The sequence below is a fragment of the Dermacentor variabilis genome, chromosome 1, assembly GCF_050947875.1.
Source record: "Dermacentor variabilis isolate Ectoservices chromosome 1, ASM5094787v1, whole genome shotgun sequence".
Classification (NCBI taxonomy): Eukaryota; Metazoa; Arthropoda; class Arachnida; order Ixodida; family Ixodidae; genus Dermacentor; species Dermacentor variabilis.
In genome coordinates, this window is record NC_134568.1 from 255,916,152 (window position 1) to 255,988,240 (window position 72,089).

The window sequence follows — 72,089 nt, forward strand, 5'->3', positions numbered from 1 at the left end:
ACCTAATGAGTCAAGCGGAGGCGGACGTCTGTTAAAAGGTGGATATCGATGGGACGTAAGCAGGATGGTTCGCAACGTTCTTTTATCTGTTACCAACGAAGTGGCGGCTGCAGATTCTTGAGTTTTCGCTTGGTTACCACGGTACTCTGTCAGGGCTACGCAACACAACTACAGAACAAAATTGTCGCACTTTCTCACGCGAGCCACTGTGTTGTGGGGAATGCAAGTAATCCGATTACCCAACAGGTTGAACGGCCCGTATCCAGCGCTCTCGCCTTTCCCCTTCATACGATCGCGATGGAAATCGGTAAAACTGAACGTTGTTATTACGTCCTTCACGTTCATGGCAATTTACAACACAACAGTAGCGCCGATTGCGGCGTTTCTTCGTAGCGCGCGGAGCTATCGCGGTTGCCGTCGTTTCCGCCATCAGTCTGAAGATTGAGCCAGCAAGCGCTTTATGACAGTTCGGCGGCGCGTCCGACTAGCGTAGAAATTCATAGCTCTCTGTCTGGGTGTTAAATGTGCAAAACACTCGCAATATGGACCAAAATCTAGTTAAATCGTTGTTTCGCAGTCGCTAGCTACATAGCAAACTTAGCAATGGAGTCGGACTTCGCACTACTCAATTACTGCCTCTTCGCAACGGCAGGTGGCGCTACGCGTCTTGCAAAACCAGTGCAAAACTCCAGAGTCTGACGTCCTTTGGCGATTAAGGGTAAAGGAGATGAACCGTCAGTGAAAGAAGGCCGAGTCTGCTAAACGTTGCTTTCTTACCAACAACTGTGGCACAAAGTCGCAACTGAGTATTTACTGACAGCATCCCGCTGCTGTCACTCCGACATTGTATATTGTACCGTAAACTACATGGAGCTGCGGTATTTCTTATTGGCTAGCTCGACGGGCTCAACGCAAGCGTATTTATAGTCACCAGGTTGCTTCTCTGAAAACGACATATATTCTAATTTATTCTCGTCCATAAAATCATCGTTCCCAGTAGCCACCAACTATTCTTAATTACAGTGACGGCGTGCGGGGGCAGTGCAACAAACACTCAGTGAAATGGCAAGCGAATTATGGGGTGACATGATGAAACATTCGCTACACGTATATAAGCATCCTTCTACTATATAGCTACCATTTATGCTGTTCTTTCTGCGATCCCTTACCCCCTCTCAACTGGCCGCCGTTCAGGTGTCAGAAGCCAAAAGATAGTGGTCAGCAGCAATATACTTCCTTCCTCACTCCTTTGCGAAACGAAAATAACCGGCTACTATTTTTCCTCCGAGCTCCAGCAGAGGAGCTTGGATGTCGACTCTCGTTGAGAACGTGACAACCCCGACTCGAGAATTGCGCCACGAAGACGCAAGAGGCCGGCGGCGAAACTGGGCCACCCACCACGACCAGTGGCTCGTCTGCCCGCGGCGGCCAAGGTGGCGTCGATATGCGAGCGCCCGAAAACGTGCCCGAATACGGAAGACCGCGGGAATCGATCGACGCGTGACCGACCTTCGCGCGCACCGTTCGGCTAAACCCGGAAGGCATGGCCGCTCGCACAGCCGGCTCTCGAGGGAACGCTACTCTCTGGCTCGGTGTTGCCTTGAACGGCTACGCCTTGGTCACGAATCGCGACCAACGACAGGGCCAACGCCTCTCGCTGCCGTGTGCCAGCTCCCCTTCGCGCTCGCAGCCACAACAAGCGGCCGTGATCCACAGCGTCTACGCTATCAGGCCAGAGACTAGACTGCGAAGAAAAACACGGCCGAGACATAATGTCGTTGCGAATACCCCAACTTGAAACACTACAATCGCACCATGGACTTGGCGTCAACGGAGAATTAAGCGGTTGGTGAACTCCATGTGTTCTAAGCAGCGGAAACGTGTTTTTAGCATACACTGTTAAGCAAAATTACACCCTTTGGGTCGTATCTTGCCACACAACAATAATCGTCATCTGTCTTGTCCGCATTTGCTTTCTTTATCCCTGCCGGCTCGGTACTTCCAAGTCACGAACGGCATGCGCGTTAACAGCATGACAGAGCATTCTAGATAGGAAAGTAGCGAGCGCAGCGTTTTCAAGAAAGGAAACGCAAGCAAGACAGATGACGATTATCGTTGTGGGACAAATATATACCCCAAAGGGTGCGACTGTTTTAAGAGTGTGAAGAGTGCGCCTAAGGCCACACCGACGCTGATGAGATGGAATACCTACAGCGACCTGACTGGCGAGATTCAACCTGGATAAAAGGAAACCGAAATCGCCACACTGGTGAAGTTTGCACGAAGTGACGTCGAAGAGGAGAGAGGTATCGCAAATGTATAAAACTTAGAACACGCACTACAATGTGATTAGTGCAGAAGGCGAATTCACGACTTTGGCTTAGAATACTGTGCATATAAACATCTTTCTGCGGAACAATATACATGCGTGTGCCCTCGGCGTAAATTTAAACCCAAACCACGAAAATTTCATCAGAGCACATCTTTTGTGCGATTAATTCGGTGTACGACGCGCAGTCGCCGCAAGGCCGGTTAGCACCAGTTTCAGAATTTCCGAATCTGAGCCTGATTACCTGGCAAACGCAGGAATGCAATGACAGTTGATTTGGACTTATTCATGTTTTAACTTATTCTGCCGGTACGTAAGCAAATGGAGGAACAAAAGTACAGCCAACAAATATTGGGACACTGCATGAACTTGCTAATGGGCGCAGTATAGTACAAGCAAAATATAATATTCAGCAATAATTAGAGCACGACGTAATGTTGCAACGGCGCATACGTGCTAATTGATAAATGTATGCATGAAACCAGAAACCAGAATTAGCTCCCCCCCCCCCCCGCTTTCCCCATCCCGCTTCAAAAAGAAAATAATACAGGTAAAACATAAAATATGCGCACAATTCGCGCACGTTTTAACAGCCGCAGACTACTGTTACTAGTAAATGTATTAAGGAGTTGAAAGAACACATCAGTTATGTTGACCAGATACAACACAGCAAGTCCCTGCGGTGAATGTAACTAGAAAACGAAGAGGAGCCATGCTGAGCGTGGGATCAGAGTGCCTCCTCCGCATTCTGTGGGCGCTGGCATGCGCAAACGAACTACTTTCGCGAAAGCAAAACTGGCGCACGAACTCCGTGCAGCCGTGACAATAAGATGACGATCAATGTCATATAGACTAGATGTGCTCCAGATAATGGTCATGAAAAGATGTTTCTCCCAACATGACAGAACACGTACTTCGAGAGAGATGCGCTCCCGCATCTTCAGGTAGGCGTGCCGCATATACGACGCTTACACAGTAAACGCTGTCGACAAACATTTAAAATTAGCGTTGGAAAGATGGAAACAGGTGTAAGCATGGCAAAAACCCATGTGTGCCATGACCACCAGCAGGTCGTCCGAAGCAATGACAAACAACATCGTGATTTCTATTTACATAGGGCACAACTCGCCCTTCTCTTTCGTTTGACAAGATCGATATCTAGAATGCCAGAAAAAGGCCGCAGGCGGGGTCAGTGAGGCTGGTCATTAGGATAACGTGCAGGGGGGCCGAAATAGCAAGATAGTAAAACTCTGCGTAAATAATGGCGTAGGCTTGCGCTTACCCGGACCCAATTCGCGCACCGTGGAGCTGTGTACGCTCCCATCCTTGTGGATCCTGAGCTGACTGGTGTCTGTCAGGCAATAACATCCGCGGTTGTCCGCCGTCCACTCTTTGCACATGCACTTAGAAGTCTGGTAGCACACGGCCCAGGCCTGCTCCTCGCGGATGGGCGCACCGAAGGCTTGAAGGATCGAAGACAAACGGACACAGCCATCGCCTTCGAGATCACACTTCGGCGCGTTCGCATCCTCCGACGCCATATTTCGTTCTGAATGAATGCCGCGCCGGGCCGCCGAGGGGAGCGGACTGCAGCAGTGAGAAGCGCTTCAACCGCCAGGAGTGCGACGATCGCGCTTTCGAAGCGCGGACACGCGCTTAGATTGCTTGCGCGAGATTTGGCGCTGTGTTTCCTGGCGCTTGGCAAGTGCCCCCACAATATAAACGCCGCATCAACCCTTGACAACGTAATATACCGCTAGAATGATAACATGATCAACGCAATTTGTCCATATCATGTTTATTAAATCAGGGGAATCAACGATTATCACAAACCCGGCGTCTGCACTGAGTTACAGTTTCGGTTTCGGTTTTGGAAACAGCGTTATAAATGTTGGACACTTTTTTTACAACTACTATACAACTAAAACTTGTATTTTTTGTTACTTTAATATGTCTTTATGAAGCGAAATAAACTACTTTACACTCCAGTTTTACCCAGTAAATTCCTACACTTTTGCCATCTAATGAATAAAAGAAGAACTTAAACGCCACGTTGTCCTTTTCGAATGCTAGATGGCGCAAGCAGGCGCTGGATGTCTACTAGGATCAAGAAAATGGCCGGGGTGTGCGTAATGGTGTGTGTGGTGTGCGCCACTGTAGATGTTAGTAACACTCTACTCTATACTCCACTGTAACCAAACCATACGTGGCAGTGCTTTGTAGTACTGTTTAACTTCGTGGGCTGAATTTATTCGTGTTCGGTATCATCAACGCGAACTAGACATGAAGCAGAAAACTGGAGTCGAACTCTCCAACGCACCAAAGAGATTCCGGTGCACCGTGGCCAGTTGCTGTTCGATGGATGGGCAGGCCAAGTTGTTTTCATCTCAAAAGCTCCTTAACCAGGTATGATGGCCATCAACACAGCCCGTGCGCATTACTGATACATTTTTGTACATAACACCCGGAGTTTGGTTATTGCTTTAAAGCAAAGCAGCACCTGTTTTGGGTTACCTCCAAAGTCCATTCCAACACATTTGCTAGATATGTCGCCGTACTAGCTTCTACTTATTCGTCTTTCCTACCATGATGGGACAAATAACTTGTGTCCTTACTGCCATTAGATAGTTAATTTGAACATATGTGTGTGCCTGGTACACAACCCCTGTGAAAATTTCGTGTTTTAGTCCAGCGCGTCATCTCCGACTTCTACTCCGGCCGTGTGCCGAAGTCGTATTCTCAGGGAAAGTTTGACAGCTAATGGTTAGAACTAGCCATGCTATACGAATGGTGTAATGTCACGTTATTTGGTAACTATTCCTTGTAAAACTTGGCATGCAGAGCGTCTGCGAAACGCCAGCATTTGTGTCTTCCCGAATTCTTATTGCTTCTCGTTCCTTGCAGCACTTCTTCAAGGTTCATGCCGAGAAGAAGTATTCGTGTTCCAAATGTGGAAAGAAATTCGGAGCTGATTGGCTGTCTAAACACCATGAGGCTACTTGCGGAACTTCTTGGCTTTGCTCGTGCGGGGCGATCTACCAGAACAGGGAGGCCCTGCTGACACATGCGAGGCGGCGCTCTCACGCGCTGCCATTTGAACGGAAGCGAGGCGATGCGTGCAAGTTAGTGTCCATTTGTATTGGTCATGTGATCTGGAATGCTTACTGTGTTGTAGGAATAATAATGATAAAACATCTCTAGTGTTCGTCGGCAGTGGTTATTGTAGTCACCTTCGAGGAGTGGGGAAGCTATTGCAGACATATTTTCTGAAAAACAAGGCTTTGTCAGGTTGTGGGCACATGCAGTGGAAGTGCTTTTCCACACCTAGAAACAGACCTAAGTTGAGACTCTGTTAGTAGGCAAAACACACCTTTTGGCTGTGTTTCTATTTCATGATCATAAACGAAATTCGTTGCCCTTTTCAAGTATAACACCCGAGAACCTGTAATTCAAAGCAATTTGAACAGTAATACTCACTGTTTGAATTGGGAACCAAACGTGTAAGACGTGAAATGAGAACATTTTCTAATAAAGCCCTTATGCTCTGAGCAAGCGCTTCACTTGGGGGATGCCTTCTTCACCTCAGAATGTAGTATTCTAACCTTGAAAAATGCCTATTTGCTGATTGATGTATGCTTTAACACTGCCACTCCCCCTTGTCCATGCGGCCATTTGTGATCTGAGCATCAGAAATCAGATTGCACATATTTCCCAGTTTATCTCCATAAGGGACGTTTTGACAACGTCGGCTTGTGATGAGCAATTGTCACTTTCTCACTTTATCATGTATATTTTGTCGCTTTCTGAATGGCCTTCTAATTATTGTATCTTGGCACAAAGTGGCTTACAGACAAAAGCACAAAATATTTGAGGATGAGCACTCGTCCTTGTTTGTTTTGTGACATAGAGGTCAGGGTACCCCTTTGTATTGCAGTCTTTACACTGTGGCAGATGAACTTGGGCAGCTCCAATGGCGCTAAGGCAATGTTGTACCTTCCTTGTCATTTTTAAAATATTCCTTCGATCTGCATCATGTCACACATAAAGCCTCATCCCTGTTTGTGCTCGAATATCAAATGCTCTGTCATAAGTGAATCATATAGTAACCAAAAAGAGAGAACTGTAAGCTTTATGCAAAATATTTTTCACAGAAAAACTAATTTTAGCATGGAAATAAGAACCAAAAATGGTGAATCATATTTACAATGGTCATCTGTGAATTATTTTTATTCAGTTACCCTAAAGGCCTGGTGGAGGCATTACATAGGGGGGAAATGATAACAAAACGAAACTACATTGTAACTCTTTGAAAATAAATATGTAACGAAAAAAGAGAGAGTTAGAGAGAGAGAGGAAAGTGCGATACAAGACACTGAATCTAGTACACGGTATAGTGAACGTAAAACTGTCAGCAAATACGCAGTTATGCAAACATCACAATAATAATTCCTATACACATTATAGTTAATGTAAATGAAAGGAGCAAGAATTACAATGACCAGATAACCTATAACAGGCCCTGCAGTTTCCAGGTACTCGGCACTAAGTACACTGAACCGAAGTACCTGTATTGAAGAGGGGGTCTGCAATTTAAAAGTACAGGACAGAAAAATAAAACAGTAACATGACACAAGTGAACTGAATCTGAAAGTGATAGAAGTAGGAAACAAAATCAGTAATGGTAATAAGAATGTGCCCTCTAATTTGCTAACAATCTATCATGATTGATAAGACAGGCAACATCCTCTGAGAGCTCATTCCAGTGCCTGGTAGCAACAAGAAGTGGCGAGTAAAAAAAGTGGTTAGTTCATGCATATATAGGCTGCACTTTAAAGGAATGGTCTAGTCAAGGAAAAACATGATAAGCTGGCGTGATGTAACGGGTGGCGAAGGGTGAATGACTATGATAAAGTTTTCGGAAAAAAGACAGCAGTGCCTGACACCTGCGATCTGCAAGTGCAAGGCAGTTTGAGCGATGTTTTTACCTCTGTTACGCTAAATGTTGGAGAGTGCTTCATTACAATAAAATGAACTGCTTTGTCCTGAAGTGATTCTAGTTTGTTGATTAGGAATAATTGATGAGGGTTCCATATTATAGATGCATACATTACTTTCGAACATACTAATGTAGTCTAAGGTAGTAGTTTTGTATCTGTGTTAGCAGAGTGTAGGTTGTGCCAAAAGAACCCGAGTGCACGAGATGCTTTGCTAACCACCTCATCTATACGGCTATTCCACGAAATATCCGATGTCAAATTAATTCCTAAATATTTTACATTAGGCACCGTTTTGATGAGCATGTTTTTAATGTGTAACGGCATTCCACGATGGTGTTTGATGTGGTAAATACAGTGGCTTTTGTTTTTAAAATATTATGTTCCATCTGCCACATTTCAAACCATTTATTAATTTTGTTTAGATAATCCTGGAACATGTCAACACCCGAGGTATTGGTGACCAGTTTGTATGTCGTGCATTCATCTGCAAACAATCGTGCTGCAGAGCATGTGTTAACGTTAACAAGTATGGCCCTAGATGAAAGGAAGTAATATTTTGCTTATCAAGCCAATGTTACTGTGGTTCATGTTTTCTGAACTGAATTATTTTTACAATTGGTGGTGTCCAAACCCACAGCCTTGCGATGGCTCCCTCCAAATGACAAAAGCTAATACTTCAAAGGCCATACTTTCGCTGGCCGCATGCACCTGGCCCATTTCTTAAAAATTTTTTTAGCTAAGCCAAGCTAAGTGTTAGAATATGCCACTAGCGCTATTATTGCAGTGCTGGCACCCATTCATTGCAGAATTTGTCGATGGCGTTTTATGTCTTGTAGAGACCACAGAACTCGTGGTACTAACTCGCAAACTCGTGTGTACAACAGTACTCGTGTGTGCTGCCATGCATGCATTGAGAAGCTCTACCGCACCACTCGTTACCATGAAGGCAATGCCATTCATTAGCATGTGCATTTTTTACTTTGTAATAAGCATAGAATAAAGTGCAAAAGCCTAATAAAATAAGTACTGCAATTTTGAACAATAACTATGCAGCACTTATTAACAGCCAACTTACGTACAGCAATCTCATATACCACATCCAAAATACCAAAGCTTCAGCACCAATTCATGACACTTACCGGATTTTGCAACTTTCTGTGCCAATATAAAATTCTGATTTCTACTTTAATAGCAAAAAGCATGCTCAATTCTATCACTATAAGTTGCTGCGCAACTACCTGCTCGAGGCATTTTGCTTGCATTCGCAGGCTTCTTTCGCGCTCTGAAAAACTCTTTTATGCAGCACGTATTGCAGAACAGAAAGCTGTATTGGGAGTTTTTCATATAGCTCTGTAATTTTCTCATTGACACTTTTAATCTAATTGTAATACTTGGTAAGTTGATTAATAATTAAGACTAATTATATAATTAGAATGAAAAAAATATTCCGAGTACCTCCATGCGATGGCAAACATTACCTTGGTTCTGTCAAGCTACGTGGCATTTGCATATTTTTAAATCTTGGTGCATGATAGTTGGGATACCCTGCATCGTGCTATAAGCTCACTAACAATATCATAGGCATATTTGCCATACCCTGCAGCCAAAAACAAACACTTTATTGTACTGGGTTCATTGTATTGCACTTCGTACAGTTGAAACTGGTTCTTAAAATCAGTGGCTGCACCATCACTCGCATCCATTTACAGAATATAATTTGGAGTGTTGTCCTGAATGTCTGCTGTGACCGTTGCTACAACTAGACATGCATGCGAGGGGTCACGACAAAAAGTATTGCTAATAATGGCATAGCTCCATGTAGGCTTCTCTTATGATATGATACAAAGGGTTTGGTTATTTCGCCAATATTACAATTGTATTTCGTCCGGAAGTGTAATGAAGCCTTTTTCATGACCCTGCTTTCCATCATGTATGGCCTTTGCTTTGGTGTGTTTTACGTAGTTATGGGAATTAGTTTCATGGCAGCTTTCTGAAACTTCTTTAGGAATGATGGAGGCATCCTGGTCGTACATGACATTTCACCTGAGCCTCAAATAGTGATTACCAGCTCTTATTTAGGAAGAATGCTCAGTGCCTCTAGTGTCAGATTGTTCACTGCTCGGCAGTGATTGTAAATTCCTTAGTAAGCAGTTGACATTAAACTACAGGTATACATAGAGCACATGCACATCTTATGAGCTGAGCGATGACACCGTCACAAGTTGGACAACATCATCAGCATGGTTACGCCCATTGCAGGGCAAAGGCCTCTCCCATACTTCTCCAACTACCCCGGTCATGTACTAATTGTGGCCATGTTGTCCCTGCAAACTTCTTAATCTCATCTGCCCACCTAACTTTCTGCCGTCCCCTGCTACGCTTCCCTTCCCTTGGAATCAAGTCTGTAACCCTTAATGACCATTGGTTATCTTCCCTCCTCATTACATGTCCTGCCCATGCCCATGTATTTTTCTTGATTTCAACTAAGATGTCATTAACCCGCATTTGTTCCCTCACCCAATCTGCTCTTTTCTTATCCCTTAATGTTACACCTATCACTCTTCTTTCCATGGCTCTTTACGTCGCCCTCAATTTGAATAGAACTCTTTTCGTAAGCCTCCAGGTTTCTGCCCCATACGTGAATACTGGTAAGACACAGCTGGGGGGGTTATACACTTTTCTCTTGAGGGATAATCGCAACCTGCTGTTCATGATCTGAGAATGCCTGCCAAACGCACCCCAGCCCATTCTTATTCTGATTATTTCAGTCTCATGATCTGGATCCGCGGCACTACCTGCCCTAAGTAGATGTATTCCCATACCACTTCCAGTGCCTCGCTGCCTATCGTAAACTGCTGTTCTCTTCCAAGACTGTTAAACATTACTTTAGTTTTCTGCAGATTAATTTTTAGACCCACCCTTCTGCTTTGCCTCTCCAGGTCAGTGGGCATGCATTGCAATTGGTCCGCTGAGTTACTAAGCAAGGCAATTTTATTAGCGAATCGCAAGTTACTAAGGTATTCTCAATTAAATTTTATCCCCAATTCTTCCCAATCCAGGTCTCTGAATACCTCCTGTAAACACCCTGTGAATAGCATTGGAGTGATCGTATCTCCCTGTCTGACGCCTTTCTTTATTGAGATTTTGTTGCTTTCTTCTTGGAGGACTACGGTGGCTGTGGAGCCGCTATAAATATCTTTCAGTATTTTTACATACGGCTCGTCTGCACCCTGATTCCGTAATGCCTCCATGACTGCTGAGGTTTCGACAGAATCAAATGCTTTCTCGTAATCAATGAACGCTATATATAAGGGTCGGTTATATTCCGCACATTTTTCTATCACCTCATTGATAGTGTGAATATGGTCTATTGTTGAGTAGCCTTTACGGAATGCTGCCTGGTCTTTTGGTTGACAGAAGTCTAAGGTGTTCCTGATTCTATTTGCGATTACCTTAGTACTAAATACTTTGTAGGCAACAGACAGTAAGCTGATCGGTCTGTAATTTTTCAAGTCTTTGGCGTCCCCTTTCTTATGGATTAGGATTATGTTAGCATTCTTCCAAGATCCCGGTACACTCAAGGTCATGAGCCATTGCGTATACAGGGTAGCCAGTTTTTCTAGAACAATCTGCCCACCATCCTTCAAGAAATCTGCTGTTACCTGATCCTCCCCAGCTGCCTTCCCCCTTTGCATAGCTCCCAAGGCTTTCTTTACTTCCGGCGTTACATGTGGGATTTCAAATTCCTCTAGACTATTCTTTCTTCCATTATCGTCTAGGGTGCCACTGGTACTGTATAAATCTCTATAGAACTCTTCAGCCACTTGAACTATCTCATCCATATTAGTAATGATATTGCCGGCTTTTGTCTCTTAACGCATACATCTGATTCTTGCCTATTCCTAGTTTCTTCTTCACTGCTTTTAGGCTTCCTCCGTTCCTGAGAGCATGTTGAATTCTATCCAAAATATACTTCCTTAAGTCATCTGTCTTATTATGCTTGTTGATTGACTTCAAAAGTTGAACTACAGTAAGGCATAGATCACAATTGACACAATAGTATACAAACACACACCTTATTGTGATGAGTGTTTGACCTGTTCTGGGTACAGAGATATGAATTTAGACCAGCTGTTTTTGACTGACTAGGGTAGACTTCACAGAATAACTAGGTTATAAAATGCTCTACAATACTTTTTCACAAGTCTATTTTTGTATGTACATCTTTTAATGCAAAAGCAAAATATGGTTACGAGCAGAAAACAGTGATAAACGACAGTATGAAGAGAAAGGCACAGACCACAGTGCTGACTAACCACCAAGTGTCTTTATTCTTTCAGTCAGCACATATATATACTGTACCACTATCGCATGGAAGAAAAAAAAGGGAAAAAAAGAACAGAAATTCAGCATGTGTATTGGCAATAGATTATAATCAATCAAATAGGAAATCTATCTCCTTCGGAAGGAGTGAACTGGAGTGGAGGCTTACACATGCGTCACCACTATTATGGATGTGAAAGGCTTCAGAAATAAGACGTGCGCATTCATCATGGTATTTTGAAAAGAAGGTCACATGCTTAAGAAACTGCTTGCAGCTGTATTCATTGCAATGCTATGACGATTGACTATCTCTAGCTTGTTTTTGAACCTTGTTTGAGTGTTCACACATTTGGTCATTAATGCACCACCCCATTTGACTGATATAGAAATGCTTACATAAAAGAGGAATCTTGTAAACCACACAGTCACAACAGTCAACAACAGACCTCTGCCTGGGCTGCTTTTTACAACTTTTCTTGTTCTCGGTCACCCGATTGACTTGTTGGCACAGGCTACCTAACTTATTTCAGGCAGTGAACAGTAACCTAACATCTGCCCTGCTGACAACCTTTTTAAGATTATGCGCAACCTGGTGCACGTTTGGGATAATCGCAACCATTTGCCGTGAGTTATTCTCAGATTGAGCAGCTGCCGATTGCTTACTTTTAAGGCCTGCTGCGAGGCTTTCAGCGATGCTAGTAAAAAGTGCTAATGGGAACCTGCGAGCTTCAGCCTAGCTACTTGCGATTCGTAGCTTGCATCTACTTGGTTGTCATAAGACCAGATGAGGGCTGCCGTCATGGAAGATCTTGCAATACTGTGCTTAACTATTTTTGAGTGCGTGGAGGAAAAGGGGAGAAGGCTCTGATGAGACCAAGGAGCATGACCCCCACATCCATGGTTGAGAATGAGAGCTCTAAATCTAAGAAGCAAAGCTTATTGTCTGACGGATGTTCCATGGTCAATTCAATGTAACCTAATACTGTGCGGAACACTTATATATTATAGCAGCAGCATGCTGCGCATCACAAGGATTAATGTTATAAAAAATTTTAAAAATGATCAACGCATTGCATCACTTTTACAGGGCTCGTCTGGCTGAGCTTAGCTTTAAGATTGGAGTCTTAGAACAGGGGCAATACATGAGCCGATGCACACACCTTTCTTTTATAACTTATCCTCCATGCTGATAAAAGTAAAAAGCATGTAAACGTTTTTTTTTATTATAGTAACCCACCTGATGTGCAGCCTGCTGCTGCTATAATATATGATGTGTTCTGTACAATATTAGGTTCCTTTAAATTGGCCACGGAGCATCCATCAAATGCGCTTCTTAGATTTGGAGCTCTCATTCTTAAACAACCATTTATGGGGTCATGCTCCTCGGCCTCATAAGTGTCTTCTCCCCTTTTCCTTTGCGCACTCAACGATATTTAAGCGCAATATTGCAAGATCTTGTATGAGGGCGGCCCCCATTAGGTCTTGTCGCCAACCACCAAGTAGATGTAACCTTTGAATCGCAAGTAGCTAGGTGGAAGCTCGCAGGTTTCCCATTAATGCTTTTTGACTAGCATTGCTGAAAGCCTCGCAACATGCCTTAAAAGCAAGCAATCGGCAGCCACTGAATTTGAGAATCACTCACGGCAGATGGTTGCGGCCATCCCATATGTACACCATATTGAGCATAATCTCAAGAAGGATGTCAGCATTGCAGGCGTTAGGTTGTTGCTCACTGCCCAAAATAAGTTAGGTAGCCTATGCCAACAAGTCAATCGGCTGACCGAGAACGAGAAAAGTTGTAAAAAGCAGTACAGGCAGAGTTTTGTTGTTGACTGTTGTGAATGTGTAGTTTACAAGATTCCTCTTTCATGCAAGTGTTTCTGTATCGGTCAAACGAGGCGGTGCATCAATGACTGACTGCATGCGCGAACACTCAATCAAGGCTCAAAAACAAGCTAGAGATAGTCAGTTGTCACTGCATTGAAATGAATGCGGCTGCAAGCAGTCTTTTCAAGATGTGACCTTCTTGTCAAAATACCACGATGAACGCGCACGTCTTATTTCTGAAGCCATACACATCCATAAAACCGGCAACGCATGTGTAAGCCTCCCCTCCATTTCACTCCTTCCAAAGGAGATAGCTTTCCTGTCTCATTGATTTCAATTTATTGCCCCCGCTCATGCTGAATTTCTGTCCCTTTCTTTTTCTTTTTCTTCATGATAGTGGCAGAGTATATATATGCTAACTGAAAGAATAACAGCAGTTGGTTGTTAGGCAGTGCTGTGGTCTGTGTCCTTCTCTTTTTCCTGTCATTTAGCACTGTTTTCTGCTCGTAATTATGAACCAACTAGCCCAAATGCATACCCTTCAGTATTATATGACTCATGAAGCAAAAAATCTGGCATTGGCGTGACCACATAACGGTCCAAAAAGGCTACGAACCCTCGGCCTTTGGTGGGAGTCATATCCAGGACCTTCTATGTTAAGGTTAACTTAAGCCACAGTTAATTAAGATAGAGGTAATTAAGGCACTTGAACCCATAACCTTGGCTGGGAGTCGAACTCACAACCTTTGGTGTTAATTAAGGTGAAGTAAATTAAGATGACTGAAAGAGCATAGGCATCGTGCAGTGTTTACATTGCTTTTACATTCATGTGCATAGGGATAACTAAGTGCCCCTTCAATTTTTTGGTTCTACCTTGAGCAGTCAAGCTCATCTTGTGTAGCATTAGAGAATTTATTGGTCTGTTCACTCAGCTTTACTCTGCTGTGTGACTCTGAATGAGACTGCGCACCTATCTTCCAAGCCATCTTCTTAACATTTTGAACAGCATTCTTTGCTGTCTCCAGAATTAAATGTCATACTTCTTTTTCTGTTATTTTTAAACGTTAAAAGGTCAATGGCTGGCAGTGCTTTCAGAATGCAGTGCACCTGTATGCTACCACATTCTGTCATAATTGAATTGCGATGCTTTGGGAGTTTCTCAAACATTGTATGCAGCAAGAATTCTGGATAAAAGTTTTCTGACCGCAGCTGCAGTAATTTTCACCACATTTTATCTGATGTTTGACAACCTCTTCCATCCTTTTAAAGCACTGGGTAGCTATATATTGGTGGCACTTTTAAAGGTGGAACAAGTGACCACATTAATGACGTCCCCATTCTATTCCATCTAAACACTATCAGTTGGCAGCCCAGATTCTTCTTCCATGTGCCCGATATCACCTGTAAAATTTTTCAGGAAGCTTTGGAACAAAAAGTTTGCAGTGTAATAAAAAACTGCTTTGAAGCTTGCATTCTTGCCTTTCACATTTTGTGTTGCCACAGCTTGGCTATATGCATATATTCTATGCTTATCTCAGCCTACTGTTGAGTTTTGTGCGTGCCGAACTATAGATATTTTAAGCTTGTTGCCCCCATCATTGCCTCTAAGAAACCTATTTCCGCAATAATGCTGTAGTTTGCTTAGGCATTAATATTGCAAACTCATGCCTCTGTGAAATGCAATGCATATGAAGCGTAGCATGGCTAAGTGAGAAAGTGGGCCTTAGGTTCTATGCTGTAATGTATACCTCCCTGAACATTGCATTTCTTGTGTTAAGCACAAAATATTGCAACAAGTATTTGCAAAGAACTGACTATTAAAGACAATGAATCAACCTCAAGAAGTTACATGAAAATCGAAGTGTTTTTATTTAATTGAAAGCCTAAAATTGCCACCAATCTTAACATTCATGTTGGAATTTTACTACCTTATCTAAAAAGGGACAAGAATGAATGAAAGCTTGAAGTTGTCTCCTTTATTGTAATTTATCTTAAGGAAGAGCCAGAAAAGTTCCAGTTCTTGCAGTGGAGCTAAAGTTAATTTTTCAATTTTTCTTGCTTGTCTCATGCTACTGATAATTCAATTTATTTTAACTGAAAAGCTTGTTAACTGAGGAAAGTAAGTGTGACGGTGTCAAAAATTGCATCTTTCATTCCATATGCTTTCACATTTGAAACATCGCATAGCTCAATAAGGAAATATTTTCACCTTTCTCACCTTCGTTTTGTTAACTCATGATCTTCTCTTGCTTCCATAGCTCCCCGGTGTGTTGACCTTTCTTTTCTCATTTTTATCTTTTCTTTCTTTCTTAATGCCGCATTTGGCATTGGTATGTTATATGTGGTGCAGGTTGCACCTAAAAGAGTTGTGGTAGGTTGGTGGCATACTCATCGTAGCACTATCTTGTTTGTCCAGTGTTTGTATTTCTGGAAATGGACTCAGCTAACAGATGGCAGCTCGTGACTGGGTGTATACCACATCCTGTTTCTTCTAGTGCACATTCCTTGTTCTTGAGCATTGTTACAGATAATGAAAAGCACATATAATATTGTCAGTGCAGAAGACGCAAACTGCATTTTTTTATGTAGATTATCAGCTTGTGCATGTAGGATGCAACTGCTACCTGTTGGTTGGTGTAGGGCTCATCCGCTTGTAGTTTCCACAGGAAACACTTTTGATTTCCTGCAACAGTGACGTGCAGATGGCTGACAGGAAGGTGGTCAGGAAACATCCAAGCCAAAGCCTTGCATGCAGTTATTCAAAGCTGTTGTCTGTTTGATAAGAGCATGACTTACTAACAGCCGAGGACAGCATCAATGCATCCTCCTTTGTGATAATTCGTGGAATCTTCCAAGTTCATTGGAAGAAAGCGTTCAGCTAGAAACGTGCTGTATTATGCACTGCCTGCGAAATCAATCTATTGATGCCTCTGGGTACATTGTCCCTGGGATTGGCTCACTTACTTCTGGGTCATTCCACGCCAACTAATCCAGGCTTTGCACTCGACCACCTTTGATTGCTTGAAAAAAAAAACCATGACTTATTGCGTTACCGTGACAAACATTAACCCAGCTTGGTTTCGGCGAAAAACTTTTTTTCGCGCTGTTGCCGCCATCTTAAGTTTGCAAGTGATCGCAAAACCTAGCCCAACAAAAAAAATTGTACAAAATAAGCATTTTTATCAATGACTATGAAACTTTTCTCATATATATAAAAGAGGTTGCTTTTATGTATATTGTTACGTAGGAAAACGCAGACGAAAAGCTATATACAAGTATATTTACGAGGAAATACGCTGCGCTTGACCAAGAGGCAACAGCCCGCGCTAGCCTCTAATCGTCGTCGTTGTCGTCTTCACACTGCTCGCCTCTTCGTCATCGCAAATACTATTCCGTAGCACTAGCCCCGGCGGCAAAAGCGCTGTCCCGGAGCAACTAAAGGCCGGACTCCGAAGCAGTGTAGTAGGCCTTGAGCCTACTGATGTGCACGACATCACTAGATGCCAGAGTAGAGGACGAGGTTGAACCCACAGGAGCAATTTCGTACGTCACTGGTGTCACCTGGCGCAGCACGCGGTAGGGCCCTGTGTATCGTGAAAGGAGCTTCTCTGAAAGTCCGACATGACGAGAGGGCGACCGCAGGAGCACGAGCACACCAGACGAAAACTGTACGTCACGGTGGCGGGCGTTGCACTGATGCTGCTGAGTGGTTTGTGAGGCCATCAGTCTAGTACGGGCAAGCTGGCGTGCATAGTCGGCGAGGGCGATGGCATCGCACGCATACTCGCTTGTTGAGATCGCAGCAAGAGGAAGTGCCATGTCAAGGGGCAAGGTCGGTTCGCGACCGTACAGTAGATACAATGGAGAAAATCCGGCGGTGTTGTGCCGGGAAGAATTATACACAAATGTGACGTAAGGAAGGGCAATGTCCCAGTCATGGTGGTCCTTGGAAACGTACTTGGACAGCATATTGGTAAGAGTACGGTTTAACCACTCTGTCAGGCCAGTGGTTTGAGGATGGTATGAGGTAGTCAGCTTGTGTTGAGTGGAGTAGGAATGCACAATGTCGGCGATAACTTTCGAGAGGAAGTTACGACCACAGTAAGTAAGCAGCTGTCGCGGGGTGCCATGAAGCAAGATAATATCACGCAAGAGAAAGTCCGCGACGTCAGTGGTGCAACTGGTAGGGAGAGCCCGCGTGATAGCATATCGGGTGGCATAATCAGTTGTGGCAGCTACTCATTTGTTCCCAGAGGATGACATAGGAAAGGGACTGAGGAGGTCTAATCTGACATAAAAGAACGGTTCCGCAAGGACGGTGATTGGCTGCAGATGACCGGCAAGTAGCACCTGAAGTGTTTTCCGATGCTGGTAGGGATCACGGGCAGTATCATAGCGTCGGACGGAGCAAGCGAGACCAGGCCAATAGAAGCAGCGGCGGACGCGGTAGTACGTGCGGGTTACCCCAAGATGTCCTGCAGTGGGTGCGTCATGCATCTCAAAGAGCACAGTCTGTCGTAGATGTTTTGGCACGACAAGAAGATCAGATCCGTCAGGGAGGAAGTTTCTTCGGTACAGAATGCCGCCCTGGAGGACATATCGGCGAACGGATGCGTCGGTAGGTGTAGAGCGCAGACACTTGATGAATGCTCGCAGCGATAGGTCTCGGTACTGCTCATCGGCGATGTTTGCCAAGGCACACACAGAGAAAATGCCGTTGGTGGTACTAATGTCGGCGTCGTCGGGCTCATCTACCAGGTAGCTATACAGGCAGTGAGCGTCCTTGTGTAGTCGGCCTGATTTGTAGGTGACAGAATATGAATATTCTTGGAGGCATAAGGCTCAGCGACCAAGTCTCCCTGTAGGATCTTTCAGTGAGCATAACCAGCAAAGCGCGTGATGGTCTGTGACAACGGAAAAGGGTCGGCCATATAAGTATGTGCGGAACTGCACAACCGCCAAAACTAGGGCCCGACACTCACGCTCTGTGACGGAATAGTTGCGCTCCAAGGATGAGAGGAGCCTGCTGGCTTAAGCGGTAACACGGTCGTTGCTGTGCTGGCGTTGTGCCAGTACTGCGCCAATTCCATGACCGCTGGCATCAGTACGGACAGTAGGCAAAGAAGGATCGAAATGGGCCAGAACGGGAGGCGTCGTCAGAAGGTCAATTAGATGTGAGAATGCAGAGGCCTCGTTATCGCCCCACTGCAAAGGGGCGTCTTGTTTCAAAAGCTCAGTTAGTGGTCGTGCTATGGCTGTGAAATTTTTCACCAAACGGCGGAAGTACGAACAAAGGCCTATGAAGCTGCGCACATCCTTGACACACTTCGGAACAGGGAAGTGCATAACAGCATGGATCTTGCCTGGGCCTGGTTGCACTCCATTCGTGTCAACGAGGTGTCCAAGGATGGTAATCTGGCGACAGCCAAATTGGCACTTCGATGCGTTGAGTTGCAGACCGGCTCAATGAAAAATGTCTAGGACTGCTGAGAGGCGCCCGAGGTGCGTAGCGAACGTTGGGGAGAATACTATAACGTTGTCCAAGTAGCACAGGCACGTGGACCATTTGAAACCGTGAAGAAGGGAGTCCATCATGCGCTCAAAAGTGGCAGGAGCGTTACATAGACCGAACGGCATCAATTTAAATTGATAAAGACCGTGGGGTGTTACAAAAGCAGTCTTCTCGCGGTCGAGATCGTCCACGGCAATCTGCCAGTAGCCGGAGCGAAGGTCAATAGAGGAGTAATAGCGAGCACCGTGGAGACAGTCAAGGGTGTCACCAATCCGAGGTAGGAGATACTTGTCCTTTTTGGTAACCCTGTTAAGGTGCCGATAATCCACTCAAAAGCGCCATGAGCCAACCTTCTTTTTTACCAGTACAATAGGTGACGCCCATGGACTACATGACGGTTCAATAATGTTCTTGGCAAGCATTTTGCGAACTTCTGCGTCAATAACTTGACGCTCAGCCGGTGACACTCGATACAGGCGGCGATGAATAGGAGGGGTATCGCGGGTATTAATGCGATGTTTAACAGCTGTAGTTTGTGCCAAAGGATGATCGTTAAAGTAAAAAATATCCTGGTAGCAAAAAAGAAGTGGTAGAGGTTATGAACATGCTCGGACGGCATGTCGGCCGCAGTCATTTTCTGCAAGTCGGCGATGGTACAAGTTGCCGTCTGCGGTGGTAGAGGAGGATCCGTTGAATTGTTGTCTACTGCAATAGATGCTACTGAGTGATCCTCGAATCAGCAAAGCTGGGCCAGAGACATCCCGCGTGGCAGTACTTTGTCGTTAAGCCAAAATTGACCACTGGCAGGCAGATGCAATTCGCCGTAATAGATAAAACTGTATGATGTACTGTGATCCCGTGTGTAAGGAGGATGTCTTGCATAGGAGCCGCGATGTAGTGACCGTCGGGGAGTGGTGGGGATGGCACTAAGTCAACGTAAGTCAGTGCCGAAGGTGGCAAGCGAACGAAGACGACGGAATTGAGGTGAGTTGGGTGTGGTTCAGCGGGATTCAGAACAGGCAGGTCAAGGCGGAGAGTACTGGCGGAAGAATCGATGAGAGCAGAATGTGCAAAGAGGAAGTCTAAGCCCAGGATGATGGGGGGACAGTGGGCGATGACTGTGAATAACACGATAGTGGAGCGATCGGCGAAGGAGACACGGGCGGCACACATACCAATTATGGGGGCTGTTCCGCCATTGGCGACATGGACAACAGGCGTCGTGGCGGGCGTGATTATTTTCTTCAGCCGGTTACGAAGGTCAGCGTTCATTATTGACAAATGCGCCCCAGTGTTTATAAGAGCAGACACAGAAACACTGTTGACTTGCACGTCAAGAAGGTTCAGATCCGTGGACAACGTCAGTAGAGGATTTGGCGGTGTAGGGAGCAATGGGGGGGGGGCAGCGTCACCTTGAGGCGCTGCATCGTCTAGTTTTCCGGCTGGGAGCGGCGTCCGAAGGGAGTCGACGAATAGGAGCGACGGTGCTGGGGGAGAGCAAGATTGTCGTCGTTGGGCCGAAGGCGAACGAGAATAGGGGCTGTTCAGCAAAGGAGAATCAGTGGCGGCATTATCGGAGCGTGCGGCATAGGGACAAGAAGGGCCAGCTGGGGGGTGAGAGTAGGCAGTATAAGTAGACCGGGTCGGGGAACTCCAGCAACAGGTGCAAGAGACAGTTGCAGCAGGGCTTGAACAAGGTTTCCAAGTGGCCAGAGAAAAACGGATTTAATATCAACCCCCACAAAAGTTCTTGTGTTCTTTTTACCAGAAAGAGAGGCCTGGTTCCAGATCCTTATGTTCAACTGTGTGTGTGGACATCAAATACCTATCAACAAATAACACAAATTTCTAGGTATTATACTTGACTCCAAGCTTACTTTTATACAGCACATTAAATATCTTAAAGAAAAATGTCTAAGGACAATGAACTTACTTAAAATTCTATCCCACTCAACACGGGGTAGTGACAGGAAGTGTCTGATGAATGTTTATAAGAGCCTAATGCGATCACGATTGGACTATGGTGCCATCTTATATAACTCTGCCACTCCGAGCGCACTAAAGACCCTAGATCATGTCCTCCATCTAGGTATCCGCTTAGCCACTGGCGCTTTCAGAACAAGCCCGATTGAAAGCTTATACGCGGAATCAAATGAATGGTCCCTCCATCTACAGAGAACTTACATCAGCCTTACATATTTCCTTAATATACACTCCAATTATCAACATCCATGTTTTAACACTGTTAACGATATGACGTGTACTACACTTTTCCATAGTCATCCCACTGTAAGACAGCCTTTCTCGCTTCGTGTGAGGGAGCTTAGTGATGAAATACATGTCCCACTCCTCAAGCTTCGCCTAATGCATCCAACCAAGTTGTTACCACCTTGGGAGTGGCAGGTCATAGAATGTGACATATCCTTTTTAGAAGTAACAAAACACGCACCAGAGATTGAAATCCGAACGCATTTCCTAGAGCTCCACCACAAGCACTCCTGTGCAGAGTTCTACACGGACGCTTCGAAGTCCAATGCCGGGGTGTCCTATGCTGCCGTCGGCCCATCCTTCTCAGAATCCGATGTACTACATCCCAAAACAAGTATATTTATGGCCGAGTCCTATGCATTACTGTCTGCTGTGAAGCATATAAGAAAATCAAAACTTCAAAAGTCAGCGATATATACAGACTCCCTAAGTGTCGTGAAGGCCCTGATGTCACTCTATACACACAAAAATCCAGTACTTCGTGAACTATATTCCGTCTTATGTAAAGCGTACATATCTAACCAGCATATCATTATATACTGGGTGCCTGGCCATAGGAGCATCGAGGGTGACGTTCTGGCGGACGAGATAGCCATGTCAGTTGCATCGCAAGCTGTTAACCCTACCGCTGAGGTGCCTGTCACAGACCTGAGGTCTTTCTTGCGAAGGAGGCTGCGAGACCACTGGCAACGCATGTGGGATGCGGAAACGAATAATAAGCTCCACCTGATAAAACCACAGTTAGGATTCTGGCCCTCTACTACAAAATCGCGCCGAACCGATGTCCTATTCTGTCGTCTCAGAATAGGACACACATTTCGCACCCATAATTTTCTACTCACCGGAAGTGAGCCTCCATTGTGTGGTAGATGCGGGGTGAGGCTGACCGTGTTCCACGTCCTTCTGGAGTGTCGGGAAGCCGAATGTGAGAGAATGAGACATTTTTCCTTAGCATACAGGCAGCACATTCCTCTTCATCCTGTAATGTTTCTCGGTCCAGAACCGCTTTTTAACACAGACACAGTCCTAGGTTTCCTCAGACATGTGGTCTTACATGTTATTAGTCCCATGCATTTGTAGCGCTTCCTCTCTTTAGAGGATGCCGCTGGGATAGTTGTACTGTATAGCACATGCCTCTAGGCCTTTGTGTTTCAAGGGCTCTAAGGAGGCAGTAGTGCTCTAGCATATCTTATAACCTGATATATTTTTACACATCATATTATTTTTCTTAAATGCATCTAAATGTTCATACCACACATCATATGTCATCGCCATATTCTTATTATACAGATTCTACGCACATTAGCGCGACTATTTTTAAGGCCCCTTTACACTTTACAGCCACGTCACACCGATTTCATAGCATCCATAATTACACCGCGATCACATCACCAAGGACATGGCGCTCTTTGGCCATACCTGGCCCTTGCGCCATTAAACATCAATCATCAATCAATCAATCCAGCCACTGTGGCAGTGCCGAGAAATGTGCCCAATTTGACGGCAGTGAAAACAAATAGGCTTGTCATCAGCAGTGCGCCATTCAGATGGGTTGCGGAAACGTGGTGGGTAATAAGATGCAGGACAGGGCGGAATCGAAGCCGGGTGGGTTTTGGGGCGATCGGTCGAGCAGATGGTGTGAAGACCCATGTTTGTGAACTCCTGGCGGACAACTGCCTGGATCAGGGAAACTGTGACTGCAGGTGCGTTAGAAGAGCTGGAGTCGAAGGCAGCCGTATAGGCAGCCTCAATCTCACGCTGGACAATCCTTGTAACATCGCCAGTGTTGTTGGGACGAGGAGCATCGGCACAGGAAGATGTCGCTGTGGTGTTGGGCAGACGGGCAAACTGCTGGTCGATACGTTGGCTTTTAGCGAGTTCCGGGCGGCAGCACTCTTTTATAACTGCATCCACCGTCACCACGTTGTTGAAAACGAGCAAGTTGAAGGCGTCATCGGCAATGCCTTTGAGGATGTGGGAAACCTTGTCTGACTCAGTCATGTGTGCGTCAACTTTGCGGCATAGAGCCAAGACGTCCTGAATGTACGTGATGTAGGGCTGTGTTGACGTCTGCACATGACCGGATAACGCCCTCTGTGCGGCAAGTTGGTGACCGTAGGGGTTGCTGAACAAGTCTCGGAGCTTTTGCTTAAGCGAATCCCAACTGGTGAGCTCATCTTCGTGCATCCAAAACCAAACTAGAGGTGTGCCACCGAGGTAAAAGACTACATTGGCGAGCATGATAGTAGGGTCCCACCGGTTATTGCGGCTAACGTGTTCGTACAGGCTGGGGCAGTCCTCAACGTCTTCCGAATCTTTGCCCGAGAATACGCCAGCATCACAGGGAGCGGGGAGAGTGATGTAGGTTGTCGAAGAGGCAGCTGGTGTAGGATTCAGCTGACTCGAGTTGTAATCGCCGGGAGCCATGAAGGAAGGCTCGACGTACCATCCACTGCGAAGCTCTGTGACGAGGTACAGGGAACGTCCACCTCCACCAGATACATTACGTAAGAAGACGCAGACGAAAAACTACATACAAGTATATTTACAAGGAAATGCGCCGCACTTGGCCAAGAGGCAACAGCCCGCACTAGCCTCTAATCGTCGTCGTCTTCACATTGCTCGCCTCTTCGTCATCGCAAATACTGTTCCGTAGCAATATGAATTTGAAATGAAGTTGTTTTACTTCTGTTTGCATATAAAACACGGAAGAAGGTACAAAAAGGTGGAAATCCGAAAATTTTTATGAAATTTTATATTCTCACAGTAGTCATTCCTACTATTTCTCTAAGTTGTCTAAAAGGCGAAAAAGTCAATAAAATTGTTTCAGAGATAAAAAAACAATGCGTCTGAGCAAAAAAAATTCCAAACTTGAGAAAATTCGCTTTTTGAGGCATATTCAGCCGTCAATTGCATAGTGAGATGGTGCTAGTAAAGTTAAGAAAAATAGTAAGTTGCACAGCAACATTCGATGGCATTTATTTCTGAAGGTTTAATCAGAACAATTTTTGTTTTAAGCAAGAAAGTAATTCTGAAAATTGAGCCCTTGCGTTAAACTCCAGTGTTGCTCTGTGCTTGCTTTTCATTGCAGTGCACGCTAGAGCTGACGTAAAGGAGACACATAAAAAACACTGCTCCGTGCTCGAAGTGGAAGCTCTATACTTTGCTTTTGAAAACTTTGCTGGCGTGTTGATTCACATTTTGTCACTTTAAAATCTTGGGTCGCTGAGTGTGACCTAAGTCCCTCATGCACTGTTGAGAGGGATAAAAAATGAATAGAGGGATGTCATGCATTAGAGACATATAATCGCTTATGATGAACTCATCACTAACCGCAGCTGCAGTTGTCGATGGCTTGTCAAGGCCAAGATATGAATGCACACTTTTTTCTGTGCTTTTCTGAAGTTTGCTGGCTTTCTTTGCATATGACTCTCGAGCCTTTTGCCCTCGTTTTCTCTTCAGAGGGCTTCTCTCCTATGACCGTAAGCGCCTCATTAACGTCAACCCCTATAACTTCCAGGTCACTGCAGTGTTCACATTGGGCATCACTGTCTTGCACTGTCAGTTGAGAAGTTCCAATTTCCTGAATGCTATAGCACTGCCAGCTGCAATTCTGGCAGATCCGCTCTCCCGGAATGAGCCCCAAGGAAGGTAGGCAGTCGGCGAGGGCCATTGTAATCACTCCGGCACTCCGGCATTTCTTGATATGGTTGGAGAAGGGATTGCAGCAAAATTTCAAAGCCATTAATGTGGTGTCCTTCTTAACGTACATGTGATAGTGATGGGGACATACCGTTGTGAAATCACGAGTCTGCTTGGCCCGCAGGATCAAGACGCGCCAATCCGTTTCAGATAGGTCTCCCACATATATGGTTCCCTGCCTCCTTGTCTTTGTGTTTCTTCCTTGTCTTTGTGTTTGTGGGAGTCTTTTGGCCCAAGTATGCAAGGAGGAAGCTCACAACCTGCGAAAAATTATTAAAAGTAAAATACAGTTTGAAGCACCCAAATGACTTAAACTAACATGCACTGAATGACATACATGGCAGTGCGTATAGCATCCATGAGACGCAAGCAGCATACTCTCACTGTTTACATTTCTTTCTAAGGCAGCGAAATAGAGCAGCAAGACGCGAAAGCAGCAGGAACGCAGTTTTTTGGCACGAAAGTCAAAGCATGCGAACGAATCTTGTATTTTATCTGCACACCTCATGTAAAAGGGCAATATAGAAACATGGAGGCAAACTATAAAGTGCAATGCATGAAAAATCTTGGTGCTGACCTTCTTCTCCAGCAGACAGAGACCTAAAATAGCGAGCTCGTTCGCTTTGGCTCGTTTTCGCCATGGGCACTGCCATAGCAGAAACCGACTCCATTGTTTTGCTATGACATAACATGGCACGTTCTCGGAGGAACGGTTTTAACTCTGACTGCTCAGACAGCAAAGTGTGAATCTCGGCCGAAGGGCTGCTCTGTACTATTTACGTTGAGGAGTACTAGCCACTAGTTGGAATAACTACTTTGAGAACATTAAATTTCTTAACAAAATTCGAATTTCCACCTTTTAGTACCTTCTTCCATGTTTTATATTTAAACAAAAGTAAGAAAAATTCATTTGAATTTAATGAAATGCGTATGAAAGAGCAATGTATTTTATATTTATGAAAAATCTTCTATAGTTATGCATGAAAATGTTTTATTTTGTAGAAATTTTTTGATTAGACTAGGTTTTGCTACCGCTTGCAAACTTAAGATGGCAGCCACGGCACGAAAATTTTTTTTTTCACCAAAAACAAGCTGTGATAATGTTTGTCATAGTAACGCAATAAGCCATAATTTTTAAAAAGAAATCGAAGTTGGTCGAGCACCAAGTCTGGATGGAATGACTCCTGGAATGAGTCTGGAGTTGGCATGGAAAGGCCCTTCTGTCATTCAGCATGTGAAGTAATCTAAGTGGATGGGTAGTAAATTTCAGCTTTAACTTTGCCCATGAAAAATGTTTTAGCAGATTTATGCAGACACTTAGCAGGGGCACATCAAGAACAGCAAAAATTTCCGTATTTAATGTTTAGATGTTGTTGAAAAATTTCAGAGGTCACTCATAACTGCGGAAGTTTATAGTGACACCGTTAAGGCTCTTTGCCCGGTGCTGTGGCATCTGCCTGCTCTAACAAGGGCCATTGCAACTTTGCTAACTAATAGAAGGCTTCAGGATTTTACCACACTTTAAGGACTCTCACTGATATCTACTGATATCTAGAGGTGCAGCAGTGGCGTAGAGGTAGAGCATCTGCCTCACGTGCAAGAGGACCATGGTTCGAATCCCAGTGCCATGTAATTTTCTACCGGATTAAAAAATAATAATAATAAAAAATAAAAATCTACGTGTTGATAAAATTGCATAAACAGGCCTGGAGTGCGGCCTCATCTCGGTGACCAGAACCGGTAACGCATTCCCTCACCAGAGCAGGATTGGCCACCCTGGTGCAGCACTTGGCCACAACCTCCGATATGAATACAACAATCAAACCCCGGCCCTCAGTCCCCAGCAGCTGTGAAGCAACAGACCACGGTGGCGGTCAGACATGTGATGCAGCAGAGGGTGCTAAGAATCCCTGGGCCCGGACAGACTGCCATTGGAATCTGAACCTGGCAACGTTTAACACTAGAACGTTATCTAGTGAGGCGAGTCTAGCAGTGCTATTGGAGGAATTAGAGGGCAGTAAATGGGATATAATAGGTCTCAGTGAAGTTAGCAGGACAAAAGAAGCATATACAGTGCTAAAAAGCGGGCACGTCCTGTGCTACCGGGGCTTAGCGGAGAGACAAGAACTAGGAGTCGGATTCCTGATTAATAAGGATATAGCTGTTAACATACAGGAATTCTATAGCATTAATGAGAGGGTGGCAGGTCTTGTTGTGAAACTTAATAAGAGCTCCAAATTGAAGGTCATACAGGTCTGTGCCCCTACATCCAGTCATGATGACCAGGAAGTCTAAAGCTTCTATGAAGACGTGGAATCGGCGATGGGTAAAGTCAAAACAATATACACTATACTGATGGGCGACTTTAATGCCAGGGTAGGCAAGAAGCAGGTTGGAGACAAGTCAGTGGGGGAATATGGCATGGGTTCTAGGAATAGCAGGGCAGAGTTATTAGTAGAGTTTGCAAAACAGAATAGTATGCGGATAATGAATACCTTCTTCCGCAAGCGGGATAGCCAAAAGTGAACGTGGAGGAGCCCGAATGGCGAGACTAGAAATGAAATAGAGCTTATACTCTGCGCAAACCCTGGCATCATACAAGATGTAGACGTGTTCGGCAAAATGTGCTGCAGTGACCATAGGATGGTAAGAACTCGAATTAGCCTAGACATGAGGAGGAAACGGAGGAAACTGGTACATAAGAAGCCGATCAATAAGTTAGCGGTAAGAGGGAAAATAAATCAATTCCAAATCAAGCTACAGAACAGGTATTTGGCTTTAACTCAGGAAGAGCACCTTAGTGTTGAAGCAATGAATGACAATCTAATGGGAATCATTAAGGAGTGTGCAATATAAGTTGGTGGTAACTCCGTTAGACAGGATACCAGTAAGCTATCACAGGAGACGAAAGATCTGATCAAGAAACGCCAATGTATGAAAGCCTCTAACCCTACAGCTAGAATACAACAGGCAGAACTTTCCAAGTTAATCAACGATCATAAGACAGCTCACATAAGGAAGTATAACATGGATAGAATTGAACATACTCTCAGGAACGGAGGAAGCCTAAAAGCAGTGAAGAAGAAACTAGGAATAGGCAAGAATCTGATGTATGTGTTAAGAGACGAAGCCGGCAATATCATTACTAATATGGATGAAGAATCAGATGTATGTGTTAAGAGACGAAGCCGGCAATATCATTACTAATATGGATGAGATAGTTCTAGTAGCTAAGGAGGTCTATGGAGATTTATACAGTACCAGTGGCACCCACGACGATAATGGGAGAGAGAATAGGAAAATAGTCTAGAGGAATTTGAAATCCCACAAGTAATTCCGGAAGAAGTAACGAAAGCCTTGGGGGAGCTATGCAAAGGGGGAAGGCAGCTGGGGAGGATCAGGTAACAGCAGATTTGTTGAAGGATGGTGGGCAGATTGTTCTAGAAAAACTGTCCACCCTGCATACGCAATGCCTCATGACCTCGAGCGTACTGGAATCTTGGAAGTACGCTAACATAATCCGAATTCATAAGAAAGGGGACGCCAAAGACTTCAAAAATTATAGAGCAATCAGCTTACTGTCCGTTGCCTACAAAGTATTTACTAAGGTAATCGCAAATAGAATCGGGAACACCTTAGACTTCTGTCAACCAAAGAACCAGGCAGGATTCCGTAATGGCTACTTAACAATAGACCATATTCACACTGTCAATCAGGTGATAGAGAAATGTGCAGAATATAACCAACCCTTATATATAGCTTTCATTGATTACGAGAAAGCGTTTGATTCAGTCAAAGCCTCAGCAGTCATGGAGGCATTTTGGAATCAGGGTGTAGATGGGCCGTATGTAAAAATACTGAAAGATATCTATAGCGGCTCCACAGCCACGTAGTCCTCCATAAAGAAAGCAACAAAATCCCAATAAAGAAAGGCGTCATACAAGGAGATACGATCTCTCCAATGCTATTCACAGCGTGTTTACAGGAGGTATTCAGAGACCTTGATAGGGAAGAATTGGAGATAAGAGTTAATGGAGAATACCTTAGTAACTTGCGATTTGCTGATGATATTGCCTTAATTGCTTAGTAACTCAGGGGACCAACTGCAATGCATGCTCACTGACTTGGAGAGGCAAAGCAGAAGGGTGGGTCTAAAAATTAATCTGCAGAAAACTAAAGTAATGTGTAATAGTCTCGGAAGAGAACAGCAGTTTACGATAGGTAGCGAGGCACTGGAAGTGGTAAGGGAATGCATCTACTTAGGGCAGGTAGTGATCACGGATCATACACTGAAATAATCAGAAGAAGAAGAATGGGCTGGGGTGCGTTTGGCAGGCATTCTCAGATCATGAACAGCAGGTTGCCATTATCCCCCAAGAGAAAAGTGTATAACAGCTGTGTCTTACCGGTACTCACATGTGGGGCAGAAACCTGCAGGCTTACAAAAAGGGTTCTACTTAAATTGAGGACGACGCAACGAGCTATGGAAAGAAGAATGATGGGTGTAACGTTAAGGGATAAGAAAAGAGCAGATTGGGTGAGGGAACAAATGCGGGTTAATGACATCGTAGTTGAAATCAAGAAAAATACATGGGCATGGGCAGGACATGTAATGAGGAAGGAAGATAACCAATGGTCATTAAGGGTTACAGACTGGATTCCAAGGGAAGGGAAGCGTAGCAGGGGATGGCAGAAAGTTAGGTGGACGGATGAGATTAAGAAGTTTGCAGGGACAACATGGCGACAATTAGTACATGACCGGGGTAGTTGGAGAAGTATGGGAGAGGTCTTTGCCCTGCAGTGGGCGTAACCAGGCTGATGATGATGATGATGATGATGACTGATATCTACAGAAGCTCCGCTTAGTTCCAGCAAAGTTTCACCTTGACAAATCTAAATTTTTTGCAAGAATTTGAGAAAAACCCAGACACAAAAGACATGGTAGCTTTAGTGGATGGATGATGCAACTGAGCTTGGATTATCACATCATATGTGGGTCATTCCATGCCAAATGCACCAGCTCGAAAGTCGAACTTTCCCAATTTCGTTTTTTTTTTTTAATTTTGGACATTTAGTAGATTCTAAAAAAAAATTGCATTCCCGAAATATACAGTGCGAAAAAAAAAAGCTTTTTTTCTGAATTCTACACTTAAAATAAGCAAGACATGATGTACCAGAACAATTTGGCTGTCTTCAAGAAAGTGGAAATGCCGCCTCGATAACTCGGAAGCACTGCGCTTTACTGCACACTCTCTCTCCTTTGTATACCCCATGTTTATTCTTCATGCATTTATAATGTGGATAAAGGCCAATGTGGGAATTTTAAAGTTTTTTTATAGAAACTTTAGACTTATACACAGTAGTTCTGTTAACTATTTTTGGCACTGTTGTGTCCTAATAATAGGTAAAATGTTTTTGCATGCAACTGCAAAATGTAGGAGAGAAATGATCCCGAAGTTGCATAAATTAAATTTGCATTGTGTTTTAAGCTCTAAATTCTGAATTGAGGTCCTCCTCAAGGACACCGTAGGTTGTTTATTTCATAGGACACGTAAAAATTTTTTTCAGAAAGCTTAATTGGGTGCATTTTTGTTTAGTGCGAGAAAAATTTTCAAAGTTCGGTCCTTCTCCATACTGCGCCATTAACTAATAGTACATCGTCACTCCAATACATGCATGCCTCACTGGGGTGGAAAAGCTTGTGTACTGATGGCGTTTCTTTCTTTGGAGGGCATTGCAGAAGTGCTTCAGACTGCCATGCTTATGTTTATTCCTCAAAGTCCTGTGTTGATGAATAGAAAGCCAGTCAGGACCCCCAGTTACTGCACCACAGTGGTGGTGGCATTGTGGCCATGGCGCTGCACCACTAAGCCTGAGGGTGCGGAATCAAATCCAGGCCATGTGGCCGCATTTCCATGGGGGCGAAACGCAAAAATGCCTGTGGGTACCGTGCACTGGGTGCAGGTTAAAGAACCCCAGGTAGTCGAGATTAATCTGGAGTTCCCACACAACAGTGTGCCTCATAACTATTTTGTGGTTTTGGCGCGTAAAACCCCAGAACTAAATTTTTAGTCAGTCAGGATTTGAGAGATCATCCTTTTACAAACAAGCATCAAGCAAAATACTCTCGAGCTAAAATGTTACTACAGTGAACTGTCACTTGAGTGAACTTCAAGGGACCCAAGAAAATAGTTCACTTAACTAAAAGTTCACTATACTGAATATTCACTAGAATATGGAACAGCGTTGGGCACAGCAGGCATAGAATCAGAAGTGTGAAATGTAATTTGTGCACATCAGTATATACAAAGTGCGTAACAGTTACATTGCTGCCTATATAACCTTGAAAAAAATTCATTTCCACTGGTGCTTTTAAAGTACAGGAAGTAACAAAGCTGTCCAGAGAGTCTTATGTTTTTGTGCACTTCTCTGGCATAGCTTCTTTCTAAGACACGAAGTCTTTCAACTTTGCAAGGCATCTTACAACCTCGGCTAGAGTTACAGGATTTGAATCTGCTTCTGCCATTGCATCTTCCTCATCACACTCTTCACTTTAGGATGAATACTGAAAACGATTTGCAGATCTAATAGTTCAGCAGAGGTAATGTGCTCACTGTCACCTGGCACATAATTTTCAAATGAAGTCTTACTGTCCACATCCTGGGGTCCATTGCCTCATTGCACTGTTTCTTTTGCTCGCTTTCACCACACAGGGGGGGAAAAGCAGGATTTATGCCAGCGGTTTCTTATTGCAGCCAGTGTTACTGTTACGCCACTGAAGGGATGATTTGGGGGTGGCGAGCATCGGCTACACCAGTGCTGCAGAGCGCAGAACTTCGTTGAACTCATTTAAAAAATGAGCCCGGATCCACTGATCAAGTTCGTTCAACTGAAATATTTGCTATTCAGAAATTCATTTAACTGAAAGATTTTTACATAGGATAGATAAGAAAACCACCGGAGATTTTCTAAAGGTTCATTATAGGGTCATTCCACACCAACTGTCCCATCCATGGCGCTCGAGAGAAATCAGCTCTCAAATAATTACGAAAAAATTACAGGCATTACTTGAACAGTATTTCCCCAAAATATTTTGAGCGGAAAAAATTTTTTGGCCACGTGAGCACCATTTGAATTTCAAGAAATGATGGAAAACCAGGTGCAAAAAAGGAATTCGCCAAAAATCAACCGTGTTACGCATTATTTCAAAATTTAGGGTTTTGCATTGTCTGAACATTGTTCTTTCATTATAAAACAAGTTTCACAAAATAACTTCATGTTTTTTACTCCTTAGCACCGAGGTGAAAATGTGCAAGTTCTAGCGTTCTTGTGGAACTTTTTACGAAAAAAAAGTAAGGGGAGGAAACCTGGAATTACTTTTATAGAACTGCCACTAAAGCTTATTATATTCTAAAATTTTATTTTCGCCTGTGTGATACTCACGGGCTCCAAAATAAAAGCTTGAATTTAGCAAAAATGCTATTTTGGTCTATAGTTAGACATTAGTAACACACTAAGGTAGTTCATAAAAAATAAGCAGAAGAGCGGATATCATTGAGAAGAATAACTTTCGCCCCGGAAATTTTAATCAAAGTAGTTTGTGTTTTCATTGAGAAAAATTTTTTTGAATTTGAGTCCCACCATTACATTACTTTGGTGTGTGCTTCCACTTCACCTGTGTGCACGTTTGCAAGAAATACAAACCAGGGGGGTGCACATGGTGGTCTGTGTAGTGAGGAAAAATTTTACAAGTGACTGTTGCCATAAGTAAAACAAATTTTTTTGTATTAGCTTTGAGGCGTAATACACATGTTTTTTATCTAAAGAACTTCAAAATAGACTTTCAGTACAGCAAAACAACTTAAAAACACACTTTGTGTTCTGGTGCAGTAGGCTGATAAGGCCTGTGACCGGAAGTTTCTGGGGGCCGCATTCTTGCTGCTATTATCGCGCAAGTGAAATCGCCTATACATATGCGTCCAAATTATTTTCATGCACGTTAACTGGAAGCGCCGCTTGAACGAAATGCGTTCAGTCACTGTGAAAGCAGTGAAAACAGACCGATTATTTGGTGAATATTTTTGGTAGGGAACTTTGTTGAGCATATTTTACTAGTTCTGTGATGTCTATACTATTCTTCCTGCTACATCAGGCCAGATAGACAGTAGTCGACAAAGTTATTATAGGGACATGAACGATGGCGCCTTTGTGATGTCACGCCTCAGGAAATCATTTTCACAAAATACCTTTATAAAAGTAGTCTGAGAAAATGAAAGTGATTTGTGGCCCACCCTAAGACTTAACGCGTAGGCGGCGACATATGTGTACTTCCAGTAGCACGGAAGTGCGCAATGTCGTTCTACATTAAGTAAGCCGACCTTCACGATGCAAATTCTTACGAAATTCTGGTGATATCGGCTTTCATTCCTTACCACACAGACCACCATGTTCACCACCCTGGTTTGTATTTCCCGCCAACATGCTATCAGGTGAAGTGGAAGCACAAACCAAAGTAATGTAATGGTGGGACTCAAATTCGAAAAAAACATTTTCAATGAAAATGCAAATTACTTTGATTAAAATTTCCGTGATGAAAGTTGTTATTCTTCTCAATGATATTCGCTCTTCTGCTTATTTTTCATGGACTACCTTAGTGTGCTACTAATGTCTAAACATAGGCCAAAATAGGTTTTTTGCCAAATTCAGGCTTTTATTTTGGAGCCTGTGAGCATCACATATAAATAAAAAAATATAAAATTTTAGAAGATGGTAAGCTTTAGGGACAGTTCTATAAAAGTAATTCCAGGTTTTCTCCCGTTGCCTTCTTTCGTGAAAAATTTCGCAAAAACGCTAGAATTTGCGCATTTTTACCTCCTTGCTAAGGAGAAAAAACATGAAGTAATTTTGTGAAACTGTTTTATAATAAAAGAACAATATTCACACAACTCAAAATCCCAAATTTTGAAATAATGCGCAACACAGTTTATTTTTGGCAAATTTCTTTTTTTGCGCCTGATTTTTCATTATTTCGTGAAATTCAAATGGCACTCATGGGTGGCCAAAAATTTTTTTCCATTCAGAATATTTTGGGGAAATACTGCATGTAATGCTTATGTACCAGTAATTTTTTCGTAACTATTTCAGAGAAATGATTTTTCTTGAGTGCCACGGTTGGGGCAGTTGGCGTGGAATGACCCTCTTCTGAAATATTCATTAAACTCTAACCTTTAACCCTCTAATGGACACAAGCGGAAAAGGGCGTGCTTTGTCTCGAAATCATTATAAAAGTGTTTGTGATCAGGTATTAATCGCAAAAAGTCAAATCTGTAAGCTGACAAGCATTCTGTACAGAAGAAAGAAGTGATGTGTGTGTGTCCCAGTGTCCGCATTGGTCATTTTCATCAAGAAGAGTATTACAAGCCTTGCGGTCCGCTTTTACTTCTTTATGGCTGCTTGCAATATGATCAGAAGCAGCCTGAAGTGCATTACGACCCCTTGCCAGCTCTTAGAATGTGCAAAAGAACAAGTGCAACATATTGTGGTTTTATTTCTGCTGAAACACGTTGCGGAAGAAAAAAAAATCGAACTGGTCCAAAACGCTGTACCAGTAGAAACTGGTACCGGACAATTCCACCTTTTTCCCCTATTGTCGCTATCCATGATCTGTCAAGGGATGACTTTCTATTCATTGTAACAGAACCTTGAGGTAGTTAAGTAAATGGAGGTGCGGAAGCCTCACTCAGTTCTGCAACACTCTTCTGTGGAAAACATCGTCATTATGTGAGCTTTCCCATCATGAAAAAGTCTGTATTGCAGTGTAGATGTACTTAGTCAATAGCGTTGCATAGAGTATAGACCACACTTGAAAAAATGTTTTGTTGCGTTAAACGACTAAATCAATTAATCTTTTTTGTAACAAGTTGCCAAGTGTCCCTTCTAAGAAATGCACAACTTTTCATATTTTTAGGTGGACCACCACAGTAATAAATTTAAGGTTGAACATGTGATGCCAATGTAACTTATGCAACTTGAGGATCATTTTTCCTCTACATTTCCTGGTTTTCGCATGCCAAAGTATCTTAGAAAATTATTTGGACACAGTATTACCAAGGTTAGTTGATAAAACAACTGCAAATAAGTTCAACACTTTTATGAAGTTTCAAAATGTCCGGATTTGCCTTTTTGACCACTTCATAAATATGTAAAAAATAAAGTTGCAGCCTGCAACGAGAGTGCACATAAGCACAGTCATTCAAAGGATTACATTGAGTTGCAGTTTCAGCTTTCTCTGAATTCGGCTTCTTTGTTTTTTTTTTTTTGTGAATCATGTTTTACTTAAAAGGGTAGGATTGAAATACCACTCAGGCAGGCAAAAACTTTTTTGTACTAAATGTATTGGGTTTGCATTTCTTTAGACCTACTAAATGCCAACAATTTTTAAGAAGAAATCGGGGAGGTTTGAGTTTCTGGTTTGTGTGTTTGACGTAGAATGACCCATGTATGTTGAAACCACGTACATATTATGAAACCAGACAGACACCGTAGACCTGAGTGGGCTGGGCGAGATCGTAACACCTTTCACTGTAAATAAAAAAAAGAAAAAAACATCAGCTAGTCGCAAGGGCCTGGAATACAGTCACGGGTTCTCACACTTGAGAGGACCCAGCCTAACGAGTGCAAGAAATGGAGTCCATAACACATAGACAATAGGGCCCAACCCATCGTAAACTGTGGAGGTGAAAAGGTGCAGGCAAGAACATCCTGCAAGAACTAAGAGGCCTAAGGCTACCTGTTATAGCGACAGATAGATGGGGCATGTGTGCGTCTACTTCATGCTGTCAAACACTTTGCTATGCAATCACTGTATAGTGCTTGCAAATGTTTGATGGCATTTGCACAGAATTTGATATCTTGCAAAGCAGGTAAAGTATGTTTAGGAAAAAGGTTGTCACCAATGCATTAGCCATTAACTCCCAAATTCTTCCCTGGAAAAGTGCATGTAATTTCCTAATATTTCTTTACTCTGCCATTTTTTCACACGTAATGTTCTCATAAAAAGTAATTGTTTCTTTTATCTCTTGTAATCAACAGAAGCATTGAGTAAGGGTCGATGGAGGGATTTTCTCAAAGTATGTAAAATTTGCAATAATATTCTTTTGACAGCAACACAAATGTAAAGTGCACAATGATATGCATGTGTCCCCAAAGCCAGCAGTTACTGGTGGAACAAGCTGGCGCTCGTGACTCCTTACCTAAGGACAAAAAAATATGCGCCGTGAACAAGTAGGATTTGTCCTTGGCAATGAAGTTACAACTGGCAGGATGGGCGCAGCTCAGGCTTAGGGGTTAAAGGGTCGGCTTGAATGTATGTGAAGGTTTTAGTTCTTGTAATAATTTAAGTCTTAATGGCCGTCACTGTTCGGACTTTACAAGAGAGGCATCGAATCTTTGCTTCAGGACTACTGTGTTAAATATTCTCCTGGGACTTGCCTTAAAGCTGCAGGCAGGAGAGAGAGGGAGATAAAAAATAATGATACAAAGCTGCAATAAGGGGGAAAATAAGGAAATAATGCAACAAATAAAAAATACAGTAATTGAGCCTATAAGGTTGCTCTACAAATTGCCAAATGAGCAGCGAAAATGTTTTCTTGACAGGTTTGATAGTAGCTTCAGCCTAGAAGAAAATAGAGCAATCAACTATAGTGAATTGTTGTGGGCATGCAATGCTCCAAAAGCCTTTTTGTAGCAGCGTTTGGCCCTTCAAGGTGCGGGAAAAAATATTTTTTGTTTTACTTGGAGGCTTTACAGCATTACGATATCTATGAATATTTTCTGGATAGTGGGGGATCCCATTTTTGAACAGATTTATTGAAATGGATATAGGTGTCATTTGTATGGCAAACACAATTTTCTTGTTGGACACTTTGTACAGCACTTGTGATTGTTTTGGCATTAGTATCCCATGATCTACAAGCCTACATCTGTTCTTTTTAATTGGGCCACCCCATTTTACACTGCACAAGCTGTGGACTGGATTATGAGCCTTACTCTGGCATTAGAGAACAAGAAGAAAGGAGCTTAACCGAGGGGCCCGATTTTTATTGATGCTATCATAACAAGCCAACAAACAAAGACATCAAGGACAACACAGGAAATTACTTGTACCTAATAATTGAAATAAAGAAGTTATAAATTAATAGAATTGAATGTGGATGAAAAAACAACTTGCCGCAGGTGGGGAACAATCCCACGTCTTTGCATTACGCATGCAATGCTCTACCACTTGAACTACCGCGATGCCGTCGTCCCATCCGCTTTCTGCGGTATTTATGTCTTACTGCTAGAACTAACGCTGGCCTTAGAGAGTCATTTATATTAAGGCTAGCTCCTATATGTCTACAAGATATGTTTAACCTTCCTTCTGCCTAAGTGCTATCAACAAAATATTGTTGACCCGCCATGGTTGCTCAGTGGCTATGGTGTTGGGCTGCTGAGCACGAGGTCGCGGGATCGAATCCCGGCCATGGCGGCCGCATTTCGATGGGGGCGAAATGCGAAAACACCCGTGTGCTTAGATTCAGGTGCACGTTAAAGAACCCCAGGTGGTCAAAATTTCCGGAGTCCTCCACTACGGCGTGCCTCATAATCAGAAAGTGGTTTTGGCACGTAAAACCCCATATATTAAAAAAAAATTAAAATATTGTTGCTATTTAAAGGGAAAGCTCAGCTAGTTGGTTCGAATAGTCTGATGTATCGACATCATTAAAACTGTAGGAAGAAGACATGACCAGTGCCCATCCTGTCTTCCTCCAATAATTAAGCGTGTAACTCAGCCAAGCTTCATACTACAGTTTTTAGTATGAATTTAACACTTGAATGAGTTACAGCAAACATTTATAACATGCCAGTACTCTCCAGAGAAGGATGTGAAACTACCTTGGTTACTTTTCGGCCATGGTGTGGGGCCGCTAAGCATGAGTTCGTGGGATCTTGGAGGACTCTTTGAGGAACTTTCAGGAATTGCTTGGTATATCATTGGCCTTAGTGAGGTTGGACGAACTGTTGAGGCTTGTACAGTGCTGACTAATGCCATGCCCTCTGCTATAGAGTACTCCTAGATAAGAAGCAGTACAGAGCAGTATTCCTAATCTATAAGGACATAGCGGGCAACATGGACGAATTCTACAGCATTAATGAGAGGGTAGCAGTAGTCATAATAAAACTTATAAGAGGTATAGATTAAAGGTAGTACAAGCCTACGCTCCAACTTCCATTCATGATGATAATAAAGTAGATCAGCTTTATGAAGATGTTGAATTAGCGATGAGAAAGGTGCAAACTCAGTATACTGTGGTAATGGCTGACTTCAATGCAAAAGTGGGAAAAAGGCAGGCTGGCAAACAAGCAATTGGCAACTACGGCGTCAATTCTAGAAACAGTAAAGGAGAGATGTTGGTAGAATTTACAGAAATGAGTAAGCTGCGAATAATGAACACCTTCTTCAGGATGCGTAGCAACAAAATGTAGACGTGGAAAAGCCCTAATGGTGAAACAAGAAATGAAATTAACTTCATACTTTCTGCTGATCCCAGCATAGTGCAGGATGTAGAAGTGTCAGGTAGGATAAAGGTGCAGTGATCATAGGTTAGTGAGGTCTAGGATTCACCTCAATTTGAAGAGAGATAGAGTAAAATTGGTCAAGAAGAAACAGGCCAACCTAGACACAGTAAGGATAAAGGCAGACCAATTCAGGCTGGCACTTGCAAGCAAATATGCAGCCTTAGAACAGCGAGATGAAGATGACGAAGAGATAATGAATGAAACCGTAACTAGATTGTCTTCAGAAGCTGCAATTGTTGTGGGAGGCAAGGCAACCAGTAGGTAAGCTCTCCCAAGTAACAAAAGCCTAATAAAGAAAGGACAAATAATGAAAGTGTCCAACTCAAGAGATCAGATAGAATTTGCAGAATTGTCAAAACTGATCAACAAGGAGAAAATGTGGGATATTCTAAATTATAATCTAAAAAAGACTGAGGAAGCAGTAAAAAATGGATGCAGCATGAAATCAGTGAGAAGAAAACTTCGCATAGGACAAGCCAAGATGTAGGCACTGAAACATAGGCAGCGTAATATCATCAGCAATTTCTAGGATATAGTAAAAGAGCAGAATTCCGTACAGACCTGTGCAATACCCACAGCAGCCACGATACCGCCATTCGAAGTAGTCATTAACAGGTTACAGAGGCTCCTTCTATAACTAGAGATAAAGTTAGAAGGGCCTTGCAAGGCATGAATCAAGGAAAAGCGGCAGGAGAAGATGGAATACAGCTGGTTTAATCAAAGATGGAGGAGGCATCATGCTTGAAAAGCTTGCGGCCCTTTATAAAAAATGTCCTACGACTTCAAGGGTCCCAGAGAACTGGAAGAATGCCAACATTATGCTAATTTATAAAAAGAGAGACGTTAAAGAATTGAAAACTTATAGGCCCATTAGCTTACTTCCAGTATTGCGTAAAATGTTCAAGATAATTTCCAATAGAATAAGGGCAACACTCTTCAGTCAATCAAGAGAACAGGCTGCTTCAGGAAGGGATACTGTACAATGGCTCACATCCATATCATCAATCAGGTAATCGAGAAATCTGCAGAGTACAATCAGCCTCTCTATATGGCTTTCATAGGTTACGAAAAGCCATTTGATTCAGTAGAGATACCAGCAGCCAGAGGCATTACGTAATCAAGGAGTACAGGAGGCTTACATAAATATCTTGGACAATATCTACAGAGATCCCACAGCTACCTTAATTCTCCACAAGAAAAGTAGAAAGACACCTATAAAGAAAGGGGCCAGACAAGGAGATACAATCTCTCCAATGCTATTCACTGCATGTTTGGAAGAAGTAATTGAGCTATTAATCTGGGAAGGCTTAGGAGTAAGGATCAACGGCGAATATCTCGGCAACCTTTGGTTTGCAGATGGCATTGTCCTGTTCAGCAACACTGGAGACGAGTTGCAACAAATGATTGAGGACCTTAACAGAGAGAGTGTAACAGTAGGGTTGAAGATTAATATGCAGAAGACATAATAATCAATAGCGTGGCAAGGTAAGAAGAGTTCAAGTTCGCCGGTCAGCCTCTAGAGTCTGTGAAGGAGTAGGTTTACCAGGGTGAATTACTCACAGGGGACCCTGATTATAAGAAGGAAATTTACAAAAGAATAAAAATGGGTTGGAGCGCATACAGCCAACATTTTGAGATCCTGACTGGAAGCTTACCATTATCATTAAAACGAAAGGTCTACAATCAGTGCATTCTGCTGGTGCAAACATATGGGGCAGAAACTTGGAAACTGACAAAGAAGCTCGAAAACAAGTTAAGGACTATGCAAAAAGCGATATTAGATGTAACATTATAAGAGATGGGAAGAGAGCGGTGTGGATCAGGGAGTAAATAGGGATAGCCAATATTCTAATTGACATTAAGAGAAAGAAATTGAGCTGGGCAGGTCATGTAATGCGTAGGTTAGATAACTGGTGGACCATTAGGGTTATATAATGGGTGCCAAGAGAAGGGAAGCACAGTCCAGGGCTGCAGAGGACTGGGTGGGGTGATGAAATTAAGAAATTTGCAGGCGTTAGAATCGGTTGGCACAGGACAGGGATAATTGGAGATTGCAGGGAGAGGCCTTCGTCCTGTGGTGGCTATAAAGTAGACTGATGACGGTGAAGAACGCCAGGTGGTCCAAATTATTTTGAGCTCACCCACTATGGCGTGCCTCATAATCAGATCATATTTTTGGCACATAAACCCCACTTTAAAAAAAAAGAAATGAAAAGGGTGGATGTGAGAAGAGGTAATTGTAGCAAGGAGTGGTTATTGTTGGCTAATAGAAGCCTAACCCTGAGGGCATTTTTCTGCCTTCAATTTCTCCGTCCACCTTTTCTACATCTGTACCTTTAGTTGCACATTGTTGTGGGTAAACTTTTTTACACTAAAGATTCATGTCAGTAACCGTAAGTTGAAGCAGGATTCTCGAAAATGTAAGCACTGTTCTGTGTTTGAGACACTTCATTTGATCAATAACTTGCGTGATTTGTATGAGTGAACAAATTAGTCTGTACAAAAGGTAAATGCATACCAAAGCTGGCTGACATCTTAGGGTCTTTGTTGCTCCACATTTGTCCACAGTGACACATTTTGTTGAAATCTTGTGTAACGTAGTGCTGTATTTTACTGTTGCTTATTAATTTACCAATGTAAAATTTTATATTTGCAGGCAAAAGCCAGCCCAGAACCAGCCATTACAAACAATTATCCTGCCTGTGGCCACCCAAGTTATTGTAGTCATCCAGGGCCCAAAGGAGAAGAGTCCTGGTTCAAAGGACCCTCTTGTGCCAAACACTACAAAGCTGCCTTCACAATGGCGAAGCATTGTTCCCAAGGGAAATCCTCCAAGTGACCTGCTTTGTGGACTAGATGCCAATGCTATGTGCTTATCTATAGGAAAAGTGCATCAAAGTTCCCAAACTACTGTGTCATGCAGATGCAGGCGCACTAAGGATTCATGTATTCAAGCTTGCAGCAGTGAAGGTTCTAGGAGGGATGCATCAGAGCTTGTAAATCTTCCGCCCAAGGCGTGCAAGCGCTCCAGAACCATGAAGACAACTGTGCACACACAAACCTCTGAACCTGACATCCAGCTTGGGAGTGTGCAGCCCTTGCTGTCCAAAGGGGTCAGCAGGAAAACGCATCATGGCTGCAGCATCCACACTCAGACAATTGAAAGTGCTGTGGGCAGGGCCCAAAAGGCACGTGTGAAGCATTCTATTTTTAGGCCGGAGCCAGACAAGTTGGACAAGGAAATTGCCACAAATGAATTGTGGAGTGACCTTGATCAGATACTCTTCAATGGTTGTGCAGCTCCCACCAAAGAGTGGATGGACCTTTTTCCCAGAAGTTCTTCTGCTACGCAAACGCTCGAGTCTGATACACTTCTGAAAGACCTATGTAGTTCTTATTCACCTTCCCGCTCCCTCTTTTTGGATGGACCAAGGCAAAACTTTGCTCATATGGGGCTCCCAGATGTCCCGCTTGAGGAACGCTTAAACATAATTTCACAGAAACCAGCTATGCTGCCTGTTTTAGCTCCGATCTGTGAGTCAGACGTGACTAATGGCTTGGAGGACAGTTTGCAGGATGTCAGCCACATCTTGTCATCTGAGACACAGACAGACAATCACTTTGATAGCCTTCTCATTGAAAACATGCAACAAACTGCAGCTCAAACAGATTTTCCATCTTCTTCACACACTGAGACGCAAACTAACGAAGATGTATCCTTTGAGAGCACAGATGTCTTTCATATGGAAACACAGACGTCTGGGTTCTTGTTTTGTGATTTTGAAAGTGTAGATATTCAGACACAAACACCGTGGGATCATATTGACTTTAGTTTAGATGACTTTGTGGTAGAGCCCAGTTTTACTCAGAAAAAGGATGCAGAATCTCAGATAGAGGCCCATCAATTTCTCCGCCCCTGGCCTTGCCTGAAGCTACCGGATGGGGAGGGTTTTAAGGACTGCAACAACATGCAGACCCAGACTAGTGGGCTGAATTAATTTAATAGTTTACGTTGCATTGAGCTAACTGTGACACCAATCTTGGTGTCTCATGGCCTTCTGGCAATCTTGGTGTCTCATATTCTTTCTGGAGGAGTTCGGTAGTAATGCAAAGCGAAGCAGTGGCGTGAACAAACATTTCTTGGCTTTGAAGGCAAATAAAAGCCTACGTCTGTCGCGCGCTCCTGGTTGAGCAGGTTAAAGGAAAATAAATCCACTTGACGTCGACCAGGCTTCTGAGGCCTCGTCTCCTGTAGCCACGCCGTGTGAACGCCATTTTGCGTCGGAGCGCTTCGCTTTGCTAAACGCCTTTAAAGCACTAGCCGTCTAATCAAACACTGGCGATGCTGGGTGCACACCACAAGCCTCTGCTGCCTCCATCGCTTGCTGTGACGTAACCGATAGACGCCAGTAGGCTGGCGAACGCCCGCCAGGTATATTGGCCATTATTAAATTGTGTAGCCTAGCAGATTACTGACGGGGACTGTGTCGCTGTTTATAAACGACTGCTTTCGTCCTGTGAAAGTACTCGCAAAATTTGACGTGCACAAAAACAGGAGGCAGCAGTGACCATCGACTTCACTTTTCAGTGATCGACGGTTTTATCCGTTGCTTTTGATCAGAAAAAAAGGGGGAAAGTCGGGTGAGGGCACATATGAGCTTTATGCACGATGCGTGATTCTTGTATTTAAACGCGTGGAAAAAGAAATGTTATTCCTGTACCTGAGTACCAGAGGAACATTTTTGTCAGGCAACTAGGTGGGACTGGGACATTTTCTGAGTGTGACTTTAGCCTCCCGCACAGACGAAAGGACATAAATACACCTGAACGCCGCCATTTTCGCGACTTGACTCTGGCACGCTCTGCTGCTTACACAGAAAAAGCGCTGAAAGGAGCAGCTGCACGATGTTGCCACAGAGGAAAACAAAACTTTAGCATGTCTTTGCATACTCTGAGCATACATCAAGAACAGCAACTTCCTGCCATGTTGCACCTCGATAGCTTTCTTCTCCTACCTGCAAGGATCGTTTTAAAGTTTGCCCTGCACGCGCCAAATACATGGACTTGCGCAACACAGCGGGGATCACCTTTTAACAGCTAGCATTGCACAAGCAGTTCCCAGCGACGCCGTGAGAAAGTCGCTTATCAGGTGTACCGCTGCCGAGCGTGAACCTAAGCACGCGACACTTCACTGGGGCGAAATGCAAGAACGAGGATTTGGTGAAGCGTTAACCAGCACGACAGAGCCCCGGTGAGCTTGAATTAACCTGGAACACTCCACGACTGCGCCTCATAGCCCGTCGTGTAGCTTTCGAGCATGAACACAAATGTTGCCACAAGCGGAATAAACGATTTGTTACAGAGATTTCTGTGTCTGTTTCTACCGTGCTAAGGGATAAGCTCGGCGATGCCGAAAGCTGAGCATATCGGTCTGTGTACTCGGAAATCGCGCAACACATGGGGGCGAAGGAAAGTGGACAGCACAAGTGCTATGTGCTTGTACTTCAGTAATTAAAATAATATTAAAAAATACAGAATTCTTTTACGGCGCCCCTGCGTCTAGAAAGCGCGCCCTGTGTGTTACGAGGCCAATGCCTAGAATTGAGAGTAAAGGTGGTCGAATGTCAAATCGAATGGTCATACGCAGGCGCATCTATTAAAGATGATGCAATGTTGCATAATTGCATCATATTTTTGCATTCGTTCCATTTCTTTCTTTTTCCGGACCCTCCATGTCGTTTCTCGCCTTTCGCCATACCGTTAATTTTATCTACTATGCGACTAATTCTCACTTGTCTCGTTGACACCAGCATTTTTGGTGCCTTTTTCGACTCGCTACGACGCTCTGGAAGCGCGAAACGGCCGTTTTTTTTTTCCAAGATTCCAGATAGATGCCCAGAGATCTCACGGGCGCCAGATCTGTGTGAAGTCTCCAAAGAAATCGCTCTTCAAATGAAAAGAAAGCAGCCAAAATACTTGTGCGCCGTAGATACATGGAGCGCATCATTGAAGACTTAATGTACAAAAACCGCCCATCCATCATGTAAAACCCCTCTTCAGGAGCCCTTGAGGTACTATATGAAAACAGCTCCTTGTGGAACCCCACGTGACTGTCGATGTTTATTATTATTGACAGTCACCTGTGGTTCCACAAGGAGCTGTCACTTCACCTTAAATATAATGCTTAGCTATGTACCATGGCATAATAACATACACTACAATACTGATTTGTTTCCAGAAACAAGAGTTCTGGTGGATACCATAGGCTAAAAGCTGTTGGAAGAACAGCTCGACTGGGGCCGATGGTCTGTTACAAGGCATAGATGCTGGTTGCATCAAAAACAGTAACATTGTTAGGCACTCAGAATAAGTTAATTACTTGCATAAATGCACGAAAGCAAGACCGAAAATAGACATGCATACGCATATTACATTGCGTTTTCGAGCACAGCTCTTAGGCGCCCGTTTCTGCGTCAAGCGTCCTTCGTAACCGAGCTAACGAGCACAGCGAAGGATGAAAGAGTGAACGCGGAGCGCAGCGGGGTATGAAAGACGGCGATAGCGAAGAGAGTGCGAGGAGTAAAGCGGAGGAGGAAGGTGTGGCGAAAGCACGAGAAGAAAAGCGTAGCGCCGCGCAAAGTGGGCTCTGCGGCGACGATGGCTACGAGATGGCGTTAGAGTAGCGCGCGTCAGACATGGAAACAAAGCGCTGCTGTGAATCTCGCCTACACGTCACCCACGCGCTGTCTCTCGCGATCTTCTGAATAGCGAGGCAGTCGCGCCACACTTAGCTCCGTATGGTCAATACGTGCTACATAAAAGCGTTTTTCCAAGCATGAAAGAAGCCCGCAAATACACGCAAAGTGCCTCGAACGGCCAATCGCGCGGCAATTTTGCGTGTATTCGCGGACTTCTGTCATGCTTGCAAAAACACTTATGTAGCACGTATTGAGCAACACAAAGCTGTATCGGGAGTTTTTCATATTGCCATACAATTTCCTCATTGACAATTTTCATACAAATATAATATCTGTGAAGTTGAATAATTAAGACTAATTATGTAATTAGGTGGAATGCAAAAAATAATCTGAGTATCTCCAAATGACTGCAAACATTACCTTGGTTCTGTCCAGCTACGTGACAGTTGCAAGTTTTTTAAGTTTTGCTCTAGATTGGACTCCCGGCATGTGCAACGCTCAAACTAAAACCGCGACATAAAAAAAAAAAAAACGCCGTTCAAGACCTCGGAATGTCTGGTCAGAGAATGAAAAAAGATTGGCAGAGACACTTCACACTGCTTACATGTGGGTATGCGAAAACATTACAGTCCCTTTGGCGCAATCTCTTTATTTTATGCACTAATGATGTGGCGCCACCTCCTCCCCATTAGCTGCGTCGTCACGTGCCTAATGACGCACGCACTGGGCACACCTTTTGTCAGGCAGGCCCGTGGAGCCGCAGTGGCGACGGAGAAACGTGCTCGTCTCGCATCCCGGAAACCCGGGCTCGATTCCTACCCAAATTGAAATGTACCAAAATTTATTTACAAAGCCATTAATTTACTTTGTTTACAGGAACCTCGCTGAGAAATGTGACGTCAATCCGATAATTTTTGGAGGTGTTTTTACTCTTTGCGCCGTCGGCCATTTTTGGTACCGTCGCTCAGTCACGCCGTAGCAGGATTTTCGCGTAATGGGCCATATAATGCCTTCACATGAAACTGAGGAGAGGAGGTGGCTGTGATCGCAGCCGTCTGTTCCCGAGACGATCACTCTGCCGTCGCGCGCACGGTTCCCAGCGAAACCACTCGTCGACCACGACAGGCACCGACGCACGAAATGCGAAGCCACGATGCCATTTAACAATCCGCTACTGTATAATGGTCTGCCAAGGCGCATAAGAGGCGCTTCGTACCTTCCCCTCGAAACGATAGGAAGCGTGTTCTTCGGATTTGTTCGATTTTGTTCTAAATAAGTGGGCCATACCCACTATGGGCAATGATCACGCATGAATCGGATGGAATTGGAAAGGTAGCTCTTGCGCGTCACCCTCTTTGCCCGCTAAATTCACTGTTCTCTCGTTCCTTTTGTTCGTCGACGCCGGCTTATGTGGCGTTTATGGGGCATCACATTATGCCATTATTGGTGGTTATGGTTGTACATCCGGTGTGATTTTCAAGTGTGCTGCACATAAGGTTGGCTGGTCAAGCTTCTGGGGCTGTAGGCTAACCCGCTGAGCAGCAAAGATGAGTACACGTATACCCGACGCCACCGCACCAGTAAAGATGCGGGCGGAAGAATATGGTTGTGAACGAGAGCCCGGTTACCCACGTGACACTAGGTGTTCCACACTCTGCTTTCTTTAGGTGTGAGCAGTTCTTGGGAAAGCGAATCTCGTGCCGTGCAAATCCCATCGAACCATGTGGTTACCACACAACCCTGCAAAAGAAGGGGTCGGGACCGCTCCCATGGGGAAATTTTCCCATGTGGCATCCACTTATGTTAGGGTGCATCAGTGCGCACCCCTCCCTCGCTCCGCGTACTGTACAGCGGGCGAGGAAAACATCGAACCACCATAACCTATATTAAGTGGGGATGCCCTCTGGTTGAAAAAAAATATCATGAGCCATTGCACTCTGTGAAGGTGGTTGACCAGCGAAGGTGGTTGACCAGCGAAGGTGGTTGACCAGCGAAGCTGGTTAGCACACGACGCGGAGGGGACACATAATTTTTAACAAAGGTACGAACCCATTTATTGTCTTGATGGGTGGCCACCATGACGAAAGGCACGCATGCTCGTTTATTGATCGGTGGTCATTATTTCACTCGCAACTGCAATCACATTATTTGATAATGTCAGATCAATGCACGTACGCCGCTGGGTGGTCGGATGGACCGGATCGGTGTGGCATCGCAAGAGATATGTCTGCAACACGGAACGCGTAAACCGCTCCCTTTTCGGTGCCAACACATCCACATCGAAATCACCCTCAACGGTAATAGGGGTAGCGTTATCGCAGCTAATTCACGCAAAGTGAGCAGCCATGAACCTTGCAAGTCATGGCAAGGTTCATGCATTGCATACTGGGATATGAGCCATTGCTCGCGGCGGTATGATCCATTGATGACAGTTTTCGACATGCTGTTCTGTATGTTGTATGTGTGATTAGGAAGAATTTAAGCACTGTTCGCTTCACTTTGCTGAGTGCATGTAGCCTTTGCCTGCGGGGCTATGAGCCATTGCACTTTTTGCTTGCGTACGGGAGCATGAATGCTTACGGGGGTATGATCCATTGATGATGATAGTTTTTGTTCACAGAGAACAAAAATGCACGGAAGCCTAACCATATGGAGCTTCGCGGTAAAAAAAAAAGAAGGAGAAGAAGAAGAATTTTTTAGTAATATTCACTGGCATGCGCATACGCATGTAGTATGCTACATAAGTTCTTGCAAAGCAGCTTGAAAGCTGGCTTGCCCTGAAAAAAAAGTACGCTGTGGAGAAGCAAACTTAGGGGGCCGCTTTTTAGCGAACGCGCACGGGACAACTCTAGAGGAAATTTTCGGTCGATGGGTGCCAAATAACGTCGCATGTTTTTTTTTTTCTTCACATTATGGAGCTTATCAGACGGATGTGTTGGACATTGGTGATTCGCAACAAGTTGTTGGTGTCCTCAATTCAATTTCCTCATTCTATTTTCATCTCATGCCTGTAAATACATAAACGAGCCTATGGATATGGGACCACAAAACCAAGCCAGTACTGGCGTGCGATTGGGCGTGCGGTAGAGCCCGCAAATCGCGACAAGCCCGCGCATCGGCGACAAACTATGTGACCTTGGACGGCCTCGTGTTTGACCTTGGCTCCGACTACGCAAAGAAATGCTTCGCATTTAAAAAAAGTGCCCCATTTCAGCTCACGTTTTCACATTCACAAGCCAGGTACTTTAACCAGTATACACCACGACATCTCGGTTGAGAGACGGCAGAATGCTGCGAGCATGTTGAAGCATCTCAACGCAGGTGCGGCAATACAAAAGAGACTGTATGCTATGCGGTGAGACTCTAGCGTTGCGTGTACTTTCGACCATATGCGACTGCAAAAAAGAAAGCTGCCCGATTATTCATAGGATGATTTAACCTCAGATACATTACGTGATGTACGTGTAGCGGAAACAGTGCACGCAAGACGACAGAGATGCCGCTTAACTAGTTTGCCCCGTTTGAGAGACATATCGTTTAAGTTTCTAATACCTTGGAAAGAGAGCCACTTAGGTACCATTGACCAGGAACATTTATCAGTCCATCAATGACTTGCGCGGTTAATCGTATCGTTCACGTACAGCGTGCATATGAAGTTCACGGCTCGTCATGTTCCACCTTTTAAATTTCGCGCAATGTCCTCACGAAGAAGGAAAGCGATGTTCTGCATTACCGTTTCCACCGCTTCACTTGACGACACGGGGGAAAATAGTTGAGTGCATGGGGAGTAACTGCTCCCGTTCGTCCTCCCGTTGCTCTCTTTCCGAGCAGGGACTATGAACACTTACCCTCCGAAATTTGCACACAGCTTGCTCAGTCCTGCAATTAGCCCCTTGAAGAACGAAAGCAGCCTTTTTAGACCTAACTGTCCAGTTACTCTCGTTTTCCCCGGCACTTTTCTTTGAGCCTATGGTGTGGTGGCTTAGGAACGGTCAGCGCGCTCATCGGTTAATCCCTCGCAAATTGTACGCTACCTGTATTCTTTCCAGGTAAAAACAAGAAAAAGAAACGCCTATACTTCCTGTCTCTTACATGAAAAAAGGTTGTGCTAAAATCGAATTTGCGGCCCGCTACCTCCAATATTACGTCGTCTTTTTTTTTAAATATAAATAATAAAACTGTGCAGATCCCACGCACTGTGGAAATCGATGTAAGCGAAGCATTCCGTGCTGGATGTTTCGATTGACGATAATTAGCGGTGATGTTGACGGCTAAAGCTGAATTTCTTTCTTCAAAGTTTTGGCTAATACGAAAGTGGTGAGTTGATGTGAAACGTTACCTTGCGTGCACCACTGCGGTTTGTCTGCGTAGTACACAGAACACACAGGGAGAGGTGTTTGCTTGAGGCGTTGTTGTGCGCCATATTTTATAACCTCTGAGAGGGTTGAGCATCGTCATTTCCTCACATGGCACATCGCACTGTGGCAGAAGTATTAAACTGGAATTGGATTATGGGGCTGTACGTGCCAAAACCACAATCGGATTATGAGGCAGGTCGTAGTGGTGGACTCCGGATAAATTTTCACACCGTGATGTCCTTTAACATGCCCCAAAATCTAAGCGCACGTGCGTTTTCTATTTCACCTTCGTCGAAATGCGGCTGCCGCGGTTGGGATCGAATCCGCGACCTCTAGCAATGCCGTAGCCCCAAAGCTAATTCGGCGGGCACAGAATTGTTGGTTTGACGGTCGACCGCTTCCGTAGTACGTGTCTCCTGGACCCTGCGGTGCTCTTTAATTAATGCGGCTCTGCTTCTGCACGCCCTGCGTAAGTTGCCCGCTTCACATATTTGCATGGCGTTTATTTTTCAGAAATAGCAGCAACGTACTGTACCGTGCCTTGAACTTAAGCTTATCCTGTTTCCCTGCAGCCGCCATCATACACTAGTGGGGTTTCCTTGCCTTCTCACGTCACCTCCCCCTTTCTTATATGGGAACTGCCTCTTCTCCCTCTCCTCCTCTCTACAGTTCTATCTGCGCCCCCTGCGGCCTCGCACGTTAGTAGAAAGGGTAGCGCTGCAGTTTCTGAAATGCTTCTCAGGGGAGTCACGGATTGTCACAGCTGTCAAGCGGATAATGTGGCGACGGCCAGGGAGCTGCAGAGGGCATTGTCGTCGCGGTGGGGTGAAAACGAGTTTCTCCCGTCGCCTTTTCTCTCTTATTCGCGCTTGTCATCCATACACACGCTCTGAACCACCCCCAGAGGCGGTGTGTGCGACAGCAGCCCACAGCAGCAGCCCACTGCAGCAGCCACAGCGGAAGCAGTGGGAAAGTCGAAGTAACAGAAAAAGAAAGCTTCGCTTTAATAAAAGAGGAAACTGGGAACTAGCTCGCAATAGCATTTTCATTTGACCGTGTTGGTCACAACTGAAGTAGGTTGCTGCTTCATATTGAAAGTCTTCTCGAAAGTGACTCTAATCAGCTGTACTGCATAAAAAGAAAAAAAAAAGTGTGGGTGCACCTAAGCAATTCTTACGATCTGTAAATGATATGCGAGAAGATTACTTGTCGCCGAGTGTGTCGCTCAGTTATATCGCTGCGTTCAGCGCTGCTGCGTCGAATGCGCGCCCTGACTGAAGTCTCCTATACGACGAGCATGGACGTTATATGCAGCGTAGAGCCGTAGGCAGATTCCTGTACACGAACGCTGCCGCGTCCCTTTGAGACAGATTTGGCGCCAGGTATGCGCACGCTACCACGAATCGCGTTTCGACGAACTGCACAGCGAATACCCATCCGGCTGCACTGAAGCAGTCTTCGACCTGTACAGGTCGTAGTTGAAGTTCTGGCTTGGCGTGTGCTATACGGCGACGCCGGCGACGACGTTGTCGGGTCGCTGAGCGGCGCAGACGAACGAGTATCCCGTGATCTGTCTCTTGTCATCCGGCCTCGTCCATGTCTCCGCGAGACAAAGTATGTCGCCTCTGTTGACGTTCACATCGTACGCCTCGTCGCCCATGCGTTTCGGTAGAGAACGCGCACGTTGAGGCATGGGACGAGGCATGCTGCCCGATCCGCCGTGCGGCATCGAGTAAATCGCCCGCCAAGAAGACCCCGAACACGTGCCACGTGCCCGCCAAGATAGTCATCGCGGCTGCCTGTTGCAGCGGCAGCGCAGTGGTGTGCTCGGCTGCGGAGCGGTGGGGCTGAAGATCGAATCTTCACCGTGACCAGTTTCTTTTTTTCCCCCACTCAGATGATGATAACGCAATTTGGGTGCCGTTTCTCTGCCACGGCTTTCTGACGCCGGCGGGGTCGCACATTGTGAGACAAGTAATGTTCTCGGAAAGAAAATAGTATTCGATTTATCCTGCGTTTTGGGACACGTGCTATACGCAGCATGAGTCAGACATTAGACTACCGATCGCAGCTAAGCGGTATGCTTCGCTGGAGCACTTGCGCAACTTCGCTGATCACTTTAAACAATTTACATTTTCATTCTCGCACGCGGTGTTAGACATTCTGAAATGCAGCACTTTACCGCATAACGAACACAGAACGACGCTGTTGTTATTCAGCTTTTTAAAATTATGCGAAAAACTCGGAAGCGAGCTTTTTTTCGCTCTATACCTCGCATTGAAAAGTGAAATACTGTTCACTGAAGAAAAGGCGGACCATAAACCATATCTACCTGACAACTGCGTCTGCAGTGATAGCAATTGCACTGGGTTTAGTATTGAAGGCAGCAAAGACGTTACGACCAAGTGCCGTAGATACGCATGTTAAAAGAAGGCCGTAACCACTCTGCGTAGATAACGATGTTGTTGATATTCGCGTGGCCTTCTGAAATGTAATTTTTGGCAAATTGTGCCCATTCAGTCACACTAGTCCACTGCGATGAAGTTCAATGGATAGCCGAAGGGACAATGTCCAAAATTCGTGGACATGCTCAGCACCAAGGACAACTGAATCAATCTTAGTTTTGCGAGAAATGAGTCTGTTTTTACGAAAAATATAGTATACAATCACCTGGCCAGTCAGAAGCGCTTTTTGCGAACTTTTGCTTAGGTCCCAAAGAATTAGTGTTGTGGCTACTGTTCTAAGAATACTTATAGTGAAAGACTGCGGGTCAAAAGCTTTGATTTCCATTGATTACGACACAGTATCACCGCTATGTTATTGAGGAAAACATCGCTAAAGCGGAATTTCGTAACATATTGGCCAATGTTCATATTTTTTTTGCTCCAAATCTATAAAGATCAAGGTTATTTCCATGACAGTCGTTGATATTTAAGGCTAATATATTCACCCCTGTCATACTAAATAATTCATGTGAAGGACTGAAGTTTAGGGCAAGTTAGTAAGTTAGCGCTACATTGAAAGGTTTCTTTAAAAAGGCATCTCTGATTCCTATAAAAGGTTACTAAATTAAGTGCATTAAACAAGCTAAAGCAACCCGGAAGAACATCTCCCATTATTTGCTTAAATTCGATCTACAAAGCGAGAAATGTTGCCTCTGCGACACATCGGGTCGCTCCAAACGCTCCAGGATGCTAAAAACAGCGCCATTGGACAAAAAAAAAAAAATCGTTTGTTGAGAAAACTCAGCGCGTTCCTGGACAGGGGCCTCAAACACCGCGCTTAGCGCAGCGACACAACGGTGGGGAGTTGTCACGTGGTTTGGAGGGCTTGCTCCCGATGCCAGGCCTCTATTCGCATCTCTTTAGTGGGGTTCACAATGCCACACAGGGCCATGCATCCGGATCGGCATGCACGAGATGGTATGTCAATTCGGGGGCGGTCGAGATTCGCTAAGGGCCGGGTCACGACACCGTTCTGACGCCTGAAGAGGTGGTCCGTATGCGAGCGCGCAAGTATGCGCAGGTGGGCCAGCGGAGGAGTAGCGCCTGGGGCTCGATAAAGACCAGCAATGGGTTAGGGCCCCGTGGAGACGCAGGCCACGAGCCAGCCTCAACCACTGTTTCAGCTTCGCGCGTTTAAGCTACAGCTTGGCATACATATTAACAGCGGTGGTCGCCGCCAATATTCTGCCACCTGCCCTAGTTCTTTTATTTTTTTTTTTGCGCACAAAGGCTTTATTTCTCAGCTATTCTTTCCGTTTTTCTTTCTCTCCTTAGCCTTCTCCCAGTTAAGGGCAGCAAACCAGGAGCTCTACAGGTTAACCTTCCTTTATTTTCACTATCCCATTTCTCTTTCGATCTTCGCTACAACTGCGATACGCGCAAATTGCACACCTTACTTTCCACTGCGTGAAATTCTGTCCAAACATAGAGACCAAGGAACGGATGCAATATTCATTTATTGACACAGGGATTCTTTCCCGACAAAAAAAAAAAAAAAAAAAAAAAAAGGAAGAAAAGAACAACAACGAAAAAGTTCAGAAAAATACAAGCTTCAGCGTTGCTTCAACGACTTCGGGGAGAATCGTTGCCATAGTCCTCTGGCCTAGCAAGTCGAAGTAGCCAGTCAGCTATGTCCAGCAGCAGCCGAATCGTCATTAGAGTCATCTCAAGGTGGCGCTGTAACCACTGTAACACATAAGACAGTCATTTGTAGCAAAGCGATGACAATCAATCAATCAATCAATCAATCAATCAATCAATCAATCAATCAATCAATCAATCAATCAATCAATCAATCAATCAATAAATAAATAAATCAATCAATCAATTCATAGCTTGTTTCCTTCCCCTGAAAGAATCCTGATGAATGAGCGCTGTCTCACGGATACAGTACAAAGAAAGCAAGCAAGGACAAAATAAATGCAAGCAAATGTAAGTAAAAAAATATATAAAGATAAACACAAAGAGGGAACGACTCGGCATAATACAAGAAAACAAACACATTATATCTAGAACAACAATTGCGAAAGAGAACAGCCTACTTTCGTGAAAGCGCAAGTTTGCAACAAAAACAAGCTCGTAGCAAAACAGTGGCAGCGATTTTGGAAAAAGTAGCAATATGGACATATATAAATGTTGTGGAAGGTTGGGTGTTGGCTATTCCAAGCAGCAACATAGAAATGTCTATGCTCCCTGGCGATCCTACGCAGAATTCGGAACACGATACGACTGAGGAGTTTGGGGCCCATAAGAAGATCTTCAGGAGTTTGAAAAGTAGCACAAGGTCAGTACGATTGCTTTGGCTACAAAGTGGTGACCCGCCGTGGTTGCTCAGTGGCTATGGTGTTGGGCTGCTGAGCACGAGGTCGCGGGATCGAATCCCGGCCATGGCGGCCGCATTTCGATGGGGGCGAAATGCGAAAACACCCGTGTGCTTAGATTTAGGTGCACGTTAAAGAACCCCAGGTGGTCAAAATTTTCGGAGTCCCCCACTACGGCGTGCCTCATAATCAGAAAGTGGTTTTGGCACGTAAAACCCCAAATATTATTATTATTACAAAGTGGTGGTAGTGACAATAATCTATGAGTGCAAGGACAACATTCGGTGCTGGTGTTAGCAAAGCGATCATGCTCGACGCTTAAAAACATTCGCCGGGCCCGTGATGTTACGACATTTTTGGTTTACACCTGCGCGTCGACTAGTATTCAACTTGGCGAATACGGATTGCGGTGTATAACTTGAGGAATGGTGCTGCAGAATATTAGTCTCCTGATATTCTGTAGATAGAACGGAGAGAGCGCGGACACTGCATAGGAACGTGTCTTGTGTTCAAAAAAAAATACATCGCGATCATTGATCTCGAAGATCTCACACAATGTAACGGAATACACGAGATAAGAAAACAGAATACTCGTCATTCTGCGAGCGAAATACATAAGGCTTGTTCTCGACACAATTAAGAAAATTACGATAATCAAAGGGGCGATATTGCTCAAGAATATTGGTGCAGCACAGTCAACTGGATGTAATGGGTCCCGTTCAATCCTATAGTGCTGGCTTGTGTGGCTGGACACATTTAGTTAAAAACGCCTAATTTGTATTGTATTGCATTAAGAAACGAAGGAAAGCTTAACGTCACTACAGGCTTGTATTATTTATCGGTTCATAAAGTATTGGCTAACGGGTTTTACAATGACTATTGCACTTTACGTTTGCTGCTTACCTCAAATAAGTGCAAGTGACGACTGGTTAAAACAAATGAAGATGGAAACAGCCCATGCGTTCATCGTACCGTGTTCTAACCCTATAGCCATGCACCAGAAATTAATGTCGCGCAAAGCTTTGGTTAGAACTTAAATTGAACTTATCGTTTCAGTATTGAGTGATAATAAATGTGTGCGCGAACAACAGCCGACATGAAGGCACACCGAGGTTGCCGAATAGGGCCCGTATGCAGAAAAAAAAAAATAAAAGCTATTACGCCTAAATAATTAGTAAAAAAAATTCTAACCAATCCTGATGCAGGACATACCATTAGCGAAGGCGACCTACCAATAGCGAGGAACATTTACAGACGAAAAACATTGTTAACTCCGCACTATAAGATTACTGAAGATGCATTATGAGTTTTATAGAAGAGGCGCAATCTAGAATGTTTCTTTCAATATGATATCAACCTTCTTTGTATATGTGCGAGAAACATGAATACAGAGATAAAATGAATAGCGATTTTTAAGACACTGGTTAAGTGATTGTCCGAGCAACCATTTTACGGAGGCAAGAAAGGAGAGTAGGGGCGTGATCGAAGACCGCTACTCGAAACGCGCGTTCAGTTTGTGTTCAGTTTTGCTTCACGCGATTGGCCTTTGGCCGCACCGAGTCGTCAGCCCCGCCCCGCTGACGACTCGGCGCGGCCAAAGGCCAATCGCGTGAAGCAAAACTGAACACAAACTGAACACGCGTTTCGAGTAGCGGTCTTCGGTCCCGCCCAAGCTTTGAACTTGTACGGAGGTAATTCCACGCCAGCCGTACCAACCTTGGCGCTCGACCGTCAGCGATTTCTTTCTAGAAATTTTAGGCCCTTGCGTACAACACGAAAAGTAATTCCACGAAGTAGTTTTCCCGGAAAAAGAAAACTTTTTCACCACTCAAGCAGCACTTGAACTTTCTTGTATAAGGCACGAAAGAGGGTGCACGATAAAAGGCGTTGCCAAAAATAGCGTTTCATCAATAACAAATGCGCACATAATTTTCTCAGGAGATTGAAAATATGTCTCACACATAAAATCGCGTTAGGCGATTATTAGCCATTGTTTCATTTTTATAAGGCGTTAAAAATGAAAAGTACTGATCCATATTTGTTTTTTTTTTTCAATAACATGCCTCCACACAGAATGAGAAATTTCGTACGAGCTAAGTGCCCAGGAGGTGTACTTTACGAGAAAAAAGTTTTTGGGTAGATACGTTGCGCCAAGGGAAGCGAAGCGCAGTCAGGACGGCAGAAAGTTATGTGCGACGATGAAATTATGACATTTGCCGGCTCAAGTTGGCATCAGCTAGCGCAAGGCAAGGGCAATTTGGAGATCGCTGGAAGAAGAGTTCGTCATGCAGTGGACAAAATAGGCTGATGATGACGATGATTACGATGATGTTGAGCATAGGTGTACGCAGGCGCCGATAAATGTGCAAAACACTCATTTGTGGATTATATTTAGCCGCCAATTGAACACTAAGGCGTTCTCATTAAAACTATCCTTAATAGCGCTTCCGATGGTGCATTGTACTTTTTCAAACCTCAGTGTGTGTTATCAAACTAATTTTTGTTTTAGGCGACAAAAATATATCGCCACCGATTACTATATTCCCTAATGCGAAATTTGAGTGCAGCTCTATGCGTGTTTTCATTTCGCGATATATTGGTTGGCGCGTGGCGGGGGCAGTCTGTCTCATGCGGCACGTTGCAAATGGAGCGAAGTGTGGTGCGACTGCCTCGCAAATCGTGAGAGGCAGCGCGTGGGCTGAGCGTGGGTGCGATTTACAGCAGCCGCCGCAAACCGACCTCCGCTCATGCAGCGCTTTGTTTCCATACCGACGGCGCGCGCTACTCTGGCGCCATCTGGTAGCCGTCATCGCCGCAGAGCCTGTCACGCGCGGCACAATGCTTTCCTTCTCACGCTATCGTCACACCCTCCTCCCCCGCTTCCTTCCTGACGCCCTCTTCGCTATCGCAGTGTTTTCATCCCCCGGCCGCACTTCGCGTTCGCTCTTTCATCATTCGCTGGGCTCGGTTCGCTCGGTTACGAGGGGCGACAACGCTCGCCGCAGGGAGCGGCACTGTAAAAAAAAAAAGTTTTGAAGTTTGTCTCCCGCCGCTCTCGAAATATTGCCAGATGAAGGTAATGGCTCAAGGGCAAGAGTGGGTCGAGCCCAAAACAACCAAGAAGACCGCGCGTTTTCCCTGTTCGCGAGCCATCCCCGACCGACGCGCTTTCATTAGTAGTCATTAGTCGTCATTTCAGTCATTATTAGTCATTACTGGTCATTACTAAGCATTTTTAGCTATTTCTAATTAATTGTAGTCGTTACAAGTTGTCGTTAGACATATTGGTCATTTCGTAGTCATCAGCAGTCATTACAAGTCCTTTTAGACATTATTGGTCATTACTAAGCAATTTAGTCATTTCATATAAGTTGTAGTCATTACAATTCGCCGTTAGACATATCAGTCATTTCGTAGTCATTTGTAGTTATTGCAAGTCATTTCAGTCCTTATTAGTCATTACGGGTCATTACTAAGCATTTTAGTCATTTCTAATCAATTGTAATAATATAATAATAATATTTGGGGTTTCACGTGCCAAAACCACTTTCTGATTATGAGGCACGCCGTAGTGGAGGACTCCGGAAATTTTGACCACCTGGGGTTCTTTAACGTGCACCTAAATCTAAGCGCACGGGTGTTTTCGCATTTCGCCCCCATCGATATGCGGCCGCCGTGGCCGGGATTCGATCCCGCGACCTCGTGCTCAGCAGCCCAACACCATAGCCACTGAGCAACCACGGCGGGTTTCTAATCAATTGTAGTCGTCACAAGTTGTCGTTATACCTATTGGTCATTTCATAGTCATTACAAGTCATTGCAGTCAATATTAGTCATTACTGCTCACCAGTAAGCAATCTTAGTCATTTGTAATCATTTCTGGTCATTACAAGCAGTCGTTAGACATATTGGTCATTTCGTAGTCATTTTAGTCATTACTAGACATTTCTAGTCATTTCTAATCAATTGTGGTCATTACAAACCGTCGTTAAACATATTAGTCATTTCGGAGTCATTACAAGTCATTAGTAGTAATTATTGCTCATTACTAGCCATTATTAACCTCTACCAATCTTTATTATAACGTTATCATTCACTAACTCTCACTCTCAATAATTTTTCATTCTTTAATCTGTCTTCATATGGCGTGATGACGCTTCGACGGACATTCCGGCGGTCACTTCTGCTGACACAAACTTCACCATGAGCCTAGAAAGGCTTTCGCCTTAAAAGGTTTAGGTTGTATGGAAGGGGTTGTGGAGGCAGACGTGTGGGCCCCAAGGCCAGGGCTCCACTAGCCTCAGCAGCACGCCGTGCTTGGTCGAGGAGTGCCTCTCGACCCTGGACTGAGGGTTCCTCCCACACTGCTCTCGCCATTCAAATATTATTAATAAAGATGTTTTACTCTCGGGTCTTCTTTTCTTCGCGAGTGAGCCACGTCTGCCAATGCTCCGTCCTGATTTTTTTTTTTTTTTTTTTTTTTGCACCGGAATGCGAGGCGTATTAATTTTGAGTGGCCTGAGCTCTCATTCCCACGTAGGCGAGATTTAGCTGGTCTCCGCACCACGTGCAAGTGGGGTGGGTGGAATGGTTTAACCGTAGTTGCTGGTATGTGGGTGTTCGTTTTGGTAGTCCGAAGGCAGCCTTGGAGGCGGTACAGAGAAGCGTATCAGCTTGTTTGACCTCGGCCCTACTATAGGTTCTAGGTAGCTGAGACCGTACATGACTCGGCAAACTACAAATGCGTGAATTACGCACAGCGCTTCCGCCTCTCCAAAGCCTTTGCGATGGTAGATAACTCGTACCATGCGGGCAATTTGTTCAGCTGTCGCGCGAAGAGTTTTAAGTGTGTAGTCCGCATGCCTATTACCCTGTACCCCAGGAACAAGTAGCCGTGCTTTGGCTGAAAATTCTCCCATTACAGCGCGGCCGTGATATAAGGCGAAGTCGAAAAACAGAAAAGGAAAGGGTACGCGGAATTACGGGACGGCAGTTTCGCCACTTTGTGCAGTTGGCTTTCGCGATCGAGGGTATCAAGTCTCCGTGGGCATCCCATTGCCTTTCTCCAAACGCTACTGGACATTTGTGAATAATATATATATATATTGAAGAATATCCCACCTCTCTGTGTCGGCTTTCCTCCTCCAGGTCGAACTCCTCATCTACCGGGGTTGGAGGGCGCCTGCATGGAACACGAAGAACGAAATTCTGCAGACGCACTTAGGAGCACAGCAAGTGCAGGCCGTGTGACAGATGCCGCGAGGAAGTCAGCAATCCTGAGAACGAGAGTATGTTCGCCCTTCGCCGTTCTGGGCAGTCGTGCAGCGAATATATAGCTGACGCGAGTCGAGGCCGGCTGTACTAAGCGTAGCTACTGTAAACAATGCAGAACGCCCAGATTTTCTTCACACCTCAACAACGGCGGTTCATTAAACGAGCGAGAGAAATCGGTACCGAATTGCGACCGCACTGCAACCTTCGGAGCCATGCGAACCTGGCTCCTGTTGACGAAGCAGTTGGTAACTACAAGCCACTCCTAATGAGAAATGGGCGCGAGTCGTGATACCTAGCAAATTGATGCCGTAGGCTGCCCGTTATTCAAATAAAAAAAAAAAAAACAGGAATGAAAAGCTCGCTGAACTTTGCTGCTTCATTTGTAAAGTGGGTGCACGTGTGTGCCTCTCAGAGCTGTCTAGTCGTACTTCGACAAGGGGAAAGGAATATTAAGTACTTCTTGCTTTCGATGGAGCAAAAGTTACTCTACAAACGACAATATTTTCCTGGGATGGGAAGTTGTTACCTTACCCTTCCATTTCCGATCCGTTGACTGAAGGCTGTTTCTTCGTAACGTTATCTGCTGTGCGTCTGAATTCCGCGCTTTGCACTCCTCCTAGCGGCGTCTGTGGAGCGGTTTCGGAGTTCATCTCGGAGGACACGAAAAGCGCGAAGTATCATGGTACATTTCAAGGTAAGTAATAATTAGGCGGGCATAAGTGCTGTCTAAAATATGGCGGTTGCGACATGTTTTCGGCTCCTGCAGTTGCTTCTGGCGCTAGCAGTCGGTGAAGTGTGGCCTACGAGATCGGCATCCGTTTCTCCGGTAGAACACTTGCTGGGAGAGAGGCTTACGATTCGGACACCACCTGTTGCTGTGTTCCAGGGAAGAGTGAAGTGCTGTAATTTTCGAATACGCGCATTTCTTACTTCCTGTAGTTTGCGATATGGCATCATTAGTGTGAAAGAAATTTAAGAACATCGCTGCAAGAGCAGCTTTCGACAGCGCCAGTGCTATAAATCTCACCATAGCACATAATTTATGCTATTCATCGGTATCCTAACGATTCTTTGTTATTTTCATCGTCAATTAATTATATTCTTTTCAAATGGCGACCGAGGTGAAGAGTAGTTTGTTATTGTTTGTGCAATTATCCTGCGTCAAAATTCCGTTTCGCAGGTTCTCGCTTTTCCGGCGGTGTATGATGGGCGAAAGCAATTTAATTCAATGCGAAAGTCGACTGTATTGATCGATGGGTGTAGTCGTTTTGTTGACTTCATTCATTAGACTGCTTTGCTTGTGAGACTGTTTCCGAATTGTAATGGCCGCGACACCAGATTTGTAGATTTACCAGTGTGCGGTCGTTTCTCTCCTGGAGCAGCAAGTGTGATAACGCGTGCTTTCGCACTTGATAGCCCCAGCAGTGGTTAGTCGACGGAGAGCGGACCACGTTCGCCTTGAGCTCGGGCGCGCCTTTTTGCCAGGGATATGGCCGCAGCTGGAGAGGAACATTGAGTTTCCCAACTCGTTGCAGCGATGTCATTTAAGCTTATTTAAGGGCACGGTAGCGCTCTGCAGAGGAGACGATTACGCAACACTCGTACAGCTATCTGCATTAACGCTTCCGTTACTTCGCTCACGTTCGGATGTCACTTGTGGAGCCTGTCCGCCGCTGGTGTTGGCCTTTGCCCGACTCAACGCCGGATCCATGCGATCGTCTGAGGAGCTCATTATCAACAAGATCATGGACTTAGCACTTTAATAGAATCATATTTTTTAAACAATATTGGTTTTTTTCGTGCCTCTGCCTGTGTTCGCGTCTTCATCGACTTCTCTCGGTGGAGTCATGAACAAGTGAAAACTGAATAGAGACATGCAACTGGTGAACAGAAATAACTCTAGTTTCGGAACCATAAAGTTGCTATATCACGAAGAATGTTTTGATACTTCTTTCTACGATAAGTTGGTGAACGCAAAGGAAAGCCAGCGGCAGTATAGTTTGACACACATTGACAGATAGTTTGCTAGCGTGTGTATCTCGTTAAAAGGAGTTTCATAAGGCGGGCTTTGCCACAGGAATATGCTTTCTGGAAAGAAGCCAGCTTCTCAATCATTTTACGGTTGCTCATACGAGAAGCGTGCATTTTCATTATATTACTCGTCGCTGTTACACGCAAGAGTCGAGCTTCGGGGTCGATAAGGGGGAAGCAAACGAGAGACGATATCTGCTACCAACCAAGGCATGCTGAATTCCCAGGGCAGCGTGCAACCTGTCGCACAACAAAGACAGTATGTATTTTTGTGATCAGGCCGTAAATGAGCATCGACAAAGTAAATCATGCGCGGCGGCAGTGTTTATAGTACACAGAAATGAACTCCCGATTGTCCCCCACCCCTCCCCATATTTCAGGGCATAAGGTCATACTGTAATTGGACAGCGTCGCTGCTCTCGACTCGAATGAAAAAATGCCTGATCTTTACCTATGACGTTGGAACAAAGATGCCACCGTCTTTCGCAGGAGTCTTGATCGGGATGGAAGATGGAGTGAATAATAACGAAACAGATAGCCTGCTGCGCCACCTTGGTTCAAGTGGGCGTTGCTCTAGTGTGTGACTCTTTCCTTTCTGGTTAACAGTATGTGCGCATGCAGGGGAGCCGTAAGAGTCGGCTGATGACGGGGATGGTTTTGTTGTGAAAGTAAATGTGATGGCTTTAGAAAAGCCGCTGCTTCTTTCTCTCGCATGCGCACCCGTCTCTTAAGGGTTGGCGGTGTCTCGACGGGGGAGGGTGTTGCATTCGTGAGTAGTGTAAAACCCAACCACGGTAATTTTTTCATTATATGTTACGGGGATGTTGGGAATATAGAAGATTGCATTTACGATATATATATATATATATATATGCAAAATAAGTCAGAGTCGTTAAGATGGCTGACCAACAACAACATGCAGCAGCCAGCGTCCCGCGATCTTCTTCTTCCTGTCTTCTTTCATCCTTCCGTAATAGTAACCCCGTGTGGTGAAGCGCCGTCTCGGCGCAAGGTAGGCGAAGAATTAGGAGCGAAGTATGGCTTCAGCCGCGAAACGTGGACGACGTCAACGTGCGTCAGACTTGAGAATGCATCAAACTGTAGCAGCGCAGTCTCGTAATTTATGTCGTTAACTTGACGTAGAACTTCATAAGGCCCTGTGTAGCCAGAGAGAAGCTCCTGGGAGAGGCAAACCCGACGACATGGTGACCAAAGGAGCACCCAAGCACATGGCGCGAACTTAACACCGCCATGACACCGGTCATAACGCTCTTTTTGTATATGCTGCGAGGCTAATAAACGAGATCGGGTGACTTGACGTGCCATGTGAGCGCGATCGATGACTTCACGAGCGTACTCAGTTGTAACACGTGGCACAGAATGGAGAATGGTGTCAAACTGCAATGTGGGGTCGCGACCATACAAAAGATGAAAGGTGACATGACACCACAGATCTCCTATGGTGTCATGTCGGGACGAGTTATACGCGAACGTCACGTAGGCCATCGTGGCGTCCCAGTCGCGGTGATCGTTGGAGACGTACATCGACAGCATCTCTGTGATTGTTCGGTTGAGACGTTCCGTAAGACCGTTCGTTTGTGGGTGGTGGGCGGTGGACAGCTTAAGGTTTGTGCTCAGTGGTAGAAGAACAGAGGAGGTCTACGACAACTCCAGACAAGAACGAGCGGCCGTGGTCTCTAAGTAACTGTCGAGGTGCACCATGGTGGAGAATGACGTCGTGGAGGAGAAAATCGGCGACATCTGTTGCGAAACTAGTCGGCAACGCCTTTGTGATCGCGCAGCGTGTCGCATAATCAGTAGCGACGGCTATCCACTTATTCCCTCTAGTCGTCGTCGGAAAAGGGCCAAGCAGTTCAAAGCCTAAGCGAAAAAACGGTCCACAGGGAACTTCAATTGGATGGAGTCGTCCGACAGGTGGCCTGGGCCCAGTCCTTGCCAAACTTGTGAACCGGGTTGCGCAGGTTTTGAGTGGCCGCCTCACGTATGGCGAACACATGGTCCACCAATCATGTCATGCACAACGCATTAAGCTTTAGTCAAAGAACTCTGCACCCAGCTGGCCCGCCAGCAGTGGCATGTACTCACTGATAGCCAGCCGCACGCGCCACTTGGAGTCCTCAGCCAGCTCGACGATGGCTGGCAGCAGCGACTGCGAAAGCTGCTGGATGCCAATGACATCGTTGACGCAGTCTAGGTTGGAGGCGATGTTGAGTCGAACCTGGGGACACTCGTCCTTGAGCTGCGAGAGGAACAGTGGGAGGAGGCGCTCGGCGGTGTTATGCTTGCGCAAGATGGGAGAGATACCCATGATGACGGAGGCCAGGGCCGACTTGACGTGTTGATTCGGGTCAGAGACGAGGTCCTTACCGTAGGGCAGGATGTTGCTCATAATCACCTGCTCCTGCACTTCAGGAGGCAAATTCTGGCAGAAGTCTTTGACCTTGTGAGCGGCAGCTGCCCGCACTTCAGCCTCGCAGTCCTTTAGTAGGTTTGTGTTTAGTGATTTTTAGTGATGTGCACATAACGCAAACATTGTTTGTTTGTTTGTTTTTTGCTCCCTATTGCACAAACCCAAAAAGTCTGCTTATTATTCGACGATGGAGTTCCCAGTAACAGGGTTATATATTTCAGTCTAGACGGCAGTACTAACTTAAGTAAATTTCTTCGTTTGCATATTCGTCTGAAGAAACTGTAGAAGCTGTTACAATTTGGGTATTTCCACAAAGTGGTACACTAGGTACACTCGGCGAATCCTTAAGACTGTGTAATAGGGTAGGGCTAATCTCTGGGAAGTGCACGGTTAAAGCATTAATTCTTATCTTTGGGTGCTGCCAAAGTGGCTGCTGTATTATCGCTTCGCGATAGCCGCAGTCTATCCAAGCGCTGCCAGCTGGTTGTCGAACGCTCGGAGTTGCCGCATCTCAAAAGCGCTTCGTCGATATGAACTTGACGCTGGAACGTAGAGTTCAGGCTCATGTTCAGCGACCCGACAGGGTGAACATGCGCAGCATGGCTTTCTTGCGGACTATAGTTGGTTCACACTTGATTTATAAACGTGTTGCTCAAGATGCACAAGAAAAGAAAAAGAGGACTGGACAGAGCACAGTTTACCAACTTCATTTAATGAAACGACGGAAAGGGGCCTCATACGGGCAGCCTAACTGCATGCGCCACCTGGGCGCGCAATAACTAGACAATCGAATTGCCACCACCAACACGAAGTGTGCACACCGACAGTGCTGCATGTGACGTCTGCGGCGTGGAACAGAACATGGAACATTTATTGTGCCAATGTCATCGATTTCAGTCGGAAAGACAAACATTATCTAAGGCATTGCGACGACTGGACGATCGGCCGTTGTCTATGCAGGTGGTGCTTGGAAGACCGTTCCCATCGATCGTCTGCCCACAAAGCTATGAGTGCACTTTTGTCTTTCTTGAGGGCGAGTGGCCTATGTGAACGTCTCTGACTCGCTGAGGCGCGGTGCGTGCGTGCGCGAGCTCAACGTGGCTTTCCTCCCCCTCCCCTCCCTCTCTCTATCTTATCTTTCTATTCCCTCTCTCCCCTCCCCAGAGCAGGGCAGCCAACCAGACGCATCTCTAGTTAACATCCGTGCCTTCTCTCTTTATTTCCTCTTCCTCCTCCTATCTTTCACTGGCGAAAAAATAATAATACGACAGAGGAAAACTCATCCTCAAGACTATGGTCAGATCAATGGCAAAAAAAAAAAAAAAAACGAAAAAAAACCCCAAAGAAACAGATATACAGCAAGAATGAAAAAAAAAGAAAACCAACAGGAACGATTCGGACACCACCTGCTGCTGTGTTCCAGGGTAGAGTGAACTGCTGTAATTTTCGGATACGCGCATTTCTTACTACCTGTACTTTCCTATATGTCATCATTAAGGTGAAAGAACATCGCTGCAAGAACAGCTGCTGCAGCCGAAATCATGTCGCAAGCGCCACGTGTTAGACAACACTTATGCACGCCTCATAATTACTTATCCTGAAGTGTACCATGATACTTCGCGCCTTTCGTGTCCTCCGAGATGCACTTTGAAACCACTCGCACAGACGCAGCTAGGAGGAGTGCGAAGCGCGGAATTTAACCTAGGTAGGACATTAAGTAGTTTAATAGCAAGAGCTTGGTGGCGCAACCCACCGCCACGTTCCAAAGTCGACACTCATAACATCCATCCATACATCCATCCACCCATCCATCCATGGAGCAGACAGACAGTAAGTAACCTTACGAGAAAACAGCCTTCAGACAACGGATCGAAAATGGAAGGGTGGGGTAACAACTTCCCATCTCAGGAAAATATTGTCGTTTGTAGAGTAACTTTTGCGGCCTCGAAAGCAAAAACTACTTAATATTCCTTTCTCCATTGCCCAAGTACGACTCTAGACCGCTCTGAGCAGCACACACAAACCAACTCCACAAATGAAGCAGCGAAGTTCAGCAAACTTTTCATTCCTGTTTTTTTATTTTAATGACGGTCAGCATACGGCAAGAATTTGCTAGCTATCACGACTCGCGCCCATTTCTTATTAGGAGTGGCTTTTAGTTACCAATTGCTTCGTCAATAGGAGCCAGGTTCGCATGGCTCCGAAGGTTGCAGTGCGGACGCAATTCGGCACCGATTTCTCTCGTTTGTTTAATGAGCCGCCGTTCTCGAGGTGCGAAAATATCCTGTGCGTTCTGCATTGTTTATAGCAGCTACGCTTCATACAGCCGGCCTCGACTCGCGTCAGGTACATATTCGCTGCACGACTGCGAAGAACGGCGAAGGGCGAACATACTCTCGTTCTCCGGATTGCTGACTTCCTCGCGGCATCTGTGACACGGCCTGCACTTGCTGTGCTCGCAGGTGCGTCTGCAGAATTTCGTGGTTCGTGTTCCATGCAGGCGCCCTCCAACTCCGGAAGATGAGGAGTTTGACCTGGAGGAGGAAACCCGACGCAGACAGGTGGGATATTCTTCAAAAAAAAAAAAATGTATATATATATATATATATATATATATATATATATTATTCACACATGGCCAGTAGCGTTTGGAGAAAGGCAATGGGATGCCCACAGAGACTCGATGCCCTCGATCGCGGGAGCCAACTGCGCAAAGTGGCGAAACTGCCGTCCCGTAATTCCGCGTCCCCTTCCATTCTCTGTTTTTCGACTTCGCCTTATATCACGGCCGCGCTGGAATGGGAGCCTTTTCAGCCAAAGCACGGGTACTTGTTCCCGGGGTACAGGGTAATAGGCATTCGGAGTACATACTTAAAACTCTTCGCGCGACAGCTGAACAAATTGCACGTATGGTACACCGAGTTTTCTACCATCGCAAAGGCTTTCGAGAGGCGGAAGCGCTGCGCGTAATCCACGCATTTGTAGTTTCCGAGTCACGTACGGTCTCACCTACCTAGAACCTATAGTAAGGCCGAGGTCAAACAAGCCGATACGCTTCTCCGTACCGCCTCCAAGGCTGTCCTCGGACTACCAAAACGAGCACCCACGGATCGCTTCTCTAGACCTAGGGATACAACACTCTGAGGAGCAGAGGGCCGCCGTCCTCATGTCGCAACGAGAAAGACTCAGCCTCACGCCCACGGGTAGGGAGGCCCTACGCGGCTTAGGGTATCTCGTGCGGCTGCAATGCAGTGACGAAGAACACGCACCCCTTTCCGCCAATATACGAACCCAAATGCGCTCCGCACCTACACCGAAAAAAAAAAAAAAAAACGAAACCAGTAACGAACGGACCCAGACACTCTTTACATGGTCCCAGCCCGCTGTGACACACATGACTTTTCGCTGGTCGTCGTTGGCTCGGCCCACAGGCCAGGTATATTCACCTGCGCCTCAGCCAAGAGTAGCTCGGCAGCAAACACGGCGGAAGCCCTAGCGGTCGCCGTCGTAATCGAATTCTAACTTCACGGACTGTCAAATAGCGTGCCGTCATTTTAACAGCGGCCGAGTTCATACGTGTTTCGCCGTACTACTAGATACAACACTACATCAGGGAGGCAGAAACGTGTGGCTCCCGGGACACTGCGCAGCCACTGGGAACGACAGAGCGGACAGTGCAGCTCAAGCGATTATTCGCCGAGCGGGTGTCCCCCGACCAGACACCCTCCTCCCGTTCCAGCCGCCCACACGCCCCCGGATATCCTAGAAGACCACTGTCGAGAAAAGGACAGTGCTACCCCCTGTCACACCCACAGTTAGGTGTAAGGGAAGCGCGTGAGTGGCACCGTCTGACGACAAATACATAACCTGAGCTCAGGCTCAGGTTAAACCATTCCACCCACCCCACTTGCCCGTGTTGGGGAGGCCAGCTAACGCTCGCCCACATTGCGTGGGAATGGCAGCTCAGGCCACTCAAAATTAATGTCTCGCAAATCGGTGCAAAATAAAAAAAAAACTTGGAGGAAGCTTAAGCGTCGCCTGCAAGAGTGGAACGCGACAGCGTTATCGCACCCCGTTCGCACCGCCCACTCATTCGCTCGGCATGCTCTTGAGTCACACAAAGTCGAAACGTGCGCGTGAGCAAGTGGAACGAACCAAAGAACTCGGTGTCTCGGAGGGAGAAACGATCTACGCGAGCCAAACGTCGTGATCGGCACGGACAGCCGGGCCGCGACGCGGCATGAAGGCGGACGCGATCATGGGGCTGACGCCTCGATGGGATCGTCCTGTCTCGCTTGGTAGCTCCACGCAGACGCATGATTCCTCGCCAGCAGCACGGCACACATCGCAGGGGACGCTTTCCCACCAGACGCGCTACGGCGCCGCGTTCACTTCAGAGGCGTCCCGCATCGGACGCTGCACCTAGGAATCGAGCTGTGAGCGGAAAGAGGAGCCGCGTCGCCTAAACACGAGGGTTCTAGTGACGCATGCTGTAAGTTGGAAGGGGAGAGAGCGAGAAAACCTATTAAACGCAAGGGTATTGGGGCATCCTCGCACCGGTCCCCGCACGGCCCCAATGCGCTCAAACGAGACGAAGGAGAGAAGCGGGCGAGTGGCGCGCCACCTGTCGGGCCAGCGCCGTACATTGTAAGGAGGGGGTCTTCTGTGTTTGCCGCAAGATGGCTCTGCGTGTGCGCCAAGCGCAGAAGAAATGTAGCGGAAACTTACTTCGCTACGTGTTTAACTGCGACTGTAATGTACATGCTCATAATTACCGATATACACCACAGTATAACATTCTACGGCACGTTTCTAAGGCCACACCGCATACACTAGAGGCGCTTTTGTCTCGCTTTGCACCGTCGAACTCATGGCTGAGTGGTAGCGTCTCCATCTTACACTCCGGAGACCCTCGTTCGATTCGCACCCAGACCATCTTGGAAGTTGTTTTTATTTATGAATTGCCTTCCGGTATTTTCGGCTTACGGCCAACGCTGCTGACGCCGACGACACCGGCTTTTCTGCGACACGAGCTCCTTAACGCTGTGGGTCCGCCTGCTTTTGCGCTCGGGTTCTCTGCACACACTCCGCTATCGGCACGGGAACGCTCGCGTCCATAGATCCTAAGTTCGTCGCCAGAGGCCTCGCGCCCAGGACGAACCATATTGCCACATGTAGGTCGAGGGGAAGAGTGGGTCCGCCCCAAAAGAACCAAGAAGACCGCGCGTTGTTCCTACTCGCGAGCCAACCCCGACCGACGCGCTTTCCAAGAGCCAGCTGTTTTAATAAACTGGCTCTTGTAAAGCGCGTTGCGTTCGCCATGTTGCAAACATTTCCTACCTGGCTTCAACTGAAACGGTGTTTCAGGAATATGGTATCATACGGGTACAGCACTTATACAAATTTCGTGTTTTGCGATCCTTCTTGTTTTCAAACACTTATAAAGAATTCCTTGTAACTATATCAAACCTAGCTTACACCTAATTACCCTAATAGGCGTACGCGACATACCTTAACATGGTCTGTTCCTCGTTACCGGACCACCTACAACTCACAGGCACTCCACTTCAATTTACCATCCCCCCCCATTCTAAACGAATTTCCTGAACTAACTACTGCTACACAAAAGCAGCTATGTCAGTTCGTCACATCAATGTTGTAAATAGAGGTCGCGTAGTTATCTTTGACATGGCGTGCATGTGTCTTGTTTACGTGGCTTTTACTTATTGTATTCTGTTGTGGTCTTCTTATCGTTGCGCGATGTCTATTATCAGTGCTGTTTTTACTCTTTATTGTTTGTGAAACCTGTTAAATTACTAGAATTTTATCTTTATTTACTTTTATTTTATTTTGTGCAGTCGAAAGTCTTTATACGATGATGTTTACGCAGTATAAAAAATTGATGTGAATCCTGCTGTAACACTGTATGTTAACTTCAAGTAATCCTTACGTAAACTTGTTACAGTATTAGTCACGTGTTATAATTATGATCAGATATGCATATATGTGCTGTGAACGTCACATGCTGCCGATGTAAGGGTCTTCAGGGACTCAGTCAAGCTGCTTAGAGCAGCTTTTAGCCCTGAAGACCATCCAGAATTTTCTGGTGAAATAAACTTTGATTGATTGATTGATTGATGGATTGATTGATTGATTGATTGATTGATTGACTGACTGACTGACTGACTGACTGACTGATTGATTTTGGGCTCGACCCACTCTTGCCCTCGAGCCATTACCTACATGTGGCAATATTTCGAGAGCGGCGGGAGACAAACTTCAAAACTTTTTTTTTTACAGTGCCGCTCTCTGCGGCGAGCGTTGTCGCCCCTCGTAACCGAGCGAACCGAGCCCAGCGAATGATGAAAGAGCGAACGCGAAGTGCGGCCGGGGGGTGAAAACACTGCGATAGCGAAGAGGGCGTCAGGAAGGAAGCGGGGGAGGAGGGTGTGACGATAGCGTCAGAAGGAAAGAATTGTGCCACGCGTGACAGGCTCTGCGGCGATGATGGCTACCAGATGGCGCCAGAATAGCGCGCGCCGTCGGTATGGAAACAAAGCGCTGCATGAGCGGAGGTCGGTTTGCGGCGGCTGCTGTAAATCGCACCCACGCTCAGCCCACGCTCAGCCCACGCGCTGCCTCACGATTTGCGAGGCAGTCGCACCACACTTCGCTCCATTTGCAACGTGCCGCATGAGACAGACTGCCCCCGCCACGCGCCAACCAATATATCGCGAAATGAGAACACGCATAGAGCTGCACTCAAATTTCGCATTAGGGAATATCGTAATCGGTGGCGATATATTTTTGTCGCGTAAAACAAAAATTAGCCTGCAAATGTCCTAATTTCATCGTCGCACATAACTTTCTGCCGTCCTGACTGCGCTTCTCTTCCCTTGGCGCAACGTATCTACCCAAAAACTTTTTTCTCGTAAAGTACACCTCCTGGGCACTTAGCTCGTACGAAATTTCTCATTCTGTGTGGAGGCATGTTATTGAAAAAAAAAAAACAAATATGGATCAGTATTTTTCATTTTTAACGCCTTATAAAAATGAAACAATAGCTAATAATCGCCTAACGCAATTTTATGTGTGAGACATATTTTCAATCTCCTGAGAAAATTATGTGCCCATTTGTTATTGATGAAACGCTATTTTTGGCAACGCCTTTTATCGTGCACCCTCTTTCGTGCCTTATACAAGAAAGTTCAAGTGCTGCTTGAGTGGTGAAAAAGTTTTCTTTTTCCGGGAAAACTACTTCCTGGAATGACTTTCCGTGTTGTACGCAAGGGCCTAAAATTTCTAGAAAGAAATCGCTGACGGTCGAGCGCCAAGGTTGGTACGGCTGGCGTGGAATTACCCCCGTACAAGTTCAAAGCTTGGGCGGGACCGAAGACCGCTACTCGAAACGCGCGTTCAGTTTGTGTTCATTTTCGCCTCACGCGATTGGCCGCGCCGAGTCGTCAGCCCCGCCCCGCTGACGACTCGGCGCGGCCAAAGGCCAATCGCGTGAAGCAAAACTGAACACAAACTGAACGCGCGTTTCGAGTAGCGGTCTTCGATCACGCCCCTACTCTCCTTTCTTGCCTCCGTAAAATGGTTGCTCGGACAATCACTTAACCAGTGTCTTAAAAATCGCTATTCATTTTATCTCTGTGTTCATGTTTCTCGCACATATACAAAGAAGGTTGATATCATATTGAAAGAAACGTTCTAGATTGCGCCTCTTCTATAAAACTCATAATGCATCTTCAGTAATCTTATAGTGCGGAGTTAACAATGTTTTTCGTCTGCAAATGTTCCTCGCTATTGGTAGGTCGCCTTCGCTAATGGTATGTCCTGCATCAGGATTGGTTAGAATTTTTTTTACTAATTATTTAGGCGTAATAGCTTT

The 72,089-nt window shown here is 45.2% G+C and overlaps 1 protein-coding gene and 1 pseudogene across 1 annotated transcript; one reads left to right on the plus strand and one right to left on the minus strand.

Moving 5' to 3' along the window:
• The first annotated feature begins 4,419 nt into the window (after positions 1-4,419).
• Asciz (ASCIZ zinc finger protein) lies at positions 4,420-43,943 on the plus strand. Its single transcript, XM_075673489.1, has 3 exons — positions 4,420-4,735; positions 5,234-5,451; positions 41,235-43,943. The coding sequence occupies exons 1-3, from the start codon at positions 4,613-4,615 to the stop codon at positions 42,574-42,576; spliced, it is 1,683 nt and encodes a 560-aa protein (XP_075529604.1). The 5' UTR covers positions 4,420-4,612; the 3' UTR covers positions 42,577-43,943.
• Positions 43,944-63,674: 19,731 nt separating this feature from the next.
• Positions 63,675-64,270, minus strand: LOC142564674 (uncharacterized; annotated as a pseudogene).
• Between the last annotated feature and the right edge of the window lie 7,819 nt (positions 64,271-72,089).

What these genes read in the sequence shown, in the direction of transcription:
- Asciz (XM_075673489.1), top strand. Translation starts at nt 4,613, where the DNA reads ATGAAGCAGAAAACTGGAGTCGAACTCTCCAACGCACCAAAGAGATTC. An exon ending in CTCAAAAGCTCCTTAACCAG is followed by an intron (nt 4,736 to 5,233) that starts GTATGATGGCCA and finishes CGTTCCTTGCAG; the next exon opens with CACTTCTTCAAGGTTCATGC. An exon ending in AAGCGAGGCGATGCGTGCAA is followed by an intron (nt 5,452 to 41,234) that starts GTTAGTGTCCAT and finishes TTATATTTGCAG; the next exon opens with GCAAAAGCCAGCCCAGAACC.